This window comes from Apium graveolens, chromosome 8, assembly GCF_009905375.1.
Source record: "Apium graveolens cultivar Ventura chromosome 8, ASM990537v1, whole genome shotgun sequence".
Classification (NCBI taxonomy): Eukaryota; Viridiplantae; Streptophyta; class Magnoliopsida; order Apiales; family Apiaceae; genus Apium; species Apium graveolens.
This window is the reverse complement of record NC_133654.1, coordinates 250,589,240-250,661,328: the sequence shown is the minus strand read 5'-3', so window position 1 is coordinate 250,661,328 and position 72,089 is coordinate 250,589,240. Positions and strand designations below refer to the sequence as shown.

The following is a 72,089-nucleotide window of genomic DNA, read 5'->3' as shown; positions in this document are numbered from 1 at the left end:
TTTAAATGATTTTTTAAATAAAAAAAGTGTGCAACTTCATTTTTTAATATGGTAATTAAATTTTGTAACTATATGATAAAAAATAAAATAAATTATGTATTTATATTATTTTAATAAGGGTTCTCTACGGACCTCTATATAAGGGAGTCCTCTATGGATTGCTACCCAATATATATTCAATATATATATGTATAAAGTATTATTTATATTGGCCAAACTTCTAGAGAGTACCAACTTAGAGAGAGGTCCAGGGAGAACCCTGTTAGTCAATCTCGATCATTGAATAAAAACTAAATCCAAGGGTCATAATTATAAAATTAGAAAAATTACAATAAAATAACTGTTAACGTTTGTGTGTATAGGTTATACATACAATCAATATCTCCCGTCGGCGATTTTACTCCTATCATCTCTCTCCGATGATTTCTCTATGTCACTATATCTATTTCCCCTCCGTAATTTTGACTAAAATTGTCTCATTTCAGTGATCTCCAATGATCTCTGTCGCAAAATCTCTCACTCTCTGCAATTTTTTATGGGATGTAAGACTATTCTTCGAATTAAGCTCAAATCTGTGATTATATCGTTGATATATATTCAGCCTTCATCAAGTTTTTCTCTTTATTTTTCTTTATTACCCTAATTATTGTTGTATTGAAGTTCGTTTTAGTTAATTAAGCCTTTGATTTATGGATTGACATTAACATTCTTGAGATTTAGTGTCATGTTGGATTATTAATGCTTACTTTCGATCTATACTTCGTATTAGGTATTTTAGTTTTAGCTGTTATTTATTAAATTCAATGATGTTGATTTGTTATAGAAGTTTATTTTTCATATTATGTCTGTGTTAATTAGTTGTTACCATTTTGATTTTACAACCATTAATTACTTGGAGATAGTTTTTGATTCTGTAGTAGAATCAAAATAATATGTTTAATGAATAATTTGTTGATTACTAAATTATTTCCCACGATTTCTCGTTGTACTATAGAATCTTATTATTACCTCCAGGATTTTTTAATCTGCATTTCTGATTCTAAAATAGAATAAAAATAGTAAAAAATTAAATATATAGTAGAATTAGTTTATTCTAACTTAGAATTAACTTAATTATTTTCTGATTAGTGGAATCAAACCAACATGTTTATTAAATGATTAGTTGCATTTTTCCGGGATTATTTTCTTGATGTTGAGTAGTGATTAAGTTCCAAGTTCCAAGTTAGGTGCTAATCATTCAAGGTTGTAGAATTTCAACAAAATAAGCAGCAACCGATTAGGGTGAAGAACCGCAAGGAGAAGAGAGTTTGAAGATTTTAGGAAGTAAAGCACTAGCATCTTCGAGATTATCGACAACTGTACATTCGGCGCATTATAGTAAAAACTCTGGTATACAGATTCTTGTGTGTTCAGCCATATCGTCTTTGAGTTGAGTAACTTTTTCACCTAATATACGAGTACTCGGAAAATAATAGTCTTGCTCAAGCCCTTTTAGGAAAATAAAAAAATGTAAAAGTTTGTAGATTGGTCTTCCCTCTCTATATATGTATTTTTTTTATTTTTCTTTCATGTATCTATCTATCTTCCCTTTTAAAGTTTGGCCAAGCTTGATGAAGAAGAGAAAACTCATATCAGCACGCAGATAGCTGGAACTTTGTGAGTTTTTCATGTTCAATATTTAACATATTTAGATATAGAAACCAGGGGTAGCCATGAGATTTAAGGGGCTTGCATTTTTGACCTTGTTCGAGGAATATTATTGAATCTAAATTGCTCTTAATATTTGGATTTTGAATCAATTTTTTATTTTGTTTCCTGCTCTATACATTTTCTAAATTTGCTAGTTCAAGAGGCCTTACCTCATCTAAAAAAATCTTTTTAATTGTTATGTATTGTTAATATGGTTTGATTATTTGATTCACTGGATGTGATATAGGTTGCTATTAGCTATACTAGCTAGATTTCATGATCTTTAATTATTTGTTCAATTGACAGATTTATGATAATTATTTCAACATCCCTATCCCCTCTCATTTAGTTACGTCTGTTCCAGATGATATTGAATAAGTATCAGTAATCTGAATATCCTATCAAAGGGAAACAGAGTTCTATCAGATAACTTTATAGATTTCAAAAAATCTAGATTATACAAGTGGTTCATGTGGTAGAAAATTATGATCTATTACACTTAAATATAGAAGATATATGCAAAGTGCATAATGTAACTCATTATTTTCTGTTTCATTACTCTCGATGATAATTTATTTAACGTGCCTTGGGTTTTATTATGCAACAATAACTAGTTTGCTAATTCATATAACACGTGTAGAGTCTAAGATGTGAAAATAAATATATCTGCATTGTGTGCTAAGTGTCCTCATATTTTAGCAGGCTTGTATCAGCTTATGTCAGACTTCTGATAGCATGCCTTGTCAGGTTATTATTGTTTTAAATTAAGTCACAAGTGAAAGTTTCTCTGGCCTGTTTCATTAGCTTCATTTGGATTCAACACAATCTTTCTGGTTAGTATAGCTCAATGTATATTTTTACTATTTTCAGTGCTATAAGCAAAGATATAGTTACCAACTACTATTTAAATTAAATTTCTTTATGGAACTGTCCCAGGATTAAATTTATAATTGCATGGCTTAGCTAAGAGAAACAAAGATTATATTCAACTAAGATCTTCATAATAACTGATTTCATTTCCGTGGACTAAAGTTGTGAAATCATATTTTGTGAGTGAAAATTAGATAGCAAAAACTGCCAAGTTCGCTACATGCGCCCCCTAATAGCAGAGATCCAGGAAGGTATATTTTTTTGGATCAAACCAAGCCTAAAATCAAATTACACAAGTTAATTAACAGTTATGATGAAAAATGAAATAAAAAGACTCGAGTGTATATAGCTACTGGAAACTCTCAAGCTTTGATAGAAAATATAAGTTTCTAGTACCCGTGATATGTTTGAGGAGAGTAGAAATGACATTTATATAATATTCATATCTTTCTTTTAGCACATATCTTAGTGGAGATTACAAGTACCTTCATTTTTATCACCCATCATTCAGGCCATCACAACTTTCTTTGTAACTTACATTTACTTTCTTGAAGTGTTGATCTTTTTTTAACAATCTAATCTCTATGAGAGGCTAAAAAATTAGCAAAATTTAAGGCGAAAAAAGTAGTATACTTTTAAGGTGTCTATGAGACTTGAATTTTTATTATTAAATTAAAAAAATATATATTTTCTAGGCTTACTCTTGTATTGTTTACATGTGAATCAAGAGATTAAGCATATATTTCTAACTTTGTATGTTGTGCCAGTCTTTACCTTTACCCTCAAATTTTGACCTAAATTGACTTGAAAATAATGTCTGACTTGGTATATACAAGCATCTGTTAATTTGAGTAATTTATAGTAAGAACACTTTTCTTTTGGCTTTGTAAATTATAGCATCATTTTTAAGTGTTGTCATGCTCTTTAAATATGCCTTTTGCTTAATGCTCTTTGAAATTTGTTTTTGTACAGAGCAAGCCGTCTTCACAAACATGGAGGATGGGTTATTTAGTATAATAAAGATGCCCTATATACTTGGATGACTTCCGATACACTGATATAGTGGTGCTGGAAGACGTGATTTTGAAAACTATAACACAACTGGAAATGTCTGGAATTTGGTATCAGGGACAAAGTGAAGCATGTATGAACGCCATCGTGAAGATTTCCGATTCATCTAGAAGAATCTTGCTGGCGGAAGTATCATTGAGGAGTTGGAGAAGCCTCTGTCTAGCCAAGGTTTAGAAATTCAAGGTCCAATTTGCGGTAGACCGGATGTCGAAGATTATTTTTTATTTCAAATGACGAGGATAGTTGCAAGGAAACTGTGCCAAATATAGTCCGTGAAGATGAGATCTTGCAAAAGGTGCTTCAACAGAATGACAAACTAGGTGGCATGTTTAAACAAGTTATTTCCCAACCAAAAGAGTCAAATCTTATAAATACTTATGATTTGGTTACAAAGGAACCTAACTGATGAAGGCTGATATGCATGGGGGTGACAACTTAACAAACCTTTCCCAAATAGTAAATATCTCTTGTATTCTAAACTTTAAACAAGAAGATTGTATTATTATAAGTATTAATGAAGTAAATAACCGACTGATACTTGAGTTTATGAAAACCAGTTTATTGTTAACTTGGTGGCTTTGTAATTGAGTCTAGCTCTTTTATGCTATTATTTTGCTACTTCCAAATCATCATGTTTGCTACCACTTTAACAGCTCGAAAAGTAAATACAGGTCTTGCATTAGCCCGAGAATGGCCTGGACATACATGTATAATTTGGACCGGTGGTGTAATTGATAGCATAAGACAAGTTCTTTTGTCAATGTCGTGGTTTAGTGTCCAAGATTTACATGTAGTGTTTTTCTTGGTGTGTTCATGGTGGTTTACATGTTTGTTATACTGGTAGTATCATTCTAGTTTGATGGTTGCTTGACCTGGTCGGGAAAGTTTTGTTGCTTCTATAAAATAAATTTGTTTATCTAAAAATCTTAGTTCTCAGTCTGGTTATTTTTTGCAAAGTACAGTACTGTCAATTCATTCAATAAGAAATTTGCACAAGTTTTATGTTGGGTTTAGATTATGTTCCCCTCTTTATAGTAATTTTTTTCTTTTGACTAGCACTATACATACATTCTTCTTGACAAATTTTCCTAAGAAAATAAAGAAAAATTGAGATACTCTTATTTTACTGTAAATTAATTTCGAAAAAGAGTCTTTACCTGTGGAATCAAGTTTGGTCCAACTTTATTATCATATAAACCACTAATAGTTAAAAGAGTCTCTGCCAATATATAATTACCTTTCATTTCATTAAGAGACGTTCAAACCCAGTAATTTGAGCTTCAAAATTTCACAAAGCATATCAATACAGAAAGTTAAGCCCCTTGCAAAATAGAAAATTATTATATTCAATTTATAATGTGAGATAAATTAAGGGAACTCGCTGCACCAATGGTTTAAATATAAGTTTTGAAAACACAACCCTACTCAAAACTTATAAAAAAATTCACTTCTAAACATCATAGTTTTTAGCCAAAGTACTAAACTACATGAGCGATCAAGGATTATTTTCTGTCCTTCATTCCTGTTTATCAAAGAATACCCATCTGTCATCAATAATCTCCTTTTGATGGCCACACACCCCTTCTTGTGAAAACTGATCATCAACAATAGATGTTCTAGGTGCCTTTATGTTGTCAGGAGAATGAACAAGTTCCCATATTTGCTGAAGCACCATACTTATTATCGTTGACTAACATTTGACTATAAAACTTTCGACCTAGAATTTTTCTAAGTTGAAAACAACTTCCTGAATTATGTCAACTAATGAGCCACGGTCCATGAGAAACTCTCTTAGCTAAAACACATAAAAGACAAGAAATAAATAAATTATGCACTGTGAATAATTTTTTTTAACAAAAAAACACAGAAAAGGCAGGAAAAAAATAAATTATGCATTGTTAATATTTTTTAACATAAAAAACACATAAAAATATTTGATAAAATTTTTAATTCTAATCTGACATGTTAACCAAGCGAGACCGAATCTCCTTCACTTCACTCACTAATATAGCATCTTTGCCATGTATCCTTAGCATTCTGCATTTAAAGAGGATACGAGATGAATCTCGGAACACATCGGCCAAAAGAACAACTGAAAGTAAACCAAAAATTAGCAGATCACCAAAATAAAATTAAGCTTAAGGTACAGAACCATGTCATTTGCTTCTTTTGGCATCTGTTTTAGCTCATTCACATTGGCAAATACACTCAAGTGGTCAAGCCCTCAGGAGCAGCTTCTTCCTCCTCTTCTTTTCTTCTACAATATTTGTTTTGATCTCTACTTCATCACCCAACTCATAATCTTACAACTTTATTGAATGCCGATTAAATTTTAATTTATATTCAATCAAATATAAATTTGATTCTAATATAGAAGCTTATAAGTGACTCCAAAACTAACAATATAGATTAACTTCAATTTTGATTGTAAATTTGAATATTATATAGGATTTATGATTCTAATATAAAATAATTTCAATTTAAAAACTAATAATCATATAAATTATAATTATATTAAAGTTTAATTCTACATAGTACAAAATTAATATAAAATATGATTCTATCGTAGAATTAAAAAATACAAACACAGAAATATGATGCTTCCATAGTATAATGAGAATCTACAGATAATAATAAAAATATAAACATGCTTTTACAGTAAAATCAATATCTACACACAAAATATACACATGATTAGAGATGCAGATCTAGTAAATATATATAAATTCTCATGTGATTCCACCGTAGAAGCTATATACGACTACCAAACAATTACTCCAAATATAAAAATTCTACCATAGAAACACAAGCACAAACACTATCAAATAACTATAAAATTACATTTTACTACAGAATCTTAAAAATTACTATAGAACATACATATGACTTGTATTTGCATATTCGAAGAAACATCATCCAATATTAATTTTTCAACTGTAATTAAACTAAAAGTATGAAACAAGATCTGGAATCTTATAACGATGTTTAAATTTTTGATCTCAAAACCCTAAAAGTACAAATTATAGAATAGTAGAACCAAATTGAGTGAATAACTATAATTGATGATTCCATACCAATGATTATGAGTGTTTTTGGGAGGAAATCTTCGAATCTCCAACTCGTAATCGATGATTCTTACGCTCACTTGTTGCTCAGAGGCATTGTTGCTGCCAGGGAATAGTTGTGTCTATAGGTTTGGTACTTCTATTACCAGTATTCTTCATTTTTTTCACTCTTTCCCTGGATATCTTCGGAGCGAGTGTGTGTATAGTGCGAGCCTACCATTTTCTTTTGTTATAAATTAGCCTTAAAGCTTATTTCAATTACAATAATGCCACTCTGTTTTGGTTTAATCTCAGACTGTTAAAAAATGGATGGCTGAGATGATGGTTCTCCATATAAAAAGTTCTCTCTTGATTGAGACCCTATTTATATTATAGCAAATGTAAATTCATAAATATATAAAAAAAATATATTAGAATAATCAGATTTTAACCGGGTTTTTTCGGGTTTTTAATCGGGCTGGTCCAAAGATCGGGCTGGGCAGAAGCCCGAGCTTTTAACCGGGTCGGGCTGGGCCGAGCTTTGCCTAAAAATATAGGGCCTATCGAGGCCCTAAGCTCTGGTCGAGACCGGATCGGGCTTTAACCAGACCGGGCTTGACCAGGTTTTGAACGGATCCGGCCGTGCCAGATTTTCAGGCCTGGGCTTCTTGTGCATCTCTATCTAGTGCAGACCATTGTATACATTAAGCTTTCTATTGCACTAGCATAGGGAACTCGAGACATGTCGGTGCAAAAACAACCGACATATGTGCATATGCAACATTAGGAGTATTTATGGGCTTTTCTGTAGATATGCCAGACCTTGAGAAAATATTCTGAATATATCCCTTCGGTGAAGAAGAGTTTTCTTTTGCTTATATCCCAATCTCCATTCCCAGAATTTTCCGAGCCGCACCCAGATCTTTCATCTCAAACTCAGCACCAAGAAGACCTTTCAACTTCTGAACATCAGACTTATTCTCTGCAACTATCAACATATCATCCACATACGGGACCAGATAAATCAAAGAACTATTTGCTGTTTTACGATAATAAACACAACAATCATACAGACTCTTGGTATAACCAATATCTATCATATAGCTGTCGAATTTCTTGTACCATTGCCTCGGAGAATGCTTTAGTCCATACAAGGACTTCAACAACTTGTAAACATAGTCTTTTTTACCAGGAACCTGAAAACCATCTGGATGAGTCATGTATATCTCCTCTTCGAGCTCTCCATGTAGAAAAGCTCTCTTCATGTTGAGTTGTTCAAGCTCCAGATTCTGATGTGCAATTATTATTGGTAGCACCCTAATGGAAGTGTGTCTGACCACAGGCGAAAAAATCTCATTGTAGTCTACTCCCTCTTATTGAGTGAACCCTCGAGATATTAACCGAGCTTTATACTTGATACCCTCAACAGGTGTTCCTCTTTCCTTCTTTTTGTAGACCAATTTAAAAGTGACAATCTTTCTGTCTCGAGGCCGCTTGACTAATTCCCAAGTCTTATTCTTTTAAAGTGACTCTATTTCATCTCCCACTGCAGCAAACCATTTTGTAGACTCAATACATATAACTGCTTCTTTGTAAGTGAATACCTTATTAGAGCTATGATTCACTTCTTCAGCAACCTGTAATGCATATGCCAATATATCTTCAAAATCATATTTATGTGGAGGCACCCCATAATTAGCTCTCCTCGATCGATCAAGAGCCAATCTGTGCCGATTCACTACTAGTAATGATGAAACTGATGATTCTGATTCTGACAGTGGTTGTTCAACTTCTTGTTGTGGTTCACTCTCATCTTGAGTGACTCCCTGTTCCACCTGTTTCTCAACAACACCACTTTTTGAAATAACAGTATACTTCACAGTAGAGTTAAACATAGAATTCTCATCAAAGACTACATTTCTACTAAGTATAACCTTATTTTTAGATGGAGACCAGATTCTATAACCTTTAACCCCATCCCCATAGCCTACAAATACTCCCTTTTTAGCTCGTGGCTCCAATTTACCCTCATTTACATGATAATGAATAGTACAACCAAAAACTTTTAAATCGGAGTATTCAGCAGGCTTACCAGACCATTTCTCAATAGTAGTTTTGAGATGAATACCTGTGTGAGGTGCACGATTGATCAGATAACACGTTGTACTAACCGCTTTTGCCCAGAATCTTCTAGTTAGTCCAGCATTAGAGAGCATGTACCTAGCTCTCTCCAGAAGTGTCTGATTCATATGTTCTGCTACATCATTCTGTTGAGGTGTTTCCTTGACGGCATGATACCTAGAAATTCCCTCATTCTTGCAGAATTCATTAAACCCAGACGAACAAAATTCAGGCCATTATCAATTCGTAGCCTCTTGATCTTCTTCCCTATTTGATTCTTCACTAATGCCTTTCACTGCTTAAAAATCTTAAAAGCTTCACATTTATGCTTTATGATGAACACCCAAGATTTTTGATAAATCATTAACAATTGACACAAAATATCTGTGACCCCAAAAGACTCCACCCTAGAATGACCCCAACAATCAAAATGGATGTAATCAAGTGTGCCTTTTGTTCCGTGTATTGCTTTAGAAAACTTGCTGCAATGTAGCTTTCCAAAAATACAATGTTTACAAAACTCAAGACCCGTGACCTTATGACCACAAAGAAGATCAGCTTTTGACAGAACTTGCATCCCTTTTTTACTCATGTGACCGAGCCTCATGCGCCATAACCTGGTCATGTTTTCCTTTTCAATCTTAGAGGACGCAATAACAACATAACCTGTTAACATAGAACCTTGAAGAAGATACAAGGTACCATGTTTAACACCTTTCAAAATCACATCAGAACCCTTGCAGACATGTAGAACTCAACCTTCACCTTTAAAACTGAAACCCTTGTTTTTTAACGTACTCAGAGATATTAGATTCTTTGTCATAAATGGAACATGCCTAACATCATTCAATATGCAGAAATTACCATCATGTATCCAAAGTTTAACGAGTCTATTCCAACCGTCTTACAAATAATATTGTTCTCCGTATAAATTTTCCACCGTGTCCTTGCTCGTAAGCTGTGAAGCATTCCATGCACGAATATATATGGTAAAACACTCCAGAGTCAAGAATCTACACATCAGAGTGATGTGTGTGATTAGAAGCAACTAAAGAATATTGTTAGGTAATGAATACAACACAGGGAGGGGGGGTGAATGTGTTTTGGTTATTTTCAAGGCTTGTTGAATGTTTGTTACTTGGTGAACAAAGCAGATTATAAATGTAGTAATATTATGTTAACCGAAAATAAACAGTGCACATAATATTTCAAAACTCACTTAATTTTGTATTAAAATCAAGCTAGTATTTTGCTACAAACCATGGGTTCTTTATAAGTAAAGAACTCAGCTTCTTCCTTGAGAGAGTTACAAGAAATCTTAGATCTGTTTGATACAATTAGAAACAAAGGACCAATATTTACTTTATAGTAAACACAGGTTTACACAACATGCAATAGAATGAACTAAACCCTACTTTAAGTTATCTCTAAAGCTTTCCATTTTTGGCTTAGTGTATCTTTATAAATCCTGTGAATCTGTGACTTTCCTTTGTCGGTTAATCTTGGCCTTTGATCTTGTACTCTTCAAGCTGTTTTTTAGAATTTTCAATATAAGTGATTATATCATTTGTTGATTGATAATCCTAAATATTTAACTTATCTGCATTCTGTACTTTGAGCTTCATGTCGAGATCTCCAGTTTGGTGTATAGAGAACTGACATCTCGATAAGTATTATTTCTTATCGAGATCTCTTAATTCTCTATAAGTGTTTTGACTTATCGAGGTCTCCAAGTTCTCTATAAGTAAATTTGGCTTGTCGGGTCTCTAAGTTCTCGATAGGTAACTTTGGCTTGTAGAGATCTCTGAGTTCTCTATAAGTGAACTTGACTTGTCGAGGTCTCTAAGTTCTCGATAGGTAACTTTGGCTTATCGAGATCTCTGAGTTCTCTATAAGTGAACTTGACTTGTCGAGGTCTCCAAATCTCTGCATGTAGAAATGACTTGTTGGTATCTCTAATATTCACATCTTCATTTGTCTTATCGATATGCAGAAATGACTTGTCGATATCTCCAATCTTCATATCTTTATTTGACTTGTCTATATCTCTAGGACTTCTCGATAGTCCAATTTGGACTTCTCGATAAGTCATTCTGGAGTTCTCGAATGACTTCTCTATATGACTTGATCTGTGACTTGTAGATATCTTGACTTAGAATGTTTTTCCCAAAATAAATTTATTCAACTCCAAGCTTCTTCACAATTTCTCTAAGGCATGATCTTCTTGATCTTCTTCCAGAGTTTATTCTTAGGCTTGAGACAGTTTACAGAAAAATACTCCAGTCTAATCTTTAACATTTTTACAGACTCAAATAATACAGTACATAATACAAATTTAGATTATAATACAACTAATTCTTAAGGCTGTCAATTTGACTTAGGCTTGTTATGATACATACATTTCTTGCACAACAAATATCTTCTTCAGAATTATCACCAATTACAACAGCAGTACTTGCAATAGTACCCGCCAATTTATCATGTTGATTCTTTTTCTTGGAACACTCAGATTTCCAATGCCCCTTCTCTTTACAATAATTGCAGATATAATTAGATTTTGAACCTTTGGGAGCTGGTTTCTTGGATTTATTTTCCCCAACTTTCCATGTCATGTACTCCCGCTGGCTACCAACCCAACAGCCCGATTATCTGCACATGTACCCGCCGCCTTATGGAGCAATTCTCTAGAATGAAGAGAAGATCTAACCTCCTCTAAAGAAATAGTATCTTTACCAACAATAAACAATTCCACAAAATTCTCATAGGATAATGGTAAAAAAAACTAACATAATTAAAGTAGCATGCTCATCTTCAACTTTAACATCAATATTACGCAATTCTAATAAAATTGTGTTTAAATGATCTAAGTGATCTCGAAGAGACATACCTTCCTGCATTCACAGACTAAACAGGCGTTGCTTCAAAAGCAACTTATTTGTTAAAGACTTTGTCATGTAGAGACTTTCAAGTTTCAACCATAAAATAGACACGGTATCCTCCTCCACGATTTTATTAATAATATCATCTGCAAACTCCACATTAGTATTATATTTTCTGCTCTAGGCCGAGTCCGCATGAATTTATTTTTGGATAATTCTCAAAAGGCCTCATTCTGATAGATTTATTTGGCTGCTTATATACTAGCAATCTTCCCTCCCACAAACGATGTGGCACAACTCCCAACAATCTCCTCGTTCACATATTGGGCTATACACCTCCCGAATCTGCCACCTGATTGTGTGATCTAGCTCCCCCTTGACCCATAATGAAATTTTTCTGACTTTTTCGGCTGACTTTAGACCCATACTAGAAGGTCCACCTGCCTCATCCTTAAGCCCATCATGTGATAGCCCATTTGCCTTTTTCTTAGGTTCATTCTAAGAGCTCATTGAAGATTGTTATGGACCTTTATAACTTGAAATTTTGATACCATTTGTTGGGATTGCTTGCAATCTGCCCCAGGGACAACTTTTAACAGGGTAAACACTAAAACTGATACTAAATTCATCCTAAATTCATTCGTGTACTTTCATTTTCATATACCAAAAAAATTAACTCTGACCCATAATTTTTGTATAGTTTCCTGTCATATTTTCATATCATGAACTAATTTAACCGGTTCTAAATTAGGCCTCCTACGAACGAAGATAGTAAATGATTAAGAGTGATTCCTGTGACAGTTTTTTAGTCTCAGGACTTGATAGTAACTGATGGATCCTCGTCTGGGCCGGACCTGAAATATATAAAGCCTCAAACAAAATATATTTTGTGTTTACAAAAAATCGAAAAAAGCATAGGAAAATGAGATATCGATGGTGTTTATGTCAGTCCAACTAAAAACAGAGAGATATCATAATTTTTTGGTGGTCTTTTAGAATAAAAATAAAAAATATATTCCCCTAACACTTATTTTGAGCCTATATTTTTTATTTTTTTTCCTTTCTTCCTTCATGTTTATAAAAAAAATGTACCCTCAAAAATTCAATAATTTCGGTTCCCCGTTTGTTAATCCTCATTTGGAGTTAACTTAAGCTACAACCAGGTAAAGTTCCTTATATGATATGGCTATATATGTAACAACATTTTGTGCTTGGCGGTATAGTTGATACCTCATAAGAGTATCTCCAACACTAACAAGGTATAATATCTACGTGTCAGTTCAATATACCAAACTAGCATGATAGATCGTGCAAAGCACGAGATCCATTTAAATACTATAATTTGATCATTTTGATTTTTGAAATAGATGATTCATAATTTTTGAAAATATTACACGTAATTAGTTTGATATATTTGGTAAAAAAAATTCTTTGATAAAAAGTGATATTAACTTGAATTTCTTATCTGAATTTTATATGTAATCATAACAATATACTCTAATGTAAGAATTTTTAAGGTATCTTATATATCATTTAAAAAATATAACTTATAAAGACAAAATAACACAATTTTTTAAAAACTTATGACACATCCTTGAGTTAGTAGACTGATGTGTGTTGGTGTGTCTAAATGCTCAAAGTAGAATTAAGAACTAATCATATTCTCTTATTCTTTATAAATATATTTAATCATAATAACATAATTCAAATCTTATATATGTTTCACCTTCATCCTCGCGCATCCTCCAAATTTTATACCATTTTCGGCAATAATGACATCATCATTACATATCATCAACTTATACATCCTCATCGTCATTATCGTTCCTGCTACATACACACCTATGTATATTAGTGTGTACACCATCTTCCCTTAACCATTCCTTCATATCACGGAATCGACCACCATTACAGCCACTACTTACGGACAAATTTGTCACCGAATTTCAGCTTCATTCTAGACCACACCTCCGTAAGTTTATTTATATCATTTTTCATACTCCAATAATATACACGAGTTAAAAAACCCAATGATTATTATTTTTCTCCCCCTCTACCATCGGTACTATAACCAGCACCTCCAAAAGAAATATTTAAAGCCTCAAACGAAATATTTTTTGTGTTTAACAAAAAACCGAAAAAAGCATAGAAAAATGAGATAACGATGGTGTTTATATCAGTCCAACTAAAAATAGAGAGATATCTTAATTTTTTGGTGGTCTTTTAGAATAAAAATTAAAAATATATGCCCCTAACACTTATTTGAGCCTATATTTTTTATTTTTTTTTCCTTTCTTCCTTCATGTTTATAAAAAAATGTACCCTAAAAAATTTAATAATTTCGGTTCCCCGTTTGTTGATCCTCATTTGGAGTTAAATTAAGCTACGACTAGGTAAAGTTCCTTATCAGATATAGCTATATATGTAACAATATTTTGTGCTTGGCGGAATAGTTGATACCTCAAAGAGCATCTCCAACGCTAACCAGGTATAATATCTACATGTCAGTTCATTATACCTAACTAGCATGCTGGCACGAGATCAATTTAAATCCTATAATTTGATCAATTTGATTTTTAAAATAGATGATTCGTAATTTTTGAAAATATTATACGTTATTAGTTTGATATATTTGTTAAAAAAATTATTTGATAAAAAGTGATACTAACCTGTATTTCTTATCTGAATTTGATATGTAATCATAACGATATACTCCAATGTAAGAATTTTTAAGGAATCTTATATATCATTAAAAAAATAAAACTTATAAAGACAAAATAACACAATTTTTTTACAAACTTATGGCATATCCATGAGTTAGTAGACTAACGTGTTGTTGTAGAAGACATGCATGTACTTTTACAAGACTAAGACATTTTGTCAACCCTAAGTAAGTTGTATTGTTATCTTAATTTGTATTTTGTACTTGTAACATTTAAAGTCTGTAAAAATGTCAAAGGAGCAGACTGGAGCCTTTTTCTATAAACAGTGTCAAGCCTAAGAATTCTATCTGGAAGAAGATCAAGAAGATCATGCCTCAGAAGAATTATGAAGAAGTTTGGAGTTGAATAAATCTGTTTTGGGAAAAATACTCTAAGTCAAGATCTCTACAAGTCACACATTTAATGTTCTAGAGAAGTCATTTGAGAACTCCAGAATAGCTTATAGAGAACTCAGAAATCTTATAGAGAACTCAGAGATATCGACAGGCCAAATTGAAGACATGAAGATTGGAGATATCGACAAGTCAGTTTTTCACTAGAGAACTCAGAGTTATCGACAAGTCAACATTCATTAGAGAACTCTGAGTTATCGATATGTCAAGTTCCACTAGAGAACTCAGAGATATCGATAAGTCAAAATTCACTAGAGAACTCAGAGATATTGATAAGTTAAAATTCACTAGAGAACTCTGAGATATCGATAAGTTAAATTTGACTAGAGAACTCTGAGATATCGACAAGGCAATAAGCCACTAGAGAACTAAGAGTTATCGATAAGTCAAAGTGAAGATGTGAAGACTAGAGATCTCGACAAGCCTAAATTCTCTTATAGAGAACTAAAGACCTCTACAAGCCAAACTAAATATAGAGTACTAGAGATCTCGATAAGCCAATATAATTATCGAGATGTCAAGTTTTCTATAGACCTAAACTGGAGATCTCGAGGTAAAATCTTAAAGTACAAAATTGCAGATCAGTTCCATATCCATAATTAACAATCAACAAATAATCCAAATAGATGGATTGACAAGTCTACAAAAAGCAGCTTGAAGAATGTGCAAGATCAATGGTGAAGATTAAATGACAAAGGAAGATCAAAGTGAACACGGGATGCCAAGATATGCTAAGCCAGAAATGGAAGATCTACTTTTCTATAAATAGAAATGACAAGTGACAGTTTTGTAAAGTTAATAGCATGTCTTATTTCACACTGTGTAAACCAGCAGTTAACAGAGTTATAAAGTTAACACTGGTCCTTCAGTCATTGTAACAATTTAGATAAAAATCTTGTAACTCTGTCAAGAAGAAGCTAAGCTCTTTATCAACAAAGAGCCTAGAAATTTTGTAGCAAAACATTCTTAATTTTAATATAAAATTAAGTGAGTTTTGAAGATTTGTGTTCTTTATTTTCTGCAAGCTTAATTTCTGCATGAACACATTTTACTACAAAATTTAATTTACTTTGTTCAACCAAATATATTCAAGAAAAGCTCAAACACAGAAAAACACATTCACCCCCCCCCCCGTGTGTTATTCATTTCCTAACAAATGGCATCAGAGTAAAATCTGAAAGTTAACAGATTCAAGATCTTGGAAGAATGAATATATATAATATCAGTAGCATCAAAATTCCTACCTTTGACAAAGCTAACTACACTCTTTGGAAAAAGAAAATGATGATGTTTATCAGGATGGCCAATCCACTCTACATTCAGATCCTCAAGAATGGGCCCTTCACTCCTATGATTAGAGTTGAGGAATCTACAGATGGAGACATGGTTATCCCAGCTCATTATGCTCCAAAAGATCCATCTGAGTATACTGAGCCTGAAAAAGAGAAAGTTTCCCTGGATAGTGGCTTGTAGTTAATCTTAATTAAGTCACTTGACAATGTAAAGTATAACAACATTGTCAACTGTAACACTGTAAAACAGATCTGGGAAAAGATAGAGATATTGTGTGAGGGAACTGAAGAAGTTAGGTTAAACGAAAGAAGAATATTGATTTCACAGTATGAGGGTTTCATGGCCAAGTCAAAGGAAAGTATAACATATGTGTTTGAACTTGAAGTTCCTGCTTACTCTCCCTGATCATTTGGAACATAAAATCTCACCAATCAGAGAAGGGAGAGACTTGAGTAGGATAACACTGCAAGTTCTATATGGAATTCTAAAAATATATGAACTTGAGATGATTCAAAGAAAATCATTGAGATCTGGCCAATGACATGTTGTAGATGGCTCAAGTGCTGTAATTGTAAATGAAAGTCAAACATCTAATGATGAACCAAAATCTCAAACTCCAGTTGCCTCAACAAGTGAGTAAAGAACAAATGATTCACAAGAACAAGTCATTCTGGAATTAGAAGAAGATGAGTTCTACACTCTTGATGAACTGGATGAGCTAGATCAGTCAATGGCTTATCTGGCTAGTAAATTCTCTAACATTAGAGTAAAGAAGCCAAGATTTTTCAAGAGAAAAGGACAGTCTTTCAACAAAGACAGCAGCTGGAAAGGAAAAGGGAAGTACAATTCTGAGAGCAAGAATGGTTACAAAACTGGATCTGTTGACAGATATAAGATAAGGTGCTACAACTGTGATGAGTTGGGCCATTTTGCTACAGAATACAGGAAACCCAAGAAGGCAAAGAAAGATAAAGCTTATCTTGAACTTGAAGCAAAGTATGAAGCTCTTCTGAAGAAACAGCAAAGCAAAACTTATATTGCAGAGGATAAAAGTTGGGATGACTCTGAAAATGATGAAGATGAAGAATTTGGAAATTTTGCACTCATGACCTTGGAGCATGGAGAATCATCCTCATCTAAATCACAGGTACCAACTCTTACCACAATTGATCTAATTGTGAATTAATATAAGGAAACTGTAGAAAAGATGAGCACAGAAATGTTTCACATCCACACAAGCATGGTTGCTGCTAATGAAGAAGTTAGCAGATTAACAAAGATAAATGAGAAGCTTGAAAGTGAGAAGCAAGAAACTGAATTGTTATTGGTGGAGCTTGGAGCTTTAAAACAAGAAAATGCATATCTAAAGAACAAGCTCAAGTGTGCAAATGAAATTGAAGCAATTCTAAAGGAGAAGCTGGAAAAGAATGAAGTGAAGCTGAAATAAAATCTTGAAAATTAATAAATAAAATTAATTGGTTATTTTAGAATTTAATTTTTTAGGTACAATCAATTTACTTATATGTAAATTTAAATAATCGATTATTTGAATTTACTTAAATGTATATAATCTATTATCATTTTATCAGAATTGAACATTAAAGTTTGTATAACATGAAAGTTATTTGTAAAAATAGTTAGAGTACTTCAGTCGTTTTGTGATTGGTCAAAAACTCAAGTTTTAAATTAATAGGTGTATAGTAGTATTTTCATAACTGATAAAAAAACATGTTACCTGTACTACATGTAATATATAGGCAACATAATTCATTTAAATAGAATATTATTTATTAGTGGGGAAATTTTTATGATAATTTTATATTTATTAAATTGAATGTAGTTAGGGGTTTTTTTGTGCATGTAGTTAATGATTTTTAAAAAAGCATCATAAATATCTTTGGTGTAATGGTTGGAGATGTGAACATAATCATTTCATAATGGGATGGTCATGGGTTTAATTCTCATGACAAACATTTGTTTTCAACATTAATATGAAAGAGGGGTAAATGAGTAATTTACTAAATAGTTTGAAAGGCTATAACCCTAATTTCAACATGAGCATATTGCATTAAATTAATTTTTTTCAATATTTAACTTAAAATATTTAATATAATGGTAAATGTAAAAATATTATTTTATTTTTAACTAAATTTATAAAAATTCTAATATAAGATATGTTTTTAGTTATATATTTTATTTAATATGTAAGTAATGTTTGTTAATCTATTTATTTCATTTATTTTTAAATATGTTATGATACTTTCAGTTAATCATAAAAATTATTTATTTTTATTTTTATAATGTTTAGTTTAAAATATTGATATAAATATAAAAATGTTATAACATTATTATTAAATTTCTTTTTATTAAATATTATTATTTTATTTTCTCATATATATATATATATATGAGAAAATGCCCAAAATAACCAAATTTTATAGGTGAGTTGCCCAAAATAACAACGCTGGAAACATGTGCCCATTTTACCCAGGGAACTCGCATCCACCGAATAAGTATGCTAGCCTCTCATGTGGCATATGCGTGTGCTATGTGTTTTAAATATCGAATCACAATGACTGAAGCATTTGTTGGATGTTGTTAATTCACTTGTTAATATTGTTCAATAATTTAACAATTTTAATATTTTGGGGTCGACAATTTCCTTTTAGGTTTTAAAAATATTTTGAATATGAAATTAATTTAACAATTTTTAACATTTTAGGATTCACCAATCCCATTCTGGGATTTAGAAATATTAAAAAGAAAACTAATTTAATGATTTTTAATATTTTAGGATTCAACAATCCCCTTTTGGGTTTTAAAATTTTTAAAAATAAAATTAACAAAACCTACAATTATGTCACGAGATAATGTCAGATTTCCAATTATGTTAAATATTGATGGGAACAGAAAGCTGTTGACTTCAATTTCACCACTTGCACCTTCTTCCTTTTCTATCCATGACAACATCTCATCAACGCATTTTTGCCTGACTGAAACTGTTTCGTTCATTCTTGTTGTGTATATGTAGTGTACTTGATGATTTCATGAACAAAACACCTAGGTAGATTTTACTTAGTGAAAATATGTAGCACTCGACGGATAAGGTTTATAGTCCCGACGGATAGCTCAATTTATTCCCGACGGATGATGACTTATTATCCATCGAGTGAGTATCTTATGTAACAATAAGTCTGTAGCACATTTCTGCATACACATTGTTTAGAATCTGGAGTAGTACTTAAGTCATGTTGATTTTAGCTAGATATGCAGAATAGGTTGATTAATTATACATAGATGATGTCTTGTAATTCTGCATAAATGAAATGAAGTCTAGTGCCTGATTGCTACCTGACGGATAAACAACAATGAATTCGACGGATGATCAACAACCCGACGGATGATCAATAACTTGACGGATGATCAATAACTCGACGGATGATCATAAACCCGACGGATAAAGAATTCAAATATCTGTTGATAGTGACAACACAGTCACATGTGTCGAGTGTATGCAAATGGAATGTGGTAGCCTATTCAACTGGCTTTTCGAGAACAAAGAAGCATTGCCATTTCCATGCTATTATGAAGATATTCAAAGATGCTGGAATAGAGTAATGAAGTAGCATTGTAATAGACTAGATAGTTTTTGTTTTAATATCCTATCTCATTACTTTGTAATCTTGGTGATATATAAACCAAGAAGCAACAACTAAGGAATTATCTGAGATACAAGCAGATAAACATTTGTAAGCTGAACTCTTAGCATTTCTTTGCATTTTTAGTTGTTCAATTTTTGTAAGCAGCTGTGAGCTTTTTGTACACAGAGTTCTCTCGATATATTATATATATATATATATATATCTCTGGTGGAATCATTCAAATCCACCAGAAAGTTTTTAAAGACTCTTGTTTTTAATTACTTGTGTTTTGATTCAATTAAGTAACTATTCCGCATTCTGCTAATGAATTCACACTTATATATATATATATATTCGAGTTAGAACATTTTATTTCAAGAAAAAGTTTCAAGAATTCCATTCAACCCCCCTTCTGTAATTCTTGTCTTATTGTTAAGGGACTAACAATTGGTATCAGAGCAAGCTCTTAACTTACAATGAGTTTAAAGATCAAAACAATACAGCAAGATGAACAAGAAGGATGTTGGAGTCAAGATCCCTTTTCTGGATAAAGATAATTACCATCATTGAAAGATAAATATGCATCTTCACATGCTATCTCAAGATGAGGCCTATGTGGACTGCATAGAAAGAGGTCCTCATGTTCCAATGAGAGCTGCAACAGGAAACGAGCCATCAGTCCCCAAGCCAAGGCATGAATGGTCTGATCCTGACATTGAACAAGTCAGGAAGGATAAAAAGGTCATGAATATCCTGTTTAATGGAGTTGATGGAGATATGTTTGACAACATTATCAACTGCAAAACTGCCAAGGAAGTTTGGGATACAATACAGATCATCTGTGATGGCACTGAGCAAGTTAGAGAAAACAAGATGCAGCTACTGATTCAGCTATATGAGCATTTTCATAATAAAGAAAGTGAGTCTCTCACTGATATTTTTAGTAGGTTTCAAAAACTGCTAAATGCTCTAAAGTTGCATGGAAGGGTCTATCAGACAAAAGACTCCAATCTGAAATTCCTTAGATCTCTTCCAAAGGAATGGAAACCAATGACAGTCTCATTAAGAAACTCACAAGATTATAGGGAGTTTACTTTGGAGAGACTGTATGGCATCCTGAAAACTTATGAGTTTGAAATAGAGCAAGATGAGAGGATGGAGAGAGGAAAGAAGAAAGGAGGGTCCATTGCACTAGTTGCTGAGTTAGAGAAAGAGAAGGAGATGAATATGGAAGTTGTTGAGCCAACATCAAGGGGCTGTGAAAGCAAGGGCAAGGGGCTTGCAGTAGAAAGTGAAGGTTCTTTGAGCCAAGATGACATGGAAGACATTGATGAACATTTAGCATTTCTTTCCAGAAGATTTTCCAAGCTTAAGTTCAAAAAGAACTTTGGAGCAATCAAGCCAAATAGAAACATGGTGGATAAATCAAAATTCAAATGTTTCAAATATGGCTTGGCAAGGCACTTTGCCAGTGAGTGTAGGAAGTCAGATTTCAGTAAGAAAAAGTTTGAGCCTGTGGATTATAAGAAAAAATACTTTGAGTTGCTCAAACAAAAGGAAAAGGCTTTTATTACACAAGAAAATGACTGGGCAGCAGATGGTCTGGATGAAGATGAAGATGTCAGCTATGTCAATCTAGCCCTAATGGGCAAGTCTGATGAAACAGAAACAAGTTCTTCAAGTAATCAGGTAATTACTACAAACCTTGCACATTTATCTAAAGTTGAGTTTAATGATGCTATAAATGACATGTCTACAGAGTTATATCATTTGTGTGTTACACTTAAGTCTCTTACTAAAGAAAATGCTAAAATCAAAGAAAACAATTTATTTTTGAATGAGAGAAACAATGTGCTAGAGTCTCATTTCATTGATTTTGAAAAATTAAGAATTGAATGTAAGATTGCCAAGGAGGAATTAACTGAGTCCTAGAAGAAAGAAGAAATTTTGAAGAAGCAGCTCGAGCATGAACAGGAGGTGATTAAGGCTTGGAAAACATCTAGGGATGTCCATGCTCAAATCACCAAAGTTCAAGGAATTGAGTCTTTCTGTGATGCAACCTGGAAAAAGAACAAAGAGAAAATAGAACCTAATTTGGTAGATGGAGTGCTAACAGATGTAGACTCGACGGATGATGAGGATCATCCGTCGGATAACAAAAAGTGTTATCCGTCGACTGATGAAAATCCTCATCCGTCGGCGGTAATCAAGCCTATCAGTAAAGCCAAACTGGTTAAGTTAAATGAAAAGTATGGATCCGTTTCCAAGAACTTTGTTTCAGGAGAATCGAGTCAAGTTAAGAAAGGGAAAAAGGCTAATGTTGGTCACATGACTGTCAAACAGTTAAGTGACAGACTTGAAAAGATTGAGGCGAAAACATAGGCTAAAAAGAAAAATAATAGAAATGGTAAAGTAGGGATTAACAAACACAATAAGTACACACCTGATAAATATGCTCCTAGAAAAATCTGTGTCAAGTGTGGTAGTGTAAATCATTTTTCTGTTAATTGCAAATCTGCCATGCCTACTTCCATGTCTGTGCCACCTCACTTCCCTAACATGAATGCCATGCCTCCCATGCCTATGAATGCTATGTTTACACAGAATATGAATGCACAGTTTGCTAATATGCCATTTGCACCTAATCCTTATTATGCTGCATTTAGTATGCCACAAATGTCATTTAGCATGCCTTACTGGATTAACATGTTTACTAATAGCATGCCATTCCCTGTTAATTATAATATGCATGATAATTCTGTTGCAATGAATGGTTTCAAAGGCCCAACTCAAATGACCAAGGATGAATCTGATATCCCCAAGTCAAATGAGATAAAGTCTAAGAAACAGAAAAAGAAAGCTAACAAGGCAGGACCCAAGGAAACTTGGGTACCAAAATCAACTTGATTTGATTTTGATGTGTGCAGGGAAATAGAAAGAATCTTTGGTACATGGATAGTGGTTGTTCAAGACATATGACTGGTGATTCTACCCTGCTCACAGAGTTTAAGAAAAGAGCTGGTCCAAGTATTACTTTTGGAGATGACAGTAAGGGTTATACTGTGGGATATGGCTTGATTTTAAAGGACAATGTCATCATTGAGGAGGTTGCCTTAGTGGATGGTCTCAAACACAATCTGTCGAGTATCAGCCAGCTTTGTGATAAAGGCAACTCAGTAACCTTCAATTTAGAAGCCTGTGTTGTGACTAATAAAAGAAACAACAAAGTGGTTCTCACTGGTGTGAGAAAAGGAAATGTGTACCTAGCTGATTTCAACTCATCTAATGCAGAATCTGTTACTTGTCTTCTCAGTAAAGCAAGTCAGGATGAAAGTTGCCTATGGCACAAGAAGCTATCCCATTTAAACTTCAAGACCATGAATGAGCTAGTAAATAAAGAACTGGTTAGAGGCATTCCTCCAGTGGAGTTTTCTAAGGATGGATTGTGTGATGCCTGCCAAAAAGGGAAGCATATTAAAGCATCATTCAGGAAGAAACTTGATTCAATAATTGAAGAACCTTTGCAACTGCTATACATGGATTTGTTTGGATTAGTCAATGTGTTGTCCATCTCAAGGAAAATATTTTGCCTATTAATTGTAGATGATTTCTCAAAGTTCTCTTGGACATATTTCCTAAAGTCTAAAGATGAGGCTAGTGAAATCATCATCAATCACATAAGGCAAGTCAATAATCATCCTGATTTCAAGGTTAGAAGAATCAGGAGTGACAATGGAACTGAGTTCAAGAATTCTGTCATGAGAGCATTTTATAAGGAAAATGGGATTCTGCATGAGTTTTCAGCAGCAAGAACTCCATAACAGAATGGAGTAGTGGAAAGGAAGAACAAATCACTTATTGAAGCTGCAAGGACAATGCTTGAAGAATCTAAACTGCCAACCTATTTTTGGGCTGAAGCTGTAAATACTGCATGCTACACTCAGAATATTTCTCTGGTTAATCAAGCAAGATGCATGACTCCCTATCAATTGTTCAAGAACAAGAAGCCAACTCTAAATTTTCTTCATGTCTTTGGCTGCAAATGCTATATTCTGAGAAATCAAACTGATCAAAATGGGAAGTTTGATGCTAAAGCAGATGAAGGAATTTTTGTCGGATATGTTGATGGTAAAGCATATAGAGTTTATAATCTAAGAACCAACATTGTTGTGGAATCAATACATGTTGTGTTTAATGATAAAAAGATTGAAGGACTGCAAGATGAGATTACCATGAGAGCCTCGAATTCGACAATGTGGATATGGTTAGTGATGACAGTGATGATGAAAGTGATCAAGAAATAGTATCTAAGGATAATGCAGAAAAATCCACTACCAATGAAGCACAAAACTCAACATCTGTCGAGTTGCATAATGCTTCATCCGTCAGGAGGCAATCTGCGTTATCCGTCGGGAGACAACCAGCTTCATCCGTCGGTACTCAAAATTCACCATCCGTCGGGTTATCAAAAGGAGTAGGAAGTCAAGATAGATCACCTATAGAAAGTTCCCCTTTCTCAAATCAAAGATCCAAAAACTCAGGGGGAGTTTCTAACAATCAAAACTCAATCACACATCAAGACAATAATGAGACCTCTTTATCTAGAGCTAATCTACCTCAACAAAGGAAATGGACAAAAGATCACCCCTTTGAGCTTATAATTGGTGATGTTTCTTCTAGAGTTCAAACCAGAAGAGCAACTCAAGAAGAATGTCTATACAGCAGCTTTCTTTCCAAGGAAGAACCAAAGAAGGTAGAAGAAGCTTTGTTGGATCCTGATTGGATTTTAGCTATGCAGGAGGAGCTAAACCAATTTGAAAGGAATAATGTATGGAAGCTTGTGCCCAAGCCTAAAGGAAAGAATTCAATAGACACCAAATGGGCATTCAGAAACAAGATGGATGAAAATGGTATAGTAGTCAGGAACAAAGCTAGATTGGTTGCTAAGGGCTATTGTCAACAAGAAGGAATAGATTTTGATGAAACATTTGCTCCTGTTGCAAGACTTGAAGCCATCAGAATTTTCTTAGCCTATGCAGCCCATGCCAATTTCAAGGTCTATCAAATGGATGTCAAGAGTGCCTTTCTGAATGGAGATTTGGAGGAGGAAGTCTATGTCAGTCAACCTCCTGGTTTTGAAGATCCAAATTTTCCAGAACATGTTTATTATCTTTTGAAAGCACTCTATGGATTGAAGCAAGCACCTAGAGCCTCGTATGACACTTTATCAAAGTTCCTTTTGGAAAATCATTTCACAAGAGATACGGTAGATAAAACTTTATTCTTTAGAAATATTAATGGCTCTAGTATACTTATTCAAATTTATGTAGATGATATTATTTTTGGCTCTACAGATGAGAAACTTTGCAAAAAGTTTGCCAAATTGATGCAAAGTAAGTATGAAATGAGTATGATGGGAGAACTAACTTACTTTCTTGGTTTGCAAGTCAAGCAAGCTAGTGATGGAATATTCATTAGTCAAACTAAATATATTTTTAATCTTATAAAGAAGTTTGATCTAATGGATTGCACATCTGCAAAAACTCCAATGGCTACTGCAACTAAACTTGAATTAAACACTACTGAAAAGTCTGTGGATATTTCAAGTTATAGGGGCATGGTTATCTCACTTCTGTACTTAACAGCTAGTAGGCCAGATATAATGTTTGCTACATGTTTATGTGCTAGATTTCAGGCTGATCCTAGAGAATCTCACTTAATAGCTATTAAGAGATATTCAGATATCTCAAGGGAACACCAAAACTTGGCATTTGGTACCCTAGAGATTATGGTTTTGATCTAACTGGTTATTCAGATGCAGATTATGCAGGTTCTAGAATTGATAGAAAAAGTACAACAGGAACCTGTCAATTTCTAGGAAACAAGCTTGTGTCCTGGTTCAGTAAAAAGCAAAATTCAGTTTCTACTTCTACAGCTGAAGCTGAATATATTGCTGCTGGCAGTTGCTATGCACATATTTTATGGATGAAAAATCAATTGCTAGACTATGGTTTGCAAGTTGAAAGGATTCCCATTTTCTGTGATAACACAAGTGCAATTTCCATCACTGAAAATCTGGTACAACATTCAAGGACAAAGCACATAGATATCAAGTACCACTTCATAAAGGAACATGTAATGAATGGTACTGTGAAACTACATTTTGTTCCAAGTGAGAAGCAACTTACAGATATTTTTACCAAGCCACTGGATGAATCCACCTTTTCAAGGTTGGTAAGTGAGTTAGGTATGCTTAATTATTCTTAAATCTTTATGAGATAATTTGCAAGTTGTAATGCAGCCAGAAATTTAATTGATTTTTCAGTCTAGGATGAAATTTTGGCTAAGTCAAAATTTACATATCGACGGATAATCTTTATCCATCGAATTTGATCATCCGTCGGTATATTAATTGCTAATAAAAATCAATTATTTTTCTGGAATATTTTATGACTCGATGGATAACAGTTTATCCTCATCCGTCGAATTGTCATAATCTCAGCCATTAATTCCCTGAACATTATCCATCGAGTATACTTACAGTTTGTAAGCATAACACGACGGATAATAGGTGGAATTTTTACAGTTTATTTTTAAACGGCTATTTTAGGCAATTTTTCATTGGTTACTTTATTATTTTTAGTAGTTATTCTTTGAGATAGTATAAAAGCTTATTTCATTTCAATTACTTTTCTTTTATCATTCTCAAATCAACTGCTCAAATTTCTTTCTCTTTCAAAGCACTTACCCTTTCTCTTCAAGCTCTCATTCTCTAACAATGGCGCCCGTTGTCAAGATTATGTCTCAAACTGGGTTCATTTATGAGAAGAACAATTTCACTGCATTAGTAAACAAGGGTATTCAGCAATCTGGTGACTATCACAAGATGATGGACTTTGTGAAGAATTGCAAGCTTAGCTATGCCATGCTGGAATCACCCACAATCTTTTGTGAAGTTATTGAAGAGATGTGGACCACTGCTACATACAACTCAACAGATAAGACCATCACTCTAACCATTAAAGGTAAAGAATTTTGTATCAATAGTGATGTTATAAAAGCATGTTTCAAGATTCCTGATAACACTGTGACCTCACCACACACTGACACTGATATAATCAATATGCTTAATTCCATGAACTATGCTATTTCTACTTCTAAGCTAAGTGACATTAGGAGATTGGGTCTTAGGAAAGAATGAAGTTTTATGTGTGATGTAGTGACAAAGGTCTTTTCAGGTAAATTCGGTAAATTTCATTCAGTCAATATTTCCATGCTTAACATGCTCTACATGCTAGTTACAGATAAACTCTATAATTTCAGTGACCTTGTTTTGTTTGAGTTAGGTTTTAAACTAGGAGAGTTAAATAAGAGAGGTAAGAATGTGTATTATGCTAGATTCTTTATGATGTTAGCTAATCATCTCTCTGAGGGTATTGTGCTTGAGAACCCAAACAATAAATCCCTAACAACAAATTAGATTGTTGGGTTCAAGAGAGAAGGCTCATTGCAGATTTGAACATGGCCAATCATCACAAGGAGGTGCCACTGTTCTATTTTCCTGTAATGGAAGCACCTCAGGTAAGTGAGGTAAGTTCATCTATTCCTACCACTATTCCAACCTCACTAATTTCTTTGAGTTCTAGTGTGGCTATGGCAACTGTGTCAATGACCCAACAGTTGCCTACCCAAGCCACCAAACCTGCAAATATTTCAAAATCCAAATCAAAGAAAGCCCCCTCTGGTATCTCTCAAAAGATGCCAGTTGCAAAATCCACCAAAACCAAAGAGGGGAGTGTGCAGGTGGGTAAAACAGGTGAGGGAAGGGGTGAACATAAAAGAAACCCCAAGGATAAGGATGGAAAGTTGAGTGGTTCCCCGCCTAGCCACACTGTAGTTTCCCAACAAACTGTAGTGCTTAAAAAGGGTAAAAGCTCATTTCTAGCTACATCCTCCCAAAAGGATGTAGTTATTGAACAAAGCTCTCAACCAAGAGCACATGCCAAGAGGGTTAGGGACACAAGCTCACCCCAAACTTATGCTAGGAAGAAGAAATCCAAAACCCTCGGGGATGCACAGGGTACACACACTGTGCAAACTGGTGCTAAAGACACAGTCACTGCACCTTCACAAATTCAGTTTGATGTGGCTCCAATAAATGTGGAGTCACAACCAAAATCTCTAGTACTAGAAGCACCTCAAACAACTAACTCACCAACAAATTCTCTGGATGTGGATATGATAAACACATCAATTCCTGATTCCCCTTCTTTAACTTTGTCGGGGAAGCCAAAATCTAGTGCATGTGAGCATCATCTGTTAGATGATTTGTTGGCTCACTTGCCAATTCTTTCAGGAACTGCTGAATCATCTGTGCCCAAAATATCTTCAATCAGCACAGAGTTCACAATAGTTTCTTTTCCTAGTTCATTCATTTCTACTCTCTCGATGAATATTGCTCATCTGTCGAGTAGTGATTGTATCCCGACGGATAAGCTTAACAGCAGTTATCCGTCGGATAGTAAAACCACTCGCCCGATGGATATCACTCATCCGTCGAGCATCTCTGCACAACCTCAAACTTCATTTATTTCAAGTGCAGAAGATTTAGTGGTTATACAGTCACTATTAGGATTGAGAGAGAAAAGTGTTTTAAGTGAGAGTCTGGGTTGCTCCCAGGAAAAAGGAGAGGAAATGAGTGAAACTATGCAATCCATTTCTTCAGGATTGGCAAAAGAAAGTGAGAGGAGTCCCACCTTAGTAGGTGAAGGTGAGGGTGTGAGGGTGGGGAGCCAGGTTGAGACCCTGATGCAACAAAAGAGAGAAAATGAGAGAAATGCAGGTACTGGAGCTATAATGATGAATGTCATTGCTAGCGAGTTAATGAATGTCCAGGATGCAGACAGGGAGGAACTATCTCAGCAACTTAAAGCTGTTATAGATTCCACCTCCCTTGATGCTGAGGCATTTACTCTCCCTATTCCAGCTTATCAACTTCTAGCTGAACAGGGCAATGATAATGCAGAAAGGATGCTCAATCTGGTGCATACCACACAGTCTATGATAAGAGCTAAGGATGCCATCATAGCTTTGCCCTCTACAGCCGGTGATGTGGATTATGAGACTGGTGGCTCAGCTGATTTCTTTGGAGATGAAAGTGGGGATAGTGAAGATGGAGCAATGGACATAGGGGGAGAAGTAGGTTCAAGTTCAAGATCAGGTATGCCATCATGGGCATTTTCAAAGCACTGTGATGAGCACTACTTCAAGACAACCCTGATCCAACTAATCAATCAGACAAATACTGCTCTTTAAACCACTTCAAATGCCAGCACAAAGAAGCTCCTTCAGGCACATCTAGCCTCTCTGCAACTTCAACAAATTCAAGGCTTCCAACATGCTAGGGATGTAAACACCATCAAGGGTGATTTTGAGGATATGAAGAAGGCCATTTCAGACAAAATGGACTCTAAGCTTCCAGAAGCTACAATGCTTGATATCAAGAGGCAATTAAGGAAAAATTCCGATCTTGCAACCAATATAGATGCATTGTATACAAGAATGTCAGCCATGGAAGCATCTTTAACATCCATTCATCTTCATCAAGCCCAACATATAGATTTACTTCAAAAATTGGTGGCTGCTCAAACCCCCTCCTCTAATCAACTTGATGATAATAAAAAGGGGGAGAAAGGACCAAGTGAGGGGGAGAAGCTTCAAATTCAAATCAGTAAAGTAATTGTGCCTTCAATTACTATCTCAAAGCCACCAGTTACATCCAGTATAGATCTGATCAATGCAGCAGCAGCTAACATAAGAGCAGCTGATAAGGAGAAGTTGAGTTTAGTCAACTGGGAGAAAATTGATGAGGATATACAAAAGAAGTTTGAACCAGTCAAGGAGCCAGTAAAGTCAGCCATCCATCACTCTCAAGTCAAGCAAATTTCTTTGAATGAGATGAGCATGAACTATCTAGAAAGGGGACAGTCATCCTGCATCAAATCTCCAAAGGATGAAATAATTCTGAAACCAAGGGTAAACTATTCAAAATCATCATTGAAGAACCTTTTGGATACTGTGTATGAGATACCTAAGCCTGATGAAAAGAAGCTTCTGTCAAGGTCAATTGCTTTCTACAAAGATCCAGCTGATTCAGCTTTAAAAAGGAGAATTACTAAAATTTCCAGGAATGGGAAAGAAATTTGTGTGATGGCTGGACATCCTCAATTTTCCCAAGAAAAGAGAGAAGAAAATGCTATATTGAAGCAGGAAAAGAAGCAAGCTGCTCTAGATGCTAAAAAGGCTAAACAAAAGAAAGAGCAAATTGCTATCTTGGCCAAACTACATGCTGTAAATTCATCATAACAAATTCCTACTCAGCCATCTGAAATTATTGAATCAAAGAAGCAAGTTGAACAATAGAAGAAATCTCCAAGAATTAAGGAATTGGCTAAAAGAACTAAAAGGAAACTGGACATTATTGATAAGGAATTGGAAAATCAGTTTCCTAAGGAATCCACTCCAACTACAACTCAAGCATCAAAACCCTCTGTGGTATTTGAAGATATCAAAGTGGTGGATCCTCAAAGGAACATCCATGGTGAACCTATTGTGCCTAAGGATGAACCAATAGAATGGGAGAACATACCAATTCTTGACTTCTACTTGCCAATTCTTAACAAGCCAAAGAGAACAAAGTCAAGAGCAGTCAAGAAAGTGAAGCTGTCACCTCTCAAATCCAAATTTCTAGTCAAAGCTCAATCTAAAGTCAATAAGGGAGATTACATGTACTTGTGTGACATCAAAGAATTTTCTGATCTAAACCTCTATCTAGATGAACTAGATGAAGTGAGAGGAATTGATGCATACAGAAACCTACCTGAAAGGTTAGTGTTCAAGTACAAAGGAGGAAAGGAAATTCAGTGGCCACTTCACAGGATCCTTCAAGAAAGCCAAGCTGTACTGATCAAGGTTTATTCATCCTTTCAGAAGAACTTTGGGTTCAATATTACTGCAAGAAGATTGGTACTGAAGAAGATTGAAGAGCTAAGGAGTGTTAGAGCTAAAGATGCACTCCCAAAGACTCTAATTATACCTTACACAGGGAGAAGAGTGCATCTAAGGCCCTACTGGCTGATGGAGTTCATAGATGACAAAGGAGTGAGAAGATTTTTCAGATTAGAAGACCAATTGAGCATATCTAGCAATGAGACTCTTTTGGAAATGCAAGAAAAGCTAAATCTCTCAGAATCTGATGAACTGGAATTCCACAGGCAGCTCCAAAATAAGATTGAGGAAAATAACGGAAAGCTTGGAAAGAGATCCAGACCTTCAAGGAACTAGATAAATCTGCTCAGGCTAGAGGAACATCTTGAAAATGACTGTGAGCAAAACTTTGTACATTTTGTTAATTGAAGCACTTTTCAGTATAATCTACTGTTTTTTAAAAGTTGTATTTTTAGGGTGTTTTGTTATCATCAAGTATCTCTTAATTTATGGCTACAATTTCAGTAGACATAAATTGGGGGAGATTGTTCTATATATGTTGTGTACTTGATGATTTCATGAACAAAACACCTTGGTAGATTTTACTTAGTGAAAATATGTAGAACTCGACGGATAAGGTTTATAGTCCCGACGGATAGCTCATTTTAGTCCCGACGGATGATGACTTATTATCCATCGAGTGAGTAGCTTATGTAACAATAAGTCTGTAGCACATTTCTGTATTCACATTGTTTAGAATCTGGAGTAGTACTTAAGTCATGTTGACTTTAGCTAGATATGCAGAATAGGTTGATTAATTGTACATAGATGATGTCTTGTAATTCTGCATAAATGAAATGAAGTCTAGTGCCTGATCGCTACCCGACGGATAAACAACTATGAATTCGACGGATGATCAACAACCCGATGGATGATCAATAACTCGACGGATGATCATAAACCCGACGGATAAAGAATTCAAATATCTGTTGACAGTGACAACACAGTCACATGCATCGAGTGTATGCAAATGGAATGTGGTAGCCTATTCAACTGGGTTTTCGAGAACAAAGAAGCATTGCCATTTCCATGCTATTATGAAGATATTCAAAGATGCTGGAATAGAGTAATGAAGTAGCATTGTAATAGACTAGATAGTTTTTGTTTTATTATCATGTCTCATTACTTTGTAATCTTAGTGATATATAAACCAAGAAGCAGCAACTAAGGAATTATCTGAGATACAAGCAGATAAACATTTGTAAGCTAAACTCTTGGAATTTCTCTGCATTCTTAGTTGTTCAATTTTTGTAAGCAGCTGCGAGCTTTTTGCACACAGAGTTCTCTCGATATATATTATATATATATATCTCTGGTGGAATCATTCAAATCCACCAGAAACTTTTTAAAGACTCTTGTTTTTAATTAATTGTGCTTTGATTCAATTACGCAACTATTCCGCATTTTGCTAATCAATTCACACTTATATTTATATTCGAGTTAGAATAATTTTTTATTAAAGAAAAAGTTTCAAGAACTCCATTCAACCCCATTCTGTAATTCTTGCTATATTGTTAAGGGACTAACAATTCTCTTACTTCTGAAGAGATTAATGTTACATATTGTTACAAAACTAAGGTTCATGAACGGTATATATTCAAGAACAAACAACTTTAAGAATAGAATTACAAGATGTAAAAATGATAATAGTTTGTTACAACCCCTAGCTTAACTCTCACACTCCTTTTATAGACAGCTAGTACAAAGTGACCTATATCCTAACTAACTATGAGCTGGATATTGCTAAGCTGGATATTGGTGTGCTGGACCACTTGACTACAACAGAGAGAGAGGAGTTTGTAGATACCATATTGACACTATCTATAACATCCCCCTGCAAGTTAGGAGTCGAAGAATAATCACAGACACCTAACTTGGATAGAAGATAGTGCAGTTGAGACAAAGCTAGAGCTTTAGTAAACACATCCGCAGGCTGATCCACAGAAGCCACATGTTCAGTTGTAATCAATCCATTCTGCAGTTTCTGATGAAGCAAGTGTCAGTCTATTTCAATATGCTTGGTTCGTTCATGAAACACTGGATTCGAAGCAATATATAAAGCCGACTTATTGTCACAGAATAAGTGAATTGGAGTTAGATTGGAGAATTGCATTTCAGTCAACAAGGAAGCAATCAAAGATAATTCACAACACGTATCAACAAGAGATCGATATTCAGCCTCCGCAGAGGAAGGAGAAACAATCTGTTATTTCTTGCATTTCCAAGCAACAAGGGAATCTCCCACCAAAACACAGAACCGAGTAAGTGACAGCCTAGTAGCAGGGCAACTAGCCCAGTCCGCATCACTGTAGGCAGTGATAGAAAAAGAAGGATTGGAGGAAAACAACAAACCCCAATAACTAGTACTTTTGATATATTTCACAACCTTCAGAGCTGCAGACCAATGAGACTCTTGAGGAGTAGTCATAAACTGAGCTAGAACATGGACATAATAAGACAAATTAGGGCGTGTGACTGTCACGTAAATAAGCCGCCCAACAAGATGTCGATAAGCAGAGACATCTGTAAGAAACTGAGAATTAGTATCTCCCAACAAGACATGATGCTGCTCCATTGGAATGCAAGAAGATTTAGCATCCAGAAGACCACAATCCTTAACAATATCAAGCATATACTTATGCTGATGAACAAGAATGCCAGTAACCGACCGATGTAGTTCAAGGCCCAAAAAATAAGCAAGAGGGCCTAAGTCCTTGATCTTAAAATGAGTACTCAGAAACTGAAAAATCTCATCCAGTAAAGCAACTGAATCACCAGTTAACAACATATCATCAACATAGATGAGTATATAAGCCATACTTGAATTTCAAGAAAAACGAAATAAACTGGAGTCACTGACCATTTGAACAAAACTAAAATCCTTGAGAGCAGTAGTCAAGGCAAGAAACCATTGACGAGGTGCTTGCTTGAGCCCATAAATGGAATTGAAAAGCCTGCAAACCATAAGTTCATTGGGAAATATAGCAAGCAACTCAGCAGAAAGAGTGTAACCAAGAGGTAAAGCCATAAACACTTCCTCATCCAACACACCATGAAGAAATGCATTTGTGACATCAAGCTGCTTAATAGACCAGTTATGCTTAGCAGCCAACGTCAACATGATACGAAGAGTAGACATCTTAGCAACCAGGCAAACGTCTCAAAATAATCAAGCCCAGCTGTTTGAGTAAACCCCTTTGCAACTAAACAGGCTTTATAATGATCCACAGTACCATTGGACAGATATTTAATCTTATATAACCATTTACAACCCACAATTTTCTTGCCAGCTGGTAGGGGTTCAACATGCCAAGTGTGATTCGCTCCAATGCAGCTAACTTAATACGCATAGCTTCACACCAAACAGGATATTTAACAGCCTGTTTGTAAGTAGTTGTTTCAGGAAGAACAACCCCAGAAGCCACAAATGAGATAGATGTTGTAGTAGGAGATAAACTATCAACATACAAAGGTAAGGTAGAATAACTTTTAGTGGAGTAAGAAAAAAGTTGAATGATATTACACGTATGAGTAGGAATACCAGTATAATCAGCAAATTTAGAAGGTAGATGTCGAACACGGGTAGGCCTGATAGAGGAAACCAGGACAGATTCATCTATAGGAAGACACGGGTTAGATGCAGGTATAATGACATCAGAAGGAGACATGACATGAGAGAGGGTGTCAATGTCAATAAAAGGACCGGGTGATGGAAAAAGAGCAGGTACAGAGGATAAATCTTTATTCTTAAAAGGAAAATTTTGATCAAAGAATGTGATATCTCTGGAAATAAAGGTTTGATGTGTCTCTAAATCAAGAACCTTAAACCCTTTGGTAGCAAAAAGGTAGCCAATAAAGACCCCTTTAATTGCTCGAGGAGCAAATTTATCTGTAGGCTGAGGAACTATAGTAGCAAAACACAGGCATCCAAACACACGCAAGGCATTAAAATCAGGGGTAGATTTAAACAGTACCTCATATGGAGTGAGTTCATAAAGAAGAGGAGTAGGTGTGCGATTGACTAAATATGTAGCTGTTAACAAGCAATCACCCCAAAAAGTAATAGGGACATAGGAATGAAATCTCAGAGCACGAGCAACATTCAATAATGTTCTATGTTTATGCTCAACAGTGCCATTCTATTGAGGCGTATAAATACAAGAAGTTTGAAGAACTATCCTTTTGTTTACAAAATGAGACGCCAATGATTTATTTAGAAATTCAGTTCCATTATCTAATCGAACAACCTTAAGAGTTATGGTAAACTCATTCTCCACATACTGAACAAAATCAGTAAACATCTTGACAACCTGAGATTTATCTGACACCAAGTAGACCCAGGTAGCTTTGGACTTTTCATCAACAATAGTGAGAAATGTGAGAAATATAGTACAAGTCTGATGTGTTTTGTGACGATATGGATCCCAGAGATCAATGTGTACAAGCTCAAAGATATTGTCCACTGTAGAGACACTGATGGGAAATGACTTTCTGGTTTATTTGGCCAACATACAGTAATCACACAGAGAGATATCATGACCAAGACCTTGAACAGAGATCATCTTTAAAATAGGATCAGAGACATGTCCAAGTCTGCAGTGCCATAACCTTGCTTTATTGACAGCAGTAGCACAAGAAGTTGAGCAAGAGATAGTGTAAAGGCATGTAAACGCAGCTGACTTTGTTTCAATAAGTACAACCCATTTGTTTCCTTCCCAATTTCCAGAGAAGAAGGCCAAGTCGGAGCCTTAATGGCACAACACTTAGGAGTGAAAGTAGCTTGGAAAGAGGAATCACTTAACAATTTTGATATAGACAATAGACTATATGAAAATTCAGGAACACATAGCATATTTTGGAGAATAATATCGGAACTAAGTATAACAGTTCCTATAGAAAGAACTGTTGCAGTTGCTCCATTAGGTAAATGAAGAGTAGATTTGAAGGGAACAACATTAGTCAGCAGATGAGCAAATGGAGTGATGTGATCAATCGCACCAGTATTTAATATCCAAGTATCTGAATTGTATATTGTAGGAGGATAGACCGTATTGGCCAGATGCAAACTAGTACCAGCAAATTGAGTACTATGAATGGTTGAATACCAATCATTTGATTGAATATTTGGAATTGCAGATGCACCTGAGGATCCAAAATTTATAGATTTCTAAAGTAATTAAATTTATTTATAGTGCTCATCAGAGAGCATAACAGTCTTAGGATGAGTACCTGATGAAGGCACTTCAAATGCATTCATAGCTGAAGATACTGTAGTGGAATCAACCTCAGTATGAGAGACTTGTGCAGCAGATGAAGATCGTCCTCCACTGGTGTGTATTCTAGGTTTAGGTTTAGGTTTACCATATAATTTGTGCCAAGAGGGAAATCCATGTATACAAAACACTTATCTTTGGTATGACCTGTCATATGATAGAAATCACACACTAGTTGATCTCGATTCTCAGATACAACCTTTTTCCCTCCTTTACCAGCCTGAAATCGTGTGCCAATAGTTTTAATTGACATGGCTAATGAGTCAGATGAAACAGGTGAATAACAGACTAGGGATTTCTGGTTTTCTTCTTGAAGTAACAAGGAGTATCACTGACTTAAAGAAGGTAAAGGCTTCATTAACAGAATTTGACCTCTTACAACAGTAAACTGATCATTCAGTCCCATAAAAAATGTAGCTAGTTAAATACCACGATCATACAGATCTAATTTAGTATTAATGGTATAAGTACACAATGCACAAGTACAACGAGGCATCGTGTTCATACAGTTCAATCATCATGAATAGCACGAAACTTAGCAAAGTAACTAGCAATGGACATATTGCCTTGAGTTAAATGAGCTATCTCAGATCGCAATTGAAATAACTTCGAAACATTACTCTGTGAATAACGAATCTGAAGATCACTCCATATATCAGAAGCAGATCGCATATACACAACACTATTGCAAATATCAATGGAAACAGAATTGAGAAGCCAAGACGTTACCATATTTTTACAACGCATCCAATGAGCAAGTATTGGAGAATTGCTAGCTGGTTTAGGACACGTTCCATCAACAAAGCCTAACTTCAATTTAGATGAAAATGCAATCTCCATAGATCTGCTTCATTGACTGTAATTATTCTCTGTTAACAGCATTGATATAAGTTGCATACCAGGATTATCTAAAGGATATAAGTAGTATGGATGATTAACATCAATACTTGTAGATAAACTGGATGATGTTGATCCAGATGTAACTGAGGAATATGATGTTGATGTCATGATGAACACGATGCAGATGATCAACGATTTAACAAAATGAGAGATCGAAATCGAAGATTAGAAATTGTTGAAAAGAAAAACAAACAATTATCAACAATTGAAGCTTCATCTCCATTAATGGATACTTAAGTGAGCATAAGGCTCTGATACCTTTATACAAAACTAAGGTTCATGAACGGTGTATATTCAGAGAATAAACAACTTTCATAATAGAATTACAAGATGTAAAAATAATAATAGTTTGTTACAACCCCCTAGCTTAACTCTCGCACTCCTTTTATAGACAGCTAATACAAAGTGACCTATATCCAAACTAACTATCAGCTGGATATTGTTGAGCTGGATATTGGTGTGTTGGATCACTTGATTGCAGTAGAGAGAGAGGAGTTTGTAGATACCATATTGACACTATCTGTAACACATATCCGCCTCAAGTAGCGCCAGTAGGGGCTATACACACCTAAAGCCATAGAGCTCTTGTAGTACTCATGTGCCCTCATGACATCATTACTGAACCGGTCAACAAAAGAGAGAACATGGTTCTTGAATAACTCTTCAGCTGCACCAGCAGAAAGAATAACCATGATCTTGACAATACCGAGATTTAACCACACAACAGGGCCATATTTTTATTTTAGCGCTGCTAGACCTCTATGTGGTAAGTTTCCAACGTCAAATAGATTCCCGATTACTAGCCAGCCCCTCGGCCCCGGGGGAAGCTTGGAACGTCTGTAGTTATTCTTCCTCAAGTGCAAAATAAGCGGTATCAAGCTGAACAAAATGGACCAAAGAACATAGTTCCACATCCACTCCATGTCCAGACTATAGACTTACTGTTATGTTTTAGTTCATCTGTAGACACCATATATGAAAAAATAGGTGGCTTATAAACACCATATATCGTACACGCGTCGTCCTGAATTAAATGATCTGCCAAACTAAATCAAATGAAAATTTTCAGTATTTTTTTTGTCAAAACTTGCTTATATAACACTATTGAAGGAGAAGAAGGCATACGGTCCCATGCAGCACCTTGAAGCCAAGTTATTTCACCAAGTTTGTTGGAATAAAGCAGGTTTAGTTTTCATATTGTTACTGCAGTGAACTATTCTCTTTTGTCTTATTTAGTATGTTAAGAATGACAAGTGTAATGGTCCTAAGAGTACTTGTCTGAATCATTTAATAGTTTGTTATGGATGTATTAACTATAGTGGATAAAAGAACGAGCATGTAGTGTAACAAACTCATATGTGAGATTTCAGTATTTTAAATCAAGCAGTTTGCTTTCCCATATCCTCTCTTTCATTTTTGCACAGCTTCATATGCTTAATATCAAATGTTTACATGGTATCAGAGCGGTATCTGCTAGCTAGAGAGTAGAATAAAGTAAATAGAGAGAGTATACAGTTTTAAATCGCTAGTCATTTGTTTATTCTTGATCTGTCACTCTAGGTGTTTATTCTAGGAGTTTGTTTTCAGATTTATGGTGTCTAGCAGTACTAGTAGTAGGCTCTCCTACTCATATTTGAAAAATCCCTTGTTCTTGCACCCCTCTGATGGCCCATTACTGATTAGTGTGTCAAAACTGTAGGGAGCTGTTGATTATAGAGCATGGAAAAGACAGTTCGAGATTCAAGTCTCAACAAAAAGGAAGCTTGGTTTTGTGGACGGTTCAGTCACTCGCAGTACTACAGACATGAATGAGGCAGCTCAATGGGACACTGTTAACAATATGGTAATCTCCTGAATCCATAATAACGTGTCTGATACTATTAAATCCTCCATTTTATTTATCAGAACTGCTAGTGAAATCTGGTCTCAACTTGCCAAACGATTTTCCTTAACAAATGGTTCTCACAAATACAAGCTTAGTCGAGATCTCTTTAATTTAAAATAAAATGGTGCCAAAGTTCATGAGTATTTCACAAGTTTGAGCTCTCTCTGGGAAGAGCTTGAGTCCATGAATGGGTTACCAATAGTTGATATCATGACACTAGATGTTACTAAGTTACTGATGGCCATACAAACCATGAAAGAGGAAGCCAAGTTATTCCAATTTCTTAATGGTCTTGATGATTTGTACGGTGTTCAAAGGAGTCAGCTGCTTATGATGTCTCCTCTGCCTTCTGTTGAAATGGCATTTGTTGTTGTGTAGCAAGAGGAGTCACAAAGGGAAGTCTTAAATTAGTCCTTTATGAGCAAAACTGATGTGTCTACTATGTACAGCAAGGGGAGCACTGAAAAGGTGATGATTTGTGTGGCATATGGTCTAAAAGGTCATACTAGAGAATGATGTTAGACTGTGGTGGGGTACCCCAAGTGGCATCACAAGTATCAAAAACCAGGGCAAAAGTTTGTCTTAAACAAGCCAGGTGTAACCAAGATGGCTAACAATGCCCAATACACTGAACAGTTCTGAGGAAGTGACAATGACTACTCACCAACTTGAGCAGCTGTTGAAATTATTGCCCAAAGATAGCTACAAACGTAATGACTCTGATGAGGAGCTCGAGTATATTTTTTAAGGAATGGTGAATGCACAGAAAGGCAAAGCAAAGGAGGTGACAGTGACAAAACAAGGGGAATGGATTGTTGACTCGGGTGCATCCGACCATTTGACATGTTCACTGGATAATTTAGTCAATGTGAAGGTAACACCCTCTACTTTCACTATAAAATTACCCACTGGAGCTACAACCTCTATAAGTCACATAGGGGATGTCATTCTTCCAAATGGTCTAAAGCTGTTAGACGTCTTGTATGTTCCCTTGTTTACTCACAATCTGTTGTTAATTCACAAATTGGCCAAGGATGCACAATGTGATGTGTTGTTTCAGCCAAGTCAATGTGTGGTTATTAACTCGAAAATAAAGAAGGTGATAGCAAAAGGAGTTCTTAAAGAAGGTCTGTATTATATGCAGTGCAAAACAGACCCTTCAGAAGTATGCATGAGTGTAGCTGCAGACACTAGCTCTGTAAACAAATTCAGTCTTTGACATCAAAGACTAGGGCATGCTTCTTTGTCTAAGATGAAGCATATTGACTGGATAAAGCCTTTTCTGAAAAATCAAACCCAAGTGTGCCTAACTTGTCTAGGTGTTATAATGGCATTTCAAAAATAAGTGATTATACACTTGAAGGGTGAGATTCGTACTATAAGAACTGATAATACGCTTGAGTTTTCTGACAAAGCATGTGTTGAGTTCATGAATCAGAAAGGCATTCTTCATAAAAAATCGTGTTCTTACATACCCCAACAAAATGCAAGGGTGGAAAGGAAGCACCGACATTTACTGGAGGTAGCTCGTGCATTGCGTTTTCAATCAGGCCTTCCCTTATCTTTTTGGGGAGAGTGTGTTTTAACTGCAGCACACCTGATCAATCTATTACCAAATATAACATTGAATTTCTGCACACCCTATGAGAAGTTGCATGAAGAAGTGCCTACTTATGAACACCTGAAGGTATTCAGATGTCTCGCTTTTGGAAAAGATCCAAGTTGTCATAATGATAAGTTTACTGCTAGAGGATATCTATCGATTTTTGTGGGTTATCTTATCTTACAAAAGGGATTTCGTTTGCTCAATTTAGTCTAAATGCAAATTTATATCACAAGACATGTTGTGTTCAATGAACAAGTGTTTCCACTCAACAAAAGCTCTGCTCCTTCCTTCATCCAGCCATTGCCTGTTACACTGAAACAACCAAAGCCACCAGCCTATATAGATGATGTTGATAGCATTCTCTCAGCTCCACTTTTTGATAGTGAAGAAGATGAGACAAATACCAACCCACCTGATTCACACATTGCTGATACAACAGCAGAATCAAGTGAGGAGGTGAGCTCTCCAATAACTACAACAAGTCCAGTGCTGCGACGCTCTACTAGAAATGTCAAGCCACCACAATGGTTAAAAGATTTTGTTCAACCATTGTCCAATACTGCGGTTAGTGCATCTACAGTGATATGTCAACCTGTAAACAGGACTTTTAGGTGCTTCTTGGCAAGAATTGCAGAGCACAAGGACCCTATACATTTTTAACAGGCCATAACACAACCATATTGGATTGATGCTATGAATGAAGAGCTCGAGGCACTTGGGCGTAATCACACATGGGAGATCACTGAGCTTTCACCAAATAGGAAAGCTATTATATGCAAATGGATCTTCAAAATAAAGTAAAAACTTGATGGGTCTGTGGACAAATATAAAGCACGGTTAGTTGTGTTGGGAAACAAGCAAACCTATGGAATCGATTACTTGGAAACTTTCGCTCCTGTTGTAAAAATGTCAACAGTGCGAGCTATGTTGGTTGTTGCAGCTATGATGGATTGGGATGCTATTCACATGGATGTTTCCAATACATTCTTACATGGAACGTTGAATGAAATAGTGTATATGAAGTTTCCACAAAGTTACTCTGGACTTGGGAGTCGAATTTCACATAATTTGGGTGAGATACATGCACAATCATCAACTACATTAGTATGTCGACTAATTAAAGCTTTATATGGCTTGTGACAGGCACCACGTGAATGGTTTGATAAGTTGTCTGAGACTCTCTTGGCTGCTGATTTTACTCACTCCAAGGCTGATTACAGCCTATACACCAAGGTCACACCTACCTCTATAACTTTTGTTTTAATATATGTTGATGATCTTTTGATAAGTGGGAACTGTGATACTTGTATTACCAGCTTAAAGTCTATGTTGTGTAGTACATTTCATATGAAGGACTTAGGTTCTGTCACATATTTCTTGGGTCTCGAAATTGATAGGACAACAGATGGATTTTTTATCTCACAAAAGAAGTATGTGCTTGATCTCTTGGAAGAATTTGGGATGCTCAATGCTACTCCTCTGAAGTTACCTATGGATTCTCATTTCAAGCTTACTCCAGACAAAGGAACCATCCTTCCTGATCCTCATCCATATCAAAAGCTTCTGGGTAAATTGATTTATCTTACTCTCACTCGACCTGACTTGAGCTTTCCAGTGCACAACCTTGCTCAATTCATGCAACGTCCCACTAATGTCCACATGCAAGCTGCAAAGTGTGTGCTTCCCTATTTACTCATTAATCCTGGACAAGGCATACTTCCAGCTTCTACTTCTACAGCTCAACTAACGGCATATTATGATAGTGATTGGGCTAGTTGCCCAACCACACGCAAATCCACTACTGGCTACTGTGTTTTACTTGGTATCTCTCCTATCTCGTGGAAAACTAAGAAACAATTAGTTGTTGCTTGGTCCACGGCTGAAGCGGAATATCGAGCTATGGCCTTAACCTGCTGTGAAAGTACTTGGTTGACAGCCTTGCTCAAAGATCTGGGTCTTTCAACTTTACCTCCCATTGTTCTAAAGAGTGACAATCAAGCTGCGTTGCCCATTGCTGCGAATCCTGTGTTACATGAGTGAATAAAGCACATCGAGTTCGATTGCCACTACATTCATGATAAAATTGCAGATGGTTCTGTTACTACTGTTCACGTTCCTTCGCATCAGCAACTTGTAGATCTCATGACAAAGCCCTTGACAGCGAAGCAACATAACTATCTCTTGCACAAGATTGGAGTTCTAGTTGCACCTACACCCATCTTGAGGGAGAGTATTGAAGGAGAAGAAGGCATGCAGTCCCATGCAACACCAACACCTTGAAGCCAAGTTATTTCGCCAAATTTGCTGGAATAAAGCAGGAATAGTTTCCCATTGTTACTGCAGTGAACTATTCTATTTTGTTATATTTAGTATGTTAAGAATGACAAGTATAATGATCTTGAGAGTACTTGTCTGAATCATTTAATAGTTTATTATGGATGTATGGAGTGTAGTGGATAAAAGAACGAGCATGTAATGTAACAAACTCATATGTGAGATTGCAGTATTTTAAATCAAACAGTTTGCTTTCACATATCCTCTCTTTCTTTTCTGCACAGCTTCATATGGTTAATATCAAATGTTTACAGACACATGCAAAATTCTGTGGCAATCTCAGATTGTGGATCCACCAAGTCACTAAATATTCAATCAAATAATAGAGCAGTGCCAAAACCTACTCCCCTCAATTTCATTATTTTGTCATTTTTCAGTTTCACCTTCAATCCTTTCAAACATATCATCCACACATTTTGTACAAATCAACCGAGTGGTAAGGATCAGCTTTGAGAGAAATGAGCATCAAGTTGCTCACAAATGGTTTGACAAAAAGCTTGAACTACTTAAAATTGTAGGTACAGATTATATTGCAACAGTCTAAACATATGCAAGTTTCAAGAAAACAAGGCACATAATGATTCTTACAGTTAAACAAAAGCAACAAGAAACAAAGTACAATGCATGCATATCAAGGGAAAGTGTATCTTATTTATCCAAATTAAGTGATTATCATGTCGTCAAACGTTTTGGAACTGCTTTCAAGGGTTTTAGTTTTTTTGCTGCTAACCCCATTGTTTCTGTCATGTCAATTTTCATCTCACTACTGACATTTTCACTTAGCTCCCAGTCAAAATGGTGAAGCAATGAGCCTAGTATTAGAGGAAGTGTGCGATGGGACAGCGGAATACCAGGGCAAATCCTTCTTCCCGCACCAAATGGTATGAACTCAAAATTTTGACCCTTGTACCCGATACTTGAACCCAAGAATCTTTCAGGTTTGAACGTCAAAGCATCCTCCCAACTTTCTTCGTCTCGTCCAATTGCCCAAGCATTGACAAAAACTTGTGTATCTTTAGGTATTTTATATCCCATGAAAACGGTTTCTTGGATAGCCTTTCTTGGAAGCACAAGTGGAACTGGAGCATGTAAGCGTAGTGTTTCCTCTATTGTAGCTTGCAAGTAAGGCAGATTATCAATGTCACTCTCTATTAGTTTGTTCTTTACGCCCACAACTCTGCTAAGCTCCGCTTTAACCTTCTTCATTGATTCAGGATTTTGTAATAGCTCACACATTGCCCACTCAATTGTGGCGCTTGTAGTGTCTGTTCCCGCCATAAACATTTCCTGAAAAAAATAATGTAAAGAATATTTCAAGAAACTATGATTAGTATGTAAAATAACACACAAACACATTCTCCATAAATTTACCATTAGAAAAATAGTGATTTGGTGGTCTGATAGTTTAGCTGGTTCATCCTTCCCGCTGCCCTCAAAATCTAGAACCACATCCAGGAAGTCCTTATGCTCTGTTGGCCTTCTTTCCTTTTGTTGCCGCTCTTTCACACGCTCATGCACAAATCCTGAAATAATCTGTATTGCTTTTGCCAGATCCTGATCCGTTCTCATCCTTAACCCCTGCAAGTCAAGCCATCTAAGCCACGGAAACAAATCAGAGATATTAGGACGGCCAAGACACTCTGAGAATCCTGCCAATGCCATTTTAAATTCAGAGGCCATCTCCGAATATGGATCCACCAAGTCACGAGATAAGGTTAGATTTCCAATCAAGTTAAATGCTGCTGGGAATACAAATTTTAGCACTTCAATTCCACCACTTGCACCTTCTTTAGCTTCCTTTTCAATCCATGCCAGCATCTCATCCACACATTTCTGCCTAATCAAAGCTGTTTCATTGATTCTCTTATTACTGAAGAGCTCAACAGTGCATATACGCCTCAAGGTGCGCCAATAGCTACTGTGTGCTCCTAAAGCCATAGAGCTCTTGTGAAAGTCATGTGACCTCATTGCGTCATTAATGGAACGGTCAGCAAAAGAGAGATCATGGTTCTTGAACAACTCTTCGGCTGCACCAGCAGACAGAATCACCATGGTCTTGACAGGACCGAGATTTAACCACACAACAGGGCCATACTTTTGTTTTAGGGCTGCTAGACCTCTATGTGGTAAGGTTCCAAGATCAAATATGTTGCCAACAACCGGCCAGCCCTCCGGCCCCGGAGGAAGCTTGGAACGTCTATAACTATTCTTTTGCCTCAAGTACCAAATAAGTGACAAGAAAATGGAACAAAGAACATAGTTATACATCCACTCCATGCTCAAATTCTAGATTTGCTGTTCAGTTTCCAACGTAAACTGACATGTCTACACAAGTAATGTGGGCACATGTATATATAATACCTGCTGTTTAATCTCAAGTAAGATTAAGATGCTTTTATCTCTAAATCGGGTTCAAACAGAATATTCAACTGACTATATTAGCTATAAAACATTGCTCTGAAAGAGCAGACTATTATGTTATTTTGTCGTATGTAACAGTACATTCTTCGCAAATTCTTGTTTAAAGATTCCTCAGAAGATGCTCTCCTCTTTTGCACGACAAACTCCTTCCAATAGAAAGCTGGAATTCGCAACTAACTACTTTTATTTGCGAATTCATTCGCAACTAGCTTTAATCTATGCCAAAGAGTTGGACTGAGTAAAATAATTGTATAAAGATAAACGCCTGCAATTTTTGTCAATAGAGCACTTGTTAAGCAGTTCATACATGAGAGCGCTAAGCTTGACACAGCAAATTGTACTTGGATTAGTAAAAGCTGTTCATGCACGGTTTTTGCCAGTTGAGTCCATTGCATTGCAATCTTAGATACCATATCCTTCCCAAGAAAAATCGAATCAGTTATCAAATTTTCCACTATAATTCTAGTTTTACATTGTTTTACTTGATATAGAAATCTAACGTATTACTTTTATTTTTGTGAAACTAATTGTATTTCTATCTTATGAACCCAACATTTGTTCTTTAGATAATTTAATATTAATTAATATAATTTGATAAGTATCTTATAATTAGCCTTTTCAATATAGTTTATTTAATATTACTTAATTATCGATAAAAATTAATTACAAATTAAAATTAAATAGATGTTATTAAACTTAATTTAATATTACTTAATATAATTTAAATACAACACATAAATCTGTAACTGTTAATATATATTTTTTCATTTAAAGTAAATAAACGTTGTGATGTACAGTAACAAATACAGTCGTTAAATCAATATTTTTCAGTTTATAAGTTAATAAATGTTACCAAAGTCATTTGTTATTACTTAATTATTTTTAAAATAATGCTATATAAAATAAAATTTACAGAGAATAGAAGTCAATTCGTGTTAATAGTTTATTTTGTAGTTAGTAGTTTTTCAATATAATTCAATACCCTAATTTCCCCTTTCTGCCCCCCTAATACTCCCCCCTTTTACTTTTGTCATTCTTTTTCATTTTTACCCTTTGACGACTTGCATTGACTTCTGTTGACAATTGACTTTTTTACGCTTGCTCTGTTTCCTTAGTATGTAATTAGACCCTTTTCCGGACGAAGCATCACAATACCCCACCCTAGTTACTCACCTTGTCCTTTAAGGTGAAAGTTAGGAAACTGATGACTAAGGGTTGCAGCTTCCTCCCAGGTGGCGTCGAAATTTGGGGCCTTTCCATTTAATCAGCACTTCAGTTTGAATCGAGGACCCATGTTGCGATTGTTTAACCTCGAATATCTCCTCAGGTTCCACTACAAATTTCATGTCACCAGAAAATTGTGGAGGAAGTGTTGGTGAAACAGGTGTAGTGCAAGTGCACCTTTTCAGTTGTGAAATATGAACTACAGGGTATATTTTACTATCGGCCGGTAATTCTAACTCATAGGCCACCATCCCCACCCGTTTTTTAACTCGAAACATACCATAGAATCTCGCAGCTAACTTTTCATAAGGCCGTTTAGCCAATGATTTCTGGCGATACGGTTGAAGCCTGAGGTACACCAAATGGTTTACCTCAAATGAGTCTTCACGTCTTTTTGAGTTGGATATTTGTCTCATTCTATGTTTTGCTCGTACCAAATTATGGTGAAGGTCTTCAAGTATAGCGTCCCGCTCTTTCAATAATTCTTCTACACTATCCACAGCTGTTTGTCCCTGTTCCAGTCGCCTCAAGGGAGGTGGGTCACGGCCATATAACACCTTGAAAGGGCTCATTTTTGTCGAGCAATAAGGAGATGTGTTGTAAGAATACTCGACCCATGACAGCCATTGCGCCCACGTCTTCGGTTCCCCTCCCACAAAGCATCTTAAGTATATTTCCAAGGCCTTGTTGACTATCTCCGTTTGGCCATCCGTCTGAGGATGGTAGGCCGTACCCGTATCAATATTGTGCCTAGGAGTTTAAATAATTCTTTCCAAAAGGTGCTGAGGAATATTCAATCCCTGTCTGACACAATTGAGCCTGGAAATCCATGTAGTTGCACCACCTCTTTGACAAATACTGCTGCCATAGAAAATGAATCAAATGGGTATCGGAGTGATAAGTGGCATTTTATACCACTTAGAACGTCTTAAAATGGCTTAGATTGGTGTCTTGAAATCAAGTATTTTGTGTATTTGATGCGTTTTTCTAGTGTTTATGCATTTCAGGGTATTAGTTGCATTTCGGGGGAGGAATCATCAAGAATAAGCCTTGGCATGTGTTCACCATTGCGAGAGGAAAGGAATGGGCAGATTACGGCGAAGGAACGGAGCAAACCTGGATTTTTTTCCAGTAGAGGCCTGCGCGCCCGCGCAGCAATGCTGAGCGGCCGCGCAGCAACCTGCGCGCCCGCGCAGCTATGCTGAGCGGCCGCGCAGGGTCGGGAAAAAAGATAAATTATTTTAGACTTCTACTTCTGTTTGGCTTCCAACTTCTATGTAATCTGAGTTTTATGGGACTATTATATAGGTAGATTTGAGACGTTTTCACAGAGATTATTAAGGGGATTATGTTTTAGATTGTGTTTTACGCAAGAAGCGAAGGAGATAAGGAAGAAGACCGATTTAGCACACCACAACGAAGAGGAAACATATTTTCTTGTGATTCTTGTTTCGTTGTAACGTTGGATGCTAGTTTTCTTGCTTTGACTTATTTACTCTTGTGACGTACTCTGTTTTAATATAATTAGTTTAGTTATTATTTTCTTGTGTTTGTTTATCATGATTTCATATGAACCCATGATGGCGATAAGTTCTATTATGGGCTAATCGTGATCATGGGGTTGCAACGAATTTATTATGGAATTCTTTAGTTAATTGTTTAATACTTTAGTGTGTGATGATTGCATGATATCTAGTATTGGTTGTGCGTATTCGTTTTATGTGCGTCGCGAACATATAAGATAGGGTGTTAATCTCTTGTGAAGCGACGGTGGATCTTGAGATTTAGAACTTGCCATGCTAGCATAGGTTCATGTACGTTGTGCATGATTAGTGGGTAACTCTAACAGTTTTATATGCCCTATGTAATCAAAAAGAATAACTTGTGCTTAAATCGTTGTGTTGTCAATTTCTGTAGACATATAGGAACTCAACATAATTGATGACTATTCAACTTCTATCTTAATTGTGGATGCTTGGTAGAATGGTATTAGTACAATGAAAGTTGGCTTTTATCAGTTTCGTGTTATTCGATTAATATCATCACTGTCACATGCTAAAGGTAATAACAATGGCTATAGAAGGAAGTAATAATGAAGTTGTGATCTCATGAGTGTTTTATTATTGATAAATTGAAGTGTTAGTTAAGTGGTTAATTAAGTAGTTAATTATAGTTAATATTTAATCAACAATTTTAAGTGTTATTATCTTAACATTGAGAAGTAATCATACATTGGTGAGTGAGTTTAATTAGACAATAATTTAGTCTGAGTCTCCGAGGAAACGAACTAGAAAGTATTCTATATTACTTGCGAACGCGTATACTTGCGTGAATATTAGCGCGTGTTTTCGCCCTAACAAGTTTTTGGCGCCGCTGCCGGGGACTCGGCGTATTTGTTTAGTTTATGTACTTACCATCATTGGTCATTAGGACTCAGTGATTAGGACGTAGTAGTTACTTATTTTTTTCGGTTGTGTTTCAGGTACTTTAGCAAGCGTTTATGCAAACTCGTTCTCGTGCTCGCAAGAGGACTTTAGATACAGCTGAGGAGACAGACGAAGTTCTTGATATTCCGGAGAAGTTAGATTTTGAGGATTCGGATTCAGGAACTGAGCAGAAAGAACCAGTAAACATGGGAGATCGTATTGTTCAAGCTGATCCAGCTCTTATGGATTTTTCTCGGCCAAAAATTGATGACATTCAGTCAAGCATCCTTCATCCGGCTATTCAAGCTAACACCTTTGAAATCAAGCCGGGCACTATTCAGATGGTGCAGAATTCTGTTTCTTTTGGAGGAGCGGCAACTGAAGACCCCAACATGCACATAAGGAATTTTGTCGAGATCTGCAGCACTTTTAAGTATAATGGCGTGATTGATGAGGCTATCAAGTTGAGGCTTTTCCCATTCTCACTAAGGGACAAGGCTAAAGACTGGTTACATTCTGAACCAGCTGGGTCCATCACTACGTGGCAAGATCTTGTACAAAAGTTTCTGGTGAAGTTTTATCCAATGGCAAAGACTGCTGCTATGAGGAGTGCTCTTACTCAGTTTACGCAGCAACCTACAGAATCTATGTGCGAGGCTTGGGAACGCTACAAGGAAATGTTGAGAAAATGTCCACATCATGGAATGCCGGATTGGATGGTGATCACTGGTTTCTATAATGGTTTGGGGGCCCAATCTCGGCCCATGCTCGATGCAGCAGCTGGAGGCGCCTTATGGGCTAAAAGCTATACTGAGGCGTATAATCTTATCGAGACGATGGCTGCAAATGAGCATCAAAACCCAACTCAGAGGATGACGTCAGGCAAGGTAGCAGGTATTCTGGAAGTTGATGCAGCCACCGCTATTGCAGCCCAGCTCCAAGCGCTATCAATGAAGGTTGATTCTCTGGCTACGTATGGAGTTACTCAAATAGCTATGGTTTGTGAGCTTTGTGCAGGTTCTCATGCTACGGATCAGTGTTCTCTTGTCAACGAATCTGTTCAGTATGTGATTAATTATCAGCGACAACAGCAGCCTGTGCCAGCGACCTATCATCCTAACAACAGAAATCATTCAAATTTCAGCTGGGGGAATAATCAGAATGCTATTCAGCCACCATATCAGCAAGGAGTGAGTAAACAGTTTAACCCACCTGGATTCCAGCAACCACAACAGTATGCTACAAGGCAATCATATCCTCAACAGGGAAGTACAGCTGCACCCACTAGTGCTGATTTTGAGGAACTTAAGCTGTTGTGCAAGAGTCAGGCGGTTTCTATCAAGACCTTGGAAAATCAAATCGGTCAATTAGCCAATGCAGTGCTCAATCGTCAACCTGGCACTCTTCCCAGTGACACGGAAGTACCAGGCAGGAAGGAAGCTAAAGAGCAAGTCAAGGCTATTACCTTAAGGTCTGGAAAAGTGGCTGATGCTGAAAAGGCAAAGGAAGTCGAAGCTGAAGTTAGAGATGAAGAATCTAAGCAAAAGGAGAAAGCGGCGGAACCAAGGAAGACTACTGTTGAACACACTCTGCCTGAGGCTAATACAGGGGAGAAACAGCTCTATCCTCCACCACCTTTTCCTAAGAGATTGCAGCAACAAAAGCTGGATAGACAGTTCGGGAAGTTTCTGGAGGTGTTCAAGAAACTTCACATCAATATACCTTTCGCTGAAGCTCTTGAACAAATGCCTAGTTATGCGAAGTTTATGAAGACTATTCTTTCAAGGAAGGTGAAACTGGATGACCTTGAAACCGTTGCTCTCACGGAAGAATGCAGCGCTGTTCTGCAGCAAAAGTTACCACCAAAACTGAAAGATCCAGGAAGCTTCACCATTCCTTGCACCATTGGCAATCTAACTTTTGACAAGTGCCTTTGTGATTTGGGAGCAAGCATTAATCTGATGCCGTTGTCGATCTTTAAAAAGCTGGATCTGCCTGATCCAAAACCCACGTACATGTCACTACAATTGGCTGACCGTTCCATTACTTACCCAAGGGGCATAGTTGAGGATGTGCTCGTCAAGGTGGATAAGCTCTTCTTTCCTGCAGATTTTGTTATTCTGGATTTTGAGGAAGATAAGAAGATTCCCATAATCTTGGGAAGGCCTTTCTTGGCTACTGGCCGTACCTTGATAGATATGCAAAAAGGTGAACTTACTATGCGGGTCCAAGATCAGGATGTGACCTTCAATGTATTCAAGGCAATGAAATTCCCTACAGAAGATGAGGAGTGCTTAAAAGTGGATGTGATTGATTATGCGGTTACTTCGGAACTCGATCACATGCTAATGTCTGATGCATTGGAAAAGGCCTTAGTGGGGGATTTTGACAGCGATGATGAAGATAGCAACGAGCAATTACAATATCTGAACGCTTCTCCCTAGAAGCGAAAGCTGGACATACCATTTGAATCTCTTGGTACTTCTGACCTCAAGAACGCTGATGGGAAGCTCAAACCATCAATAGAGGAAGCACCTACCTTGGAGCTCAAGCCATTACCTGAACACTTGAGGTATGCTTTTTTAGGTGATTAATCTACGTTACCTGTTATTATTTCATCTGACCTTTCAGGTAGTGAGGAAGACAAGCTCTTAAGGATTTTGAGAGAATTCAAATCGGCTATAGGATGGACCATAGCAGACATCAAGGGGATAAGTCCTTCATATTGTATGCATAAAATTCTGCTAGAGGAAGGTAGTAATCCAACTGTGGAACAGCATCGAAGACTGAATCCCATCATGAAGGAGGTGGTGAAGAAAGAAATTCTGAAATGGCTAGATGCAGGCATCATTTATCCTATTTCTGACAGCTCGTGGGTGAGCCCCGTACAATGTGTACCTAAGAAGGGAGGTATCACTGTGGTCGCAAATGAAAAGAATGAGCTCATCCCTACTCGAACAGTTACAAGATGGAGAGTATGCATGGATTATAGAAAATTGAACAAAGCCACAAGGAAGGATCACTTCCCTCTTCCATTTATTGATCAGATGCTTGACAGATTGGCGGGACATGAGTATTTTTGTCTTCTGGATGGTTATTCCGGGTATAATCAGATTTGTATTGCACCAGAGGATCAGGAAAAGACTACCTTCACTTGTCCATTTGGCACATTTGCTTTTCGCAGAGTTTCGTTTGGGTTATGTGGCGCACCGGCCACCTTTCAGAGATGTATGATGGCTATATTCTCTGACATGATTGGAAATAACGTCGAAGTGTTCATGGATGACTTCTCCGTCTTTGGACACTCATATGATGAATGTTTGAATAATCTGCGCGCCGTACTCAAAAGATGCGTGGAAACTAATTTGGTGCTTAATTGGGAGAAATGTCATTTTATGGTGCGTGAAGGCATTATCCTTGGGCATAAGGTCTCTAGCAAGGGTCTGGAGGTGGACAAGGCCAAGGTGGGAGTCATTGAAAATCTTCCCCCACCTAATTCTGTGAAAGGAATCCATAGTTTTCTTGGTCATGCGGGTTTTTATCGGCGATTCATCAAGGACTTTTCAAAGATATCTAAGCCGTTGTGCAATTTGCTTGAGAAAGATGTGCCTTTCAAATTTGATGATGAATGTTTGGCAGCATTTGAGACTCTCAAGGAGAGTTTGATCACGGCACCAGTCATTACAGCACCAGATTGGACAGAACCATTTGAGATAATGTGTGATGCGAGTGATTATGCGGTAGGTGCAGTTCTGGGACAGCGCAAGAAAAATCTCTTCCATGTGTTCTACTATGCGAGTAAGACTTTAAATGGTGCCCAATTGAATTACACCACTACTGAGAAGGAGCTTTTGGCTATAGTCTTTGGCTTTGAGAAATTTCAATCTTATCTGCTTGGTACGAAAGTAACAGTATTCACTGATCATGCAGCTATTCGCTATCTGGTTTCTAAGAAGGATTCGAAGCCGAGACTCATTCGTTGGGTGCTTTTACTTCAGGAATTTGAGTTAGAGATCAAAGATAGAAAAGGTACTGAGAATCAAGTAGCTGACCATCTCTCTAGGTTGGAGAATCTCGATTCTACTTCACAAGATAGGACGTTAATTAATGAATCTTTTCCGGATGAGCAGTTGTTTGCAATTCAGGAGGAAGAACCATGGTTTGCAGATATTGTAAACTATCTCGTCAGCAATATAATGCCTCTTAATTTGACATCCGCTCAAAAGAAGAAGTTTATGCATGAGGTGAAGTGGTATATGTGGGATGAACCATATTTGTTTAGACAGGGAGCTGACCAGATCATCAGGAGATGTATCCCGTTCTGTGAGACGGAGGGGATATTACGAGACTGCCATTCCACGGTTTATGGGGGACACTATGGAGGTGAGAAGACGGCAGCTCGTATTCTTCAAGCAGGTTTTTTCTGGCCTACTTTGTTCAAGGATGCTCATCAGTTTGTTTTAAGGTGTGATCATTGTCAAAGAGTGGGAAATTTGTCAAGGAAGGATGAAATGCCATTAAATGTGATGCTTGAAGTCGAGGTCTTTGATGTATGGGGAATCGATTTCATGGGGCCTTTTATCTCGTCTTGCAATAATCAGTACATCTTGCTGGCAGTCGATTATGTCTCAAAATGGGTCGAAGTTAAAGCTTTACCGACAAATGATGCAAAGGCAGTGCTAAATTTTCTTCATAAGCAAATTTTCACAAGGTTTGGAACACCTCGGGTAATCATAAGTGATGAAGGATCGCATTTTTGCAACCGTAAGTTCACTTCTATGATGCAGCGTTATAATGTGAATCATCGAGTAGCTACTGCCTATCATCCGTAAACAAATGGTCAAGCGGAAGTGTCTAACAGAGAGATAAAGCGTATTCTAGAGAAGGTTGTTTGTCCGTCAAGGAAGGATTGGTCTTTAAAGCTCGATGAAGCTGTTTGGGCTTACAGAACAGCATATAAAACTCCACTTGGGATGTCACCGTTTCAGTTGGTGTACGGTAAGGGATGTCATCTACCGGCGGAGCTTGAGCATAAGGCCTACTGGGCATTGAAGAAATTGAACCTGGATTTAGATGCAGCTGGTAAGAAAAGAATGCTTCAGCTTAATGAACTTGATGAATTTCGACTTCAAGCGTACGAGAATAACAAAATGTATAAGGAAAAGGTGAAGAGGTGGCACGATAGGAAGCTACATCCTAAGTTATTTGTGCCAGGGCAACAAGTTCTTTTATTCAACTCTCGGCTCCGACTTTTTCCTGGGAAGTTGAAATCAAGGTGGTTTGGACCTTTTATTGTCAAAACTGTGTTTCCACATGGAGCGGTGGAAATTTTTGAGAATGATTCGGACCAAGCATTCAAGGTTAACGGTCAGCGGTTGAAGCACTACTATGGGGACATGGCAAACCGAGAGGTGGTTAGTGCCATTTTGTTGACTACTTGAGAAAGGTACGGAACGTCAAGCTAATGACGAAAAAGAAGCGCTGCGTGGGAGGCAACCCATGAATTGTTGTTACAGGAACCCTTAGAAGTTAATAACCTATACAAAAACACAAAAAAATCAGAAAACAGGGGTTGAAAAAAAAAATTTCCAGAGACCCTCTACGCGCCCGCGCAGCTATGCTGAGCGGCCGCGCAGGGGTCGAGTTCCAGAAAATTTTTTACAGCTCAGAAAAAAAAAAAAAATAAACAAAAACACAAAAACAGTTTTAGCCCATAAACCCACGAATTGTTCCCACTACCCCATCATTTTATCCCTTAATTCCCAAACCCTAATCTAATCCACACCCTATATATACATACACCTATTCTACATATCTCCCACAAAACTTCCTACAATTAAACCCTCTCACAAACATCAAAAATCAGTTCTTACACACTTTTATTCACGAATCAATGGCACCCAAGAGAGCACGCACTATTGAGAGCAGCAGCACAGTTCTTACTGCTGATTCATCGAGGGGTACTGCTGCAAGGCCTCGGTTAACTGACAGAGCTGCGGAGGAAGAGTACACTAGGCTGTTGGGGAAGCCGATTCTGAAGGAGAGGGGGTTTTTACCATCAGGGAGGGATGGTGAGTTGTTGCCCATGATTGCAGAGAAGGGGTGGATAGCTTTTTGTGAGTCACCCGAAGCAGTACCGATGAGCGTTGTTCGCGAGTTCTACGCGAACGCGAAGGCTGAAAAGAATGGGTTTTCTGTAGTCCGTGGGCTGACGGTTGATTATCATCCTGCGGCGATTTGCCGTGTGATTGGACAGCGAGAGAGGAAGCCCGAGGAGGAGAACTGGAATGAAAAGACTGCTGAGGATTTTGACTTGGATTTGATTTGTGCGACTCTCTGTCGACCGGGCACAGTTTGGACCCGCAGTCCAGGCAATAATGAGTATCGTCACTTTCCGGTGATCGCCATGAACAGGTATGCCCGTGCATAGAATGCATTTATATGTGCTAATATTTTGCCTTCTTCACATGCACACGAGGTCACAGTTGAGAGAGCACAGTTGTTGTGGGGAATTCTGCATGATGAGTACTATGTGGACCTTGGTGAGTTTATCTACCAAGGAATTCTGAAGTTTTTTAGGGGAGCAAAGCATATGAACATCCCTTATGCATCCACGGTTACGAAGCTATGCCGAGCAGTGGGATTGAACTGGCCGGCTCATGAGCTGTTACAGTTGCCAGCCGCTCCGATTGATTCTGGCACTCTGAATGGGATGCAGGAGTGGACCGGTGGTGAGCCTGAGGAGCATGGGCTGGGTTATCGTCTTCCAGGAGGGCGTCCAGCACGAGGTGCTACTATGGCTAGGCCAGGGTGTGGTGAGGCTGGTTCTTCGAGAGCTCAGGAGGGTGCTGGGATGGGTGATGCCCAGTATAGGAGGCTTTCACGGCGGATGGATGCCATGTACGAGACGCAGAGCAGGTTTGCTCAGGAGCTCACCCTTGCGTTAGGGACTACTTTTCGAGGCCTTGGAGCTGATATCCAGTGGCCAGTTTTTGGTGAGGACTCTGCATACCCACCGCCTGATACTCCACCCACTGAGGGTGATGATGATGATGACTCCGAGTAGGTATACCCTGTGTTCCTTTATACTACTTTCACTGAGGACAGTGAAGATTTTTAGTTTGGGGGTGGTAGTTAAGGAATATTGTGTGTGTGTCATTTAGTTGCATATTCATGATAGTTTAGTTCATATAGTTGCATAATTTATGCCATTTAGTTTTTTTTATGAATGTCATGTAGCTCATGCATTTATCATGATCCCTTTTGCAATAAGTTATCGACTGAATTGTGATATTGATGCGAGTGTAGTGATAGCATTAAAGTGATATTAAGTTGTGTAGGTTGATATGCATGCTAGAAACAATTGTAAGTCCACTAAGTCTTAAAGAATGCGTAAGGGCTAGATTATTATTATGATTTGGTTGTTTTCAAGGTCAATCTACTTATTATGCTTAGAATTCGATTATAGGTTCTTAGTGATAAAGACATGAAAAAAGAAAAAAATTTGGAGAAAAAAATATGGAAGTTGTTGCTAGTTGTGGCTAGGCGTCAAATGGCTAGTAGCCGGCTCGCATATGTTGCGAGTAGTCTAGGGTTGAGCAAGATGGAGTGAAACGCACTTGCTCAGAAGTTATTAAAAAAAATATATATTTTTTTGCATAATTGATCAAGAGTGGGCTCTTTGGTATTCGAGTTATTAAGTTCTTAGGGGACTTTGTGCCTAGTGACCTAAGGCTTTTAGAGTCTGGGATCCGCTAACCTAACGCTCGTTACATGGATACCATTGTATAAGTCTTTTGTGGACCTCACTCATTGCACGGTCAAATAAGCATTTGAGTTGTAAATAAAAAGCACGATTCCGTAATAAGCTCCAGAGTCTTGTAGTGTTGTATATCACTTTGTGCCTAGAATTTTTTATTCTTTGTATAATCGTAGGATTGCCTTGAGGATAGTCTAGTCATAATAATTGGTCTAGTTCCGAAGCATATCTGTTAAGTATTTGCACACACCACGTTTCTGGCTGTATGTCCGTTTGCATGAGTTTATTGATCTTTAGTTGTCTAACTGCATTCGTTGAGATGTGACAATTTGGTTGGTTAATTGTAGTAAGGGGGATCGGTGCATTTTCATATAGATTGCATTCATGCATATTTTTATTTATTTTTGAGTCTGTGACGCTTGAGGACAAGCATCGATTTAAGTTTGGGGGTGTGATAAGTGGCATTTTATACCACTTAGAACGTCTTAAAATGGCTTAAATTGGTGTCTTGAAATCAAGTATTTTGTGTATTTGATGCGTTTTTCTAGTGTTTATGCATTTCAGGGTATTAGTTGTATTTCGGGGGAGGAATCATCAAGAATAAGCCTTGGCATGTGTTCACCATTGCGAGAGGAAAGGAATGGGCAGATTACGGCGAAGGAACGGAGCAAACCTGGATTTTTTTCCAGTAGAGGCCTGCGCGCCCACGCAGCAATGCTGAGCGGCCGCGCAGCAACCTGCGCGCTCGCGCAGCTAGGCTGAGCGGCCGCGCAGGGTCGGGGAAAAAGATAAATTATTTTAGACTTCTACTTCTGTTTGGCTTCCAACTTCTATGTAATCTGAGTTTTATGGGACTATTATATAGGTAGATTTGAGACGTTTTCACAGAGATTATTAAGGGGATTATGTTTTAGATTGTGTTTTACGCAAGAAGCGAAGGAGATAAGGAAGAAGACCGATTTAGCACACCACAACGAAGAGGAAGCATATTTTCTTGTGATTCTTGTTTCGTTGTAACGTTGGATGCTAGTTTTCTTGCTTTGACTTATTTACTCTTGTGACGTACTCTGTTTTAATATAATTAGTTTAGTTATTATTTTCTTGTGTTTGTTTATCATGATTTCATATGAACCCATGATGGCGATAAGTTCTATTATGGGCTAATCGTGATCATGGGGTTGCAACGAATTTATTATGGAATTCTTTAGTTAATTGTTTAATACTTTAGTGTGTGATGATTGCATGATATCTAGTATTGGTTGTGTGTATTCGTTTTATGTGCGTCGCGAACATATAAGATAGGGTGTTAATCTCTTGTGAAGCGACGGTGGATCTTGAGATTTAGAACTTGCCATGCTAGCATAGGTTCATGTACGTTGTGCATGATTAGTGGGTAACTCTAACAGTTTTATTTGCCCTATGTAATCAAAAAGAATAACTTGTGCTTAAATCGTTGTGTTGTCAATTTCTGTAGACATATAGGAACTCAACATAATTGATGACTATTCAACTTCTATCTTAATTGTGGATGCTTGGTAGAATGGTATTAGTACAATGAAAGTTGGCTTTTATCAGTTTCGTGTTATTCGATTAATATCATCACTGTCACATGCTAAAGGTAATAACAATGGCTATAGAAGGAAGTAATAATGAAGTTGTGATCTCATGAGTGTTTTATTATTGATAAATTGAAGTGTTAGTTAAGTGGTTAATTAAGTAGTTAATTATAGTTAATATTTAATCAACAATTTTAAGTGTTATTATCTTAACATTGAGAAGTAATCATACATTGGTGAGTGAGTTTAATTAGACAATAATTTAGTCTGAGTCTCCGAGGAAACGAACTAGAAAGTATTCTATATTACTTGCGAACGCGTATACTTGCACATTACACTTGGAATTGTACTCTAGTAAGATGTGTACAAGTGTACTCCTGGTTGGTGAGTTAAAAGAGGAAGTCAGTGCACCACAGTTCATGGACTTTGCAGCTGCAGATCTATTGGACTATGCAATCTCTTCTTCACAATCTCACTTCAGGTTGGTATGAACTAGTATACTGCTCAAGCAATCGTCAAGGACATGGTATGGCACTCTAACTGCAGTTACAATTTTATATGAATAAGTAGAGTCGTCATATTTATAACTCTCTTATCACTAGGCACAATCATATTGTTTTATATGTGCAGTGGTATATTGATTATGCAACATAACAATTAGTATCTAAAGTACTTGACAAGTATCGGTCAATGATATCTTGTTAACATTATGTTGCAGATATTTGTAAGTTTTTGATATGAATGAGAATTACTTAGACTTTACCCTAAGTGATCAATGTTTTATCAAAAACTCATTCATATTGAAAAACAAAATCAAACTTCTTTCTACATTAGTGATTTCTTATTTCATGTAAAATCTTTTGAAATCACTATTGTAAATCATTTTCTCTCTATTACCATATATTCTGTGTTACAGGTTCAGTCTCCAATGACTTTCTTTCATTAACAGTCATGAGGTTGAAAACCCACAACGTCTATCCCAGACTGTAAAGACAAACACAAAAACAGAACCAACCAACACTCTTTTACCACTAAAAGTAGTATGAATGAGCGTGAGGGAGATAGTGCCTAGTGCACCACATAAGGAAGGTTCTGTAGTCAACCCAGTAGCTCTGTCTCCTACATAGATGAGTAGTATTTAAACCGAGACAACTGCTAGCCCCCATACATCTTCTCAAAAAGATGTAATGGCTGAAAAGGCACAAAAACAGTTACTAGATTCATTCTCTCAACAGGGTGCGTCTATTGAATTTTGCCTGTCAGCCAAGGTATCCGATGTAGTGTCACCACTTCAAACATAAACAATTCTTGATGCACAAGAAGAGGTTACACACACAAAGGATGAGTTGACGGAAACAAGAGTTTCGACCATTTTAAGGTTAGATTCGATTGTTCAAGGTTCGTTAGTGGACCAATTGCCTTTACAGGTGTTAGGAGAGGATACTGATCCAAAAGCCATATGTCAGTGGTCAGTGTCTACCTCCCCAGGCTTAAATCCCCTGGATGCATCTGCGGATAGTGGATCTGACATAGGTGCAGATCGGCAACTTGTTGACAATGATTCAGATATTACCTGATAAGTCACAAGGAAATGTCTTCACAGGCATTAGAAGGGAACTTTGATCTTCATGCTAAATTCTTTGGATCATTGTTTACCTTCCCAGAATTCAAATCTGGAACCCTAAAAGGGAAACTAGCAACTTGTAGATTATGACTCAGATTCATCTGACGAGTTTAACAAGGATGGGGATTTGTGAACTCCCATTGCACCACCTGTGACCTCCTTAAGGATGGCTAAGGTGATTTTCCTTGCAGGTACAGCTGGATTATGGAGCTATGAGAGAAGAGTGATACACTTGTGAGAATGAGTGTAAACACGAGTGGATAGAAGAGTGAAACACATGTGAGGTACACTAAACAGGATCACACACTCACAGTGAGGAAGAAAGTAAAACTACTTGTTATTTCTTTTCCAACCAAGTGAAATATGAGAACTCCTTCTGACGACGGCATACATTCCTTCTTTAAGGGGGAGATAAAAGCTTAAGTAATAGTTTGGAGGATTCCTCAACTAAGGGGGAGAAATAGCAGGGAGTAAGAAAAAGATCCTACATGTACACTACACCACACCATTGTTGTTTCTAACTACGGATCCTATTGTACGGGAGAGGTGGTAAACACAAGGTGATTTCCTAGTAAGGGAAGAAGCAGTTAGGGGAGTACCATTGGTTTTTATCTGCGGATCCTATTGTACGGGAGAGGTGGTAAAACGAAGGTGATCTTCTTTAATCAGTTGATTCTCATAGGGGGAGAAGCAAGAGATATGGGCTTCTCAACAGGAAATGTGGTTGTACAAATGAAGATGGAACTACTGGAAGATATGTTCAGTCTAGAAGAACATCTACTTGGAATCTGGAAAATGTTAAATCTCATCCAGAACTTTTCTGCTATTTACTTTGCATGTATGTTTATATCTTTTTCTTATTTGTTAGTTGAGTTATCCTCTAGGTATTTGTGTGTTATTGTCTAACAAACAAATAGGGGGAGATTGTAAGTCATATGTCATAGCCTATTTGTATATTCGAGGATTCAACTCAACTCAAATAAGAATGTAATAAGTAAATAGTGGATCGACCGTCAAAGAGATCTCGCAAAGTAATATTTGTCAAAGGATTCAGAACAAGGTTCATCTACAGACTTGAGGAGGTAATTCACTGGAAGAAGTTCAAGAAGTTGATCATGCCTCAGTGATATAAATCAAGATCGTGGATTTAATCAAGTGACAGAGATCTCGTCAGAGTATCAATTAATTACAAGGATTTAATCTGAAGAAAATCAAAGTGTCAGAGTCAAGACATGAAGAAACGTCACGGAAGTTAGTCACTCATGAACCAGAAAGTACATCGAGTGTCAACGTTGAAGTGGTGGAATTGATTCATAATTTTCAGTGATTTTCAGAAGATTTGCAGAAGAATGGTTGCTGCTCAAGACTAGAATTAATTCTCTATTAATTAATTAATTCATCTAATTTAATTAAGAAAATAAATTATATCTGCGAAGAATAATTTATTTATTAATTGAATTAATTGATTAATTAATTCTGAATTAATTTTAGGAATTTTCAGAAGTTTAATTGGATTAAATTCAAGTCTTAAATCAGCAAGACAAATGGAAATGAACTAGCATGACAATCTGGATTGTCATACCGATTGTCATGCCAAGTCATTTCCATTGTCATACCGAAAGTTACTCTAGGAGGATAATTGTCTTGCTAGTTCATTCTGATTGTCATGCTAGTTCATTCAGATTGTCTTGCTAGTTCATTCTGATTGTCATGCTAGTTCATTCAGATTGTCTTGCTAGTTCATTCAATTGTCCTACCGAAAGTCTTGCCAGCTATAGGATTGTCATGCCAATTCAATTCTATTGGTTTGTTGATTAAAAAGAAGCAGAAGACCTTCTTTCAATAATCTATCATTCAAACAGAAGAACAAAGAACAAGAAAAGCAGCCGCCTTGAAATATTACATTTTTCATCTGTTTAATCCAAGATTAAATTTCTAGATTGTAAAGTTAAATCCAATCAACTAGAAATCTTTATCTTGTTCTTGTGTAACAATCTAGCGGATCAAAATCCCTAGAACTTAATCTCAAATCGCGTTTAGCATTTGATTCTAATTATTGCAAAAATAGAAAAAGTTCATGTCGAATTTATTCTAGATTTGTGATAATTGATTTGAGATTAATACCTTGTAATCGATACAGTTGTTGTAACACCTTTCAAGTTTAATAATATCTTTATTTAACTTGAATTTTGTTTCACATTTTTTATTCCGCATTTGATACCGATTATTTGGTACCGTTTGTATTCAACCCCCCCTTCTACAAACTAATTGGGACCCAACAATTGGTATCAGAGCCTTCTGATTAACGAACAAATCAAGATCCTAGACTTTTGTGATTTTTCAACTCCTTGAATTTTTATTTATTCAAAAATTCATAATGACTTCACATAAAGTTGGAACCGTTAAAATTCCACAATTTGATAAAGAGAATTATATCATGTGGAAGAAGAAGATGCTATTATTTTTACAAGTTGCAAATCCCAAATATTCAAACTTGTTAAAGAAGGGTATAAAAACTCCGATGGTTATTGAACCGGAGGTAATAATAGATGGTGTGGTGACTACTGAAGCTAGAACCTATCCAAAAGAGCCTGAAGATTTTACTCCTGCTGAGAAGGAAGAAGCCTCCTTGGATGCCAGCCTTCAATTAATATTAATTGATTCCCTTGATCCCTTGATGAACAGACATGTGATGAACTGTAAAAATTCCAAACACATGTGGGAAACTATTGAGGTGATTAATGAAGGCACAGAGGAAGTTAGGGAGAACAAGTTGGAAATCCTAACCTCTGAATATGAACATTTCAAATCAAATCCAGGAGAAGGAATTACTGAAGTGTTTGAGAGGTACAATGCGTTGATCAACAACCTGAACATCAATGGAAAGTATTATTCAATCAGGGAGGTCAACAAAAAGTTCCTTTTAACACTGCCAGCTCATCTTGAACATAGAATCACTGCCATTAGAGAAGCTAGAGATCTGAGTGAGATTTCTTTGGACAGGCTCTATGGAGTGTTAAAAACCTATGAGTTGGAGCAGATTCAACAGAAGGAAGTCTACGGGAAGGATAGAATGGTCAGCACATCTACTGCACTTGTAGCTGAAGGTCAACAACAACAACAGTCTCAACAGTTAGAAAGAATGGTACAGTTTTCCAAGGGTGAGGAAAATGAGTTAGTAGCAGAATATGATCCTCATACTACAAATCAATCAAGTGATGATTTTTATTCCTTGGAAGAGCTGGAGCAATTGGAAGATGAATCAATGGCCCAAATTGTCAAGAGATTCTCCCATGTCAGATTCAGGAGGAATCCCAAGCTTAAGTACAAGTCCAACTACAACAAATTCCAGAAAAGTGGATCTTCATCCTCTAACACCAGCAGTGGTGGGTACAAAACAGGGATGGTTGATCGAAGCACCATTAGATGCTATAACTGCAATGAGTTGGGACACTTTGCCACAGAATGTAGGAAGCCAAAGCAAGTAAGAAAGAACTCTGAAAGGGCTTATCTGGCAAAGGGAAGAAGCTGGGATGATACTGACAGTGAAGATGAAGAAGAAGGAAATCTTGCTCTTATGGCTATTGATGGAAAAGCTTCATTGTCAAGAATAGAGGTAAAACTTTCTGATGCTGAAATGGTTTATCATCTAAGAGGTAACTTAGATTGTGCACGTCGTGATAATGAACTGTTAAGTTTAAAGATCACAGACCTTGAGAAAGAGGTCAATGAATTAAGACTTGTGCATATTAATCAAGACAAATTAAAAGAACAGGTATCTTTTCTAGAGAATAGAGTTGACTGTTATAGAAAACTCGAAACTATTCTCAAAGACAAGATCACCGGTCTTGAGACTAAGGTTAGAGCCTACTTCAATTCTTGTTCGAAGGCTAAAGAGTTCTACAGTAAGCAAGCTGTTAATCAAACATCTGGAATAGGATATGATTACAATGCTGCTATTGGAGAATTAGGCATAAACTCCCCTCCTCGTGTCTGTGCTAAAGGGAGGGAAGTACCACATGTGCTTAAGGGTGTTGATGAACCCCTCTATAAAGCATCAATTGCTGAACCATTTGATGCGACCTCTTCTGTTATTCAAGAAGAAATACGTGATGAGGATCATGCTAATGAGAAGATTGTTTCCAAGTCAAGTGAGTCGAAAGTTCCAGTCAAAGTTGTGAAAGCAACTGAGACTAACTCAGACACACATGAGTTGGATAACAATAATGCCATGTCTACCATGCATAAATTGCCTGCTGTTAATCACTCTCATAAAGCATGTGGTGTTGCTAATTGTATGTCTTGTGCTTTTAATATGATGTATGCTTATTTTAATGGTAAGCATGTGTCTAATGATAAGACTACTCCTCGTCAGCATGTGAATAACAAGAAGCATGATAGGTCTAAGACTGCTAGTCCTTCTAAGGCTAGAAAGGAGACATTTGTGCCTAAGCTTAAACAGAAATTTGTTAAGGCTGTTTACAAGGTCAAATGTTCAGTCATTGAGAAAGTTGAGATAATTAAAATTAAAAATGTTGTTTTGACTGACAAAGGACAGTTCTACAAGTATGTCGGGCCCAACCAAGTTTGGGTTCCGAAGAAGGTCTAATCCATTTGAAGTGCAGGGCAGTATACAGGTGTAACCGGTAGTGTGGATTCTTGACAAGTGGATCATCAAGACATATGACCGGAGATAGAGCCCTGCTATCAAATGTGGATTGAGAAAGCTGGCCCCCTGGTTACCTTTGGAGATAACAGCAAAGGTTTATCTGAGGGATATGGCTGTTTGCAAGCTGGGAATGTTATCATTGTAATTTTGTATATTGTGCTAGGTTATTATCAGGAAGCAGTATCTAACATATAGCACCAGTGACGAGACTTGAGAATATTACGACATATCAGACACCTGCTGCACATTACACTTGGAATTGTACTCTAGTAAGATGTGTACAAGTGTACTCCTGGTTGGTGAGTTAAAAGAGGAAGTCAGTGCACCACAGTTCATGGACTTTGCAGCTGCAGATCTATTGGACTATGCAATCTCTTCTTCACAATCTCACTTCAGGTTGGTATGAACTAGTATACTGCTCAAGCAATCGTCAAGGACATGGTATGGCACTCTAACTGCAGTTACAATTTTATATGAATAAGTAGAGTCGTCATATTTATAACTCTCTTATCACTAGGCACAATCATATTGTTTTATATGTGCAGTGGTATATTGATTATGCAACATAACAATTAGTATCTAAAGTACTTGACAAGTATCGGTCAATGATATCTTGTTAACATTATGTTGCAGATATTTGTAAGTTTTTGATATGAATGAGAATTACTTAGACTTTACCCTAAGTGATCAATGTTTTATCAAAAACTCATTCATATTGAAAAACAAAATCAAACTTCTTTCTACATTAGTGATTTCTTATTTCATGTAAAATCTTTTGAAATCACTATTGTAAATCATTTTCTCTCTATTACCATATATTCTGTGTTACAGGTTCAGTCTCCAATGACTTTCTTTCATTAACAGTCATGAGGTTGAAAACCCACAACGTCTATCCCAGACTGTAAAGACAAACACAAAAACAGAACCAACCAACACTCTTTTACCACTAAAAGTAGTATGAATGAGCGTGAGGGAGATAGTGCCTAGTGCACCACATAAGGAAGGTTCTGTAGTCAACCCAGTAGCTCTGTCTCCTACATAGATGAGTAGTATTTAAACCGAGACAACTGCTAGCCCCCATACATCTTCTCAAAAAGATGTAATGGCTGAAAAGGCACAAAAACAGTTACTAGATTCATTCTCTCAACAGGGTGCGTCTATTGAATTTTGCCTGTCAGCCAAGGTATCCGATGTAGTGTCACCACTTCAAACATAAACAATTCTTGATGCACAAGAAGAGGTTACACACACAAAGGATGAGTTGACGGAAATAAGAGTTTCGACCATTTTAAGGTTAGATTCGATTGTTCAAGGTTCGTTAGTGGACCAATTGCCTTTACAGGTGTTAGGAGAGGATACTGATCCAAAAGCCATATGTCAGTGGTCAGTGTCTACCTCCCCAGGCTTAAATCCCCTGGATGCATCTGCGGATAGTGGATCTGACATAGGTGCAGATCGGCAACTTGTTGACAATGATTCAGATATTACCTGATAAGTCACAAGGAAATGTCTTCACAGGCATTAGAAGGGAACTTTGATCTTCATGCTAAATTCTTTGGATCATTGTTTACCTTCCCAGAATTCAAATCTGGAACCCTAAAAGGGAAACTAGCAACTTGTAGATTATGACTCAGATTCATCTGACGAGTTTAACAAGGATGGGGATTTGTGAACTCCCATTGCACCACCTGTGACCTCCTTAAGGATGGCTAAGGTGATTTTCCTTGCAGGTACAGCTGGATTATGGAGCTATGAGAGAAGAGTGATACACTTGTGAGAATGAGTGTAAACACGAGTGGATAGAAGAGTGAAACACATGTGAGGTACACTAAACAGGATCACACACTCACAGTGAGGAAGAAAGTAAAACTACTTGTTATTTCTTTTCCAACCAAGTGAAATATGAGAACTCCTTCTGACGACGGCATACATTCCTTCTTTAAGGGGGAGATAAAAGCTTAAGTAATAGTTTGGAGGATTCCTCAACTAAGGGGGAGAAATAGCAGGGAGTAAGAAAAAGATCCTACATGTACACTACACCACACCATTGTTGTTTCTAACTACGGATCCTATTGTACGGGAGAGGTGGTAAACACAAGGTGATTTCCTAGTAAGGGAAGAAGCAGTTAGGGGAGTACCATTGGTTTTTATCTGCGGATCCTATTGTACGGGAGAGGTGGTAAAACGAAGGTGATCTTCTTTAATCAGTTGATTCTCATAGGGGGAGAAGCAAGAGATATGGGCTTCTCAACAGGAAATGTGGTTGTACAAATGAAGATGGAACTACTGGAAGATATGTTCAGTCTAGAAGAACATCTACTTGGAATCTGGAAAATGTTAAATCTCATCCAGAACTTTTCTGCTATTTACTTTGCATGTATGTTTATATCTTTTTCTTATTTGTTAGTTGAGTTATCCTCTAGGTATTTGTGTGTTATTGTCTAACAAACAAATAGGGGGAGATTGTAAGTCATATGTCATAGCCTATTTGTATATTCGAGGATTCAACTCAACTCAAATAAGAATGTAATAAGTAAATAGTGGATCGACCGTCAAAGAGATCTCGCAAAGTAATATTTGTCAAAGGATTCAGAACAAGGTTCATCTACAGACTTGAGGAGGTAATTCACTGGAAGAAGTTCAAGAAGTTGATCATGCCTCAGTGATATAAATCAAGATCGTGGATTTAATCAAGTGACAGAGATCTCGTCAGAGTATCAATTAATTACAAGGATTTAATCTGAAGAAAATCAAAGTGTCAGAGTCAAGACATGAAGAAACGTCACGGAAGTTAGTCACTCATGAACCAGAAAGTACATCGAGTGTCAACGTTGAAGTGGTGGAATTGATTCATAATTTTCAGTGATTTTCAGAAGATTTGCAGAAGAATGGTTGCTGCTCAAGACTAGAATTAATTCTCTATTAATTAATTAATTCATCTAATTTAATTAAGAAAATAAATTATATCTGCGAAGAATAATTTATTTATTAATTGAATTAATTGATTAATTAATTCTGAATTAATTTTAGGAATTTTCAGAAGTTTAATTGGATTAAATTCAAGTCTTAAATCAGCAAGACAAATGGAAATGAACTAGCATGACAATCTGGATTGTCATACCGATTGTCATGCCAAGTCATTTCCATTGTCATACCGAAAGTTACTCTAGGAGGATAATTGTCTTGCTAGTTCATTCTGATTGTCATGCTAGTTCATTCAGATTGTCTTGCTAGTTCATTCTGATTGTCATGCTAGTTCATTCAGATTGTCTTGCTAGTTCATTCAATTGTCCTACCGAAAGTCTTGCCAGCTATAGGATTGTCATGCCAATTCAATTCTATTGGTTTGTTGATTAAAAAGAAGCAGAAGACCTTCTTTCAATAATCTATCATTCAAACAGAAGAACAAAGAACAAGAAAAGCAGCCGCCTTGAAATATTACATTTTTCATCTGTTTAATCCAAGATTAAATTTCTAGATTGTAAAGTTAAATCCAATCAACTAGAAATCTTTATCTTGTTCTTGTGTAACAATCTAGCGGATCAAAATCCCTAGAACTTAATCTCAAATCGCGTTTAGCATTTGATTCTAATTATTGCAAAAATAGAAAAAGTTCATGTCGAATTTATTCTAGATTTGTGATAATTGATTTGAGATTAATACCTTGTAATCGATACAGTTGTTGTAACACCTTTCAAGTTTAATAATATCTTTATTTAACTTGAATTTTGTTTCATATTTTTTATTCCGCATTTAATTCGATTATTTGGTACCGTTTGTATTCAACCCCCCTTCTACAAACTAATTGGGACCCAACAACACGCTATCTTATATGTTAGCTACGCACATAAGACGAATAAGCACAACCAATACCAGGATATCAATCAATCACCATACACTAAGATATTAGAACAAATTAACTATTGAAATCCATAAGTAAATCCGCTAGAATCCCATGACAACGATTAGTTCATAATTGAACTCAACGTCACCATGGGTTCCAATAAAAGCATGGTATAAACAAGGTCTTAATAAACTGAATAATAATCAAAGTACGAATAAACGAGATCTAGGTTCAAAAAGAATGAAAACGAGCATCCAAAGTTACAACTAATTCAAAGAATCACAAGTTGAAAACAAGATCTTCTTTTTCGGAGTTGTTTTGTGCTTCTAGGTCTTCTCCTTGATCTCCCAATCTTCCCGGATGATGAGAACCCTTTTTTTAAGTATATATAAGCCCATATTGGACCTAGACCCTTAAAATCGTCAAATTCCACTCAAAAAAGCTTTTTCAGCGAAATCAGCGAAGTCAGCCGCGCATCAGCACGCGGCCGCCTAGCACCAGCAGGCGGGCGCCTGCTCGCACGCGGGCCCACAGCAAGCGGGCGCCTGCAGCCTTTCTGGAAAATTCTGATGAATCTTATTTTGCCCATAACTTGAGTTCTACTCGTCAGAATTAGGCGATTCAACTGTCCACGCGAAGCTAACGAGATTCTCTACAACTTGACAATGGCCTTGGCTTCCAAATCTGATCAATTTTTATCATATTTCCTTTAAAAGCTCCTTTCTTCATTTAACTGATACCTGAAATGTAATAACACAAAAATACATCAAAATACCAACAACTTGAGTCCAAAACACCGATTTAAGCTTGTAATAAAGCGTTTCAAGTGGATATAAAATCCACTTATCACACCCCCAAACTTGAATCGATGCTTGTCCTCAAGCATAAACAGACTCAAAACTACAAAACAAACCTAATGCATGAATGCAACTACGTGAATGCAACTAAATGATAATGTAATCGATCCCCTCAGAATAACCATAACCAAATGAATAAGCCAATGCCTCTAAGAATACAATGACTTAAAACAGAGTTCGAATAAATCCCACAAACCAACTCACAAACCAGAAACGTGCGTGTGTGGAATGCTTAACAGATATCTCTCGATACTAGATCAATAACCATAACTTATCTATCATCGAAACAATCAAAAGTTTATAAACGGAATAGACAATCAACGCATTATGACTCAAACACCTCCTTTCTACTAGAGTTATACAAGGATTCACACTAATATTGAACACATAACAAAGATGCTTATTTGATCGTGCAATGAATGAGGTCCCAAAAGACTTATGCAATAATACCTATGTAGCGAGCATTAGGTTAGCGGATCCCAGACTATAAAAGCTTTAGGTCACTAGGCACAAAGTCCCCTAGAACTTAATAACTCGAGTATTAAAGAGCTCACTCTTGATCAATTATGCATAAACACATACTTTTTTTCTCTTTTTTCTTTTTTTCTTTTTTTCAATAATTTCTGAATGAGTGCGTTTCGCTCAATCTCATTCAACCCTAGACTACTCATAAAAATATGAGCCGGCTACTAGCCATTTGACGCCTAGCCTTACAACAACTACCAATGAAATCCAAGTTTTTCTACAAGTAAAAAAAATCAGTGTTTTTACGTCATTACGAGAATATCACAAATTCTAAATATAACCAAGTGATTAAATCTCAACAACAAACAAGTATGATCATGATCTAGATCAAAAGCAACCCTATAAGACTTTGTGAAAATATTTATTTCTGGCATGCAAATCAATTTATTAGGACTTAAATATCCCTCTATTCGTTATCACCACACTCAAATCAACATCAACTTATCAAATATCGTAGTTCATCTTAAGGGATCATGCTAAATATGCATGCAAATGCAACTATATGAAATCACATAAAAACAAACAAATATGTCCTAAATGAACAATCATGCAAAAATATGAATGGACTACAACTAAACATACAATATGAATCTATATGGACACACACAAACTAATCCTTACATTATCACCCCCAAACTTAAAATTTTCAATGTCCTCATTGAAGGTAATAATAAGGATTTCAGGCATACCTAGTCATCAGAAAGATCACCCTCTTCGGGTGGAGGATCAGGTGGCCAATCAACCTCGCCACCAGTGTCTCGAACAATAGTACCGAAAACGTGTGTCAGATCTTCAGCAAAATATTGGTGGATGACATGCATGGCCTCCATACGCCTAGTCAATCTTATATACTATGCATCACCAACACCAGTCCTATCAACTACCTGTTGCACATGAGAAGAACCCTCTGTAGGCACGGAAATATCCGTCCAGCCACTCTCTACATCATCAAAAATATATCCCAACCCCCTATCATGGGGTGCACCTAAGAATGAATAACTCAAGTGATCTGGCATTCGGTTGAGCTCAAGTGTGGGAGCTTCTTGAATAAATGGTTCAAAACGCTACTGAGAAATTTTCAGCTCTGCTAACCCAAGAGAATTGAATGGCATATCCAACTTCCTCTTCCACTGAAGTGCATTCAAAACCTGCAGTTGTTCTGCTCCTTCCTTGTCATCAATAACTGATTTCCCCATTAATGATCTCTCTAAGGTCTATAACTTTGGCAATTGCTCAAGTTCCGAATTTACTACATAGTCGACCCACTCTACTTTAAAGCACTCCTCTTTAGCTGTGGGTAACTTTATTTCCTTGAACATATTAAAAATGACCTTTTGATCGTAAACCTTCATCGAAAGCTCTCCTTTTTGCACATCGATCATAGTTCGGCCTGTAGCCAAGAATGGTCTTCCCAAGATAATGAGAATCTTCTTAACTTCCTCGAAATCAAGAATTACAAAGTCAGCAGGGAAGAAGAGTTTATCCACCTTGACCAAGACATCCTCCACTATACCTCGTGGATAAGCGATGGAACGGTCAGCTAGTTGCAATAACATATATGTTGGTTTCGGATCAGGCAGACCAAGCTTCTTGAAGATTGATAAGGGCATCAGATTGATACTAGCTCCTAAATCACATAAACACTTGTCGAACGACAAGTTTCCGAAGGTGCCAGGAATAGTGAAACTTCCAGGATCTTTAAGCTTCGGAGGCAACTTCTGTTGCAGCACAACACTGCATTCCTCCGTTAGAGCAACGATCTCTAAGTCATCGAGCTTCACTTTCCGAGAGAGAATACCTTTCATAAACCTCGCATAGCTAGGCATCTGTTCAAGAGTTTCAGCGAAAGGTATGTTGATATGAAGTTTCTTGAACACCTCTAAAAACTTCTCAAACTGCTTATCCAGCTTTTTCTTTTCTCAACCTCTTGGGAAAAGGAGATTTCCCATTCCTTAGCCGGAAAGTTATGTGGTCATGAAAGAGGGGGATTAAGTGGAACATAATTTACTGGGTGGTAGAGTCGCGAAAACGCTTGTTTCTTCCATATTTTGGACCTTAGCTCCCTGGAATAATAGGATAGATCTGTTTTTCCCCTGTATTACCCTCAGGACGAGTTTGTTCCACAGTAGTCTTCCGTGGTTCCACCTCTGCGTCCTTCTGCACTTCTTCTTCAGCCACAACTGCATTTTATGAAACTTGAGATTTTTCAGGCTCTTCGTCTTGCTGAATTTAGGGGCTTGCAACTTTTCCAGACCTTAAGGTGATGGTGTTCACCTGTTCTTCAACTTCCCTCTTGCCTGGATTTGTTTCTGTATCACTAGGAAGCGTTCCTGGTGGTCGATTTAATAAGGCATTAGCAATTTGTCCTATTTGGTTCTCCAGAGTCTTGATGGAAACAGCCTGGCTTTGGCATAAAA

The 72,089-nt window shown here is 36.7% G+C and overlaps 2 protein-coding genes and 1 non-coding gene across 3 annotated transcripts; 1 reads left to right on the top strand and 2 right to left on the bottom strand.

The window, feature by feature from the left end:
* Positions 1-39,578: 39,578 nt before the first annotated feature.
* On the top strand, positions 39,579-40,646 carry LOC141680621 (uncharacterized). The gene is made up of 2 exons (XM_074486798.1): positions 39,579-40,025; positions 40,191-40,646. The coding sequence occupies exons 1-2, from the start codon at positions 39,579-39,581 to the stop codon at positions 40,644-40,646; spliced, it is 903 nt and encodes a 300-aa protein (XP_074342899.1).
* A 2,793-nt stretch (positions 40,647-43,439) lies between these two features.
* LOC141678152 (cytochrome P450 76A2-like) lies at positions 43,440-45,191 on the bottom strand. Its single transcript, XM_074484402.1, has 2 exons — positions 44,139-45,191; positions 43,440-44,054 (listed from the first exon to the last, which is right to left on the bottom strand). Exons 1-2 carry the CDS (start codon positions 45,042-45,044, stop codon positions 43,440-43,442), a joined length of 1,521 nt encoding a protein of 506 aa, XP_074340503.1. The 5' UTR covers positions 45,045-45,191.
* Positions 45,192-49,437: 4,246 nt separating this feature from the next.
* Positions 49,438-49,544, bottom strand: LOC141681417 (small nucleolar RNA R71). Its single transcript, XR_012558853.1, has one exon. It is a non-coding gene; the product is annotated as a small nucleolar RNA R71 (small nucleolar RNA).
* Positions 49,545-72,089: the final 22,545 nt, after the last annotated feature.

Excerpts from the sequence above, each read along its gene's own strand:
- LOC141680621 (XM_074486798.1), top strand. The coding sequence starts at position 39,579 with ATGGTGAATGCACAGAAAGGCAAAGCAAAGGAGGTGACAGTGACAAAA. Across the intron at positions 40,026-40,190 it reads TAGCTGCAGACACTAGCTCT|GGTGAGATTCGTACTATAAG; the intron begins GTAAACAAATTC and ends ATACACTTGAAG.
- LOC141678152 (XM_074484402.1), bottom strand. The coding sequence starts at position 45,044 with ATGGAGTGGATGTATAACTATGTTCTTTGTTCCATTTTCTTGTCACTT. Across the intron at positions 44,055-44,138 it reads AAATCACTATTTTTCTAATG|GAAATGTTTATGGCGGGAAC; the intron begins GTAAATTTATGG and ends TATTTTTTTCAG.